This window comes from Podarcis vaucheri (assembly GCF_965113315.1).
Source record: "Podarcis vaucheri genome assembly, chromosome: 7".
NCBI lineage: Eukaryota > Metazoa > Chordata > Lepidosauria > Squamata > Lacertidae > Podarcis > Podarcis vaucheri.
Window position 1 is genome coordinate 17,255,256 of NC_138765.1, and position 69,983 is coordinate 17,325,238.

General features: G+C 44.9%; 4 protein-coding genes and 1 long non-coding RNA gene across 8 annotated transcripts in view; 1 reads left to right on the top strand and 4 right to left on the bottom strand.

The window, feature by feature from the left end:
* Positions 1-714: 714 nt before the first annotated feature.
* On the bottom strand, positions 715-12,590 carry LOC309537987 (ly6/PLAUR domain-containing protein 3-like). Of its 3 annotated transcripts, none has more exons than XM_082233161.1 (5): positions 12,126-12,590; positions 6,880-7,035; positions 5,946-6,131; positions 4,621-4,749; positions 715-2,527 (listed from the first exon to the last, which is right to left on the bottom strand). In XM_082233161.1, exons 1-5 carry the CDS (start codon positions 12,202-12,204, stop codon positions 2,157-2,159), a joined length of 921 nt encoding a protein of 306 aa, XP_082089287.1. In that variant the 5' UTR covers positions 12,205-12,590; the 3' UTR covers positions 715-2,156. The 3 variants fall into 3 exon arrangements, with proteins under 3 accessions (XP_082089287.1, XP_082089286.1, XP_082089288.1); XM_082233160.1 differs by having other exon boundaries at positions 4,621-4,752; positions 12,126-12,584; XM_082233162.1 differs by lacking the exon at positions 12,126-12,590 and adding an exon at positions 11,637-11,718 and having other exon boundaries at positions 4,621-4,752.
* Positions 12,591-17,956: 5,366 nt separating this feature from the next.
* LOC309537989 (ly6/PLAUR domain-containing protein 5-like) lies at positions 17,957-29,009 on the bottom strand. Its single transcript, XM_082233165.1, has 5 exons — positions 28,752-29,009; positions 26,133-26,288; positions 22,803-22,982; positions 21,155-21,292; positions 17,957-19,336 (listed from the first exon to the last, which is right to left on the bottom strand). Exons 1-5 carry the CDS (start codon positions 28,828-28,830, stop codon positions 19,011-19,013), a joined length of 879 nt encoding a protein of 292 aa, XP_082089291.1. The 5' UTR covers positions 28,831-29,009; the 3' UTR covers positions 17,957-19,010.
* Positions 17,957-56,874, bottom strand: LOC309537985 (uncharacterized protein). Of its 2 annotated transcripts, none has more exons than XM_082233158.1 (9): positions 56,185-56,874; positions 48,997-49,152; positions 47,407-47,586; positions 46,532-46,666; positions 39,525-39,680; positions 36,632-36,811; positions 35,737-35,874; positions 33,715-34,060; positions 17,957-18,911 (listed from the first exon to the last, which is right to left on the bottom strand). In XM_082233158.1, the coding sequence occupies exons 1-8, from the start codon at positions 56,261-56,263 to the stop codon at positions 33,855-33,857; spliced, it is 1,230 nt and encodes a 409-aa protein (XP_082089284.1). In that variant the 5' UTR covers positions 56,264-56,874; the 3' UTR covers positions 17,957-18,911; positions 33,715-33,854. The 2 variants fall into 2 exon arrangements, with proteins under 2 accessions (XP_082089284.1, XP_082089283.1); XM_082233157.1 differs by having other exon boundaries at positions 17,957-18,915.
* LOC309537992 lies at positions 37,434-41,051 on the top strand. Its single transcript, XR_014222081.1, has 2 exons — positions 37,434-37,536; positions 40,873-41,051. It is a non-coding gene; the product is annotated as an uncharacterized lncRNA (long non-coding RNA).
* Positions 56,875-60,628: 3,754 nt separating the features above from the next.
* PLAUR (plasminogen activator, urokinase receptor) overlaps positions 60,629-69,983 on the bottom strand; it is a 15,610-nt gene continuing 6,255 nt past the window's right edge. The window contains exons 3-7 of the mRNA XM_082233159.1: positions 66,942-67,088; positions 65,623-65,784; positions 65,358-65,495; positions 63,091-63,237; positions 60,629-61,845 (exon numbers count right to left, since the gene is read on the bottom strand). Of these exons, the coding sequence (XP_082089285.1) occupies positions 61,583-61,845; positions 63,091-63,237; positions 65,358-65,495; positions 65,623-65,784; positions 66,942-67,088 (857 nt within the window). The 3' untranslated portion in view covers positions 60,629-61,582. The remainder of the gene's footprint in view (positions 61,846-63,090; positions 63,238-65,357; positions 65,496-65,622; positions 65,785-66,941; positions 67,089-69,983) is intronic.

The window sequence follows — 69,983 nt, forward strand, 5'->3', positions numbered from 1 at the left end:
TCGCCTGGACCAGTTCACTCCAGCGGAGATCCTTCTGTGGGTCGGAATATGTATGTGTGTGTGATTTTCAGTGTGTGATTTTTGGCATCTGTGTCTGTGCAGACGTGATTTTTGGTGTCTGCGCAAGCGCAGACACAATTTCCAACAACATAGAAGTATGTCCCTGCTCCGCACTACGCCGGTTTACCGCAGCGCACGGGGACTCTCTAAGCAGGTGGCTTGGTTTGGGGGCAGCTCATGGGCCGGTTAAATAACCCCCATGGGTCGCTTGTGGACCATTGGCCTTAGGTTGCCGACCCCTGCTTGTGACTCTCCCCAGACGGCACTCCTCACCAGCCCTGCTTCAAATTCTCCTTGGTAGAATCTACACACATCTAAAAAATACTGTGAAAATGCTTTTTTTAAAAAAAGTTTTGCATTGCCAATGGCCCTCTAGGGCCACCTTTTGTTCCTTAACGGCCCTAGCTTGGCCAGGTCATTTTGCAGAAGCTAGTCCTGTAATTCCTCTGCAGCTTCTATTCTCCCTTCATATCCCAAATAATCAACATCCTAGCATTTATTAATTTCTAGGGTTTAGGGGTACCACAAAATCTATAGTATTATATTGAATATGTAGTTCATGAGTTGTCTCCAATGCCAGTCCTATGGAGAATAGTCCCACTGAAGTTAATGGGCATGGCTAACTTGGGTCCATTGATTTCAGTGGCTCGGATCTGCTGATGAATGAATGAAATCTTTATTGGAAAAAGCTATAAGCCATCACAATTGGTCACGATGCGTAGAATACAAATAACTGATTTAAAACTGAACAACAACAACAATAGCAAAGCATACATACAAAAATGCAAAAATTACACCTGCGTAAGTTAAGCACTCCACTTCTCACATTCCCCTTATGATACCTGTCTTGGTGCCTAGCTCTCAACTTACTTACAGCCAAGGCAAATTTTGCAACCAGTGCAGTAGTAAATACGTTATTGCCAGCCAGCAAAATAGAGATTCGCTCAAGGGGAGTTCAGTTAGAAAGAGAGCAAAGGATGCAATCGAGGAATGCTTGTCTAGGGGATGCTTATAAAGGGCATCGTAACAAATAGTGTTGAATGTCCTCCATGTCTCACAACTCACAGATGCAGAGCCTTTGGTACACAGGGTATTCCCATTAGATATGCAGAGGGCGTACAATGAAGCATGAGATTAATAAAGTACTCCTCCAGCCCAAAAGATGTTTTATATATTGGACACCATGATGAGTATGCTATCTGGGAAAGTGAATGAAGGTCCCTCTATTTAGAGTCTGAATAATTTTTTTCTTTGATGCGTTGTTTAACTCTGTTAGAGGCAAGATTGGGTAGGGATTCCACATTAATCCCATAATAATGGAGAATCTTACTGACTGAGTTTGCCCAAGAGCTTTGGGGCATAGATTGCAATTGCTCTAAGAATCATTTTTTAGGGAGCCTAGTATTACTCATGCTAGCCAACTTCAGCCAGTACTACATGCTACATGTACACTGGTTTGTCAGGAGATTAGCCCTGGTTCAGCTCTTAAAAAGCAGGCAGATGTTCCTTTGTGGCAATCAACAGAGACTTCAGGAAAGAGTTCTGCACCACTTCTAACAGGCGGCCATTACTATATCCCCAAATCTGTGCACCATACAATAATTGTGGCACAATCTTCTTTTGAAATACCTCAATTGTGGGGGCAGCTATACCCCCCCCCCGAACTCTGGAAAACCATAATGAAGAGTGAGAGGATTTCAATTTAGCTGCGAGTAGGTGTGGCTTCCAGGACAGTTTTGAATTAAAACCCAAGCCAAGATACTTATAATAGCATTGCTGTTCAATAGGTTTATTGCCTGAGTAGAACTGAGTTGGGTATAGCCCTTAGTATGTTGCCATCACAGCCCAAATATGTGGGGTCCTGGGAAGCAAACAAATTGCTTTGTTTTGGGAGGGAGAATCAGACTCCAAGGTGGTGGCCATCCAAAATAAAATTTTATTATATATATATGAGCCATACATGCAATTGGTTGGGATTGATCACTGTCTTGGAGCACTAATTCCCCTCCCTTCTTTCTTCCTCTGTGCTCCACAACACAGCCCTTCCAAACCCAAATGCAGGTTCCAGCAGTTCAGGTGCTCCCAAACCCCCTTCCTCACCCCCATATCCCGAGGACGGTGGCTCCTAGGGCTGCCAGGAGAGGGCAAAGTTGAAGGCTGAGCCCTTGGAAACCTGACTGCAGGGGGGCTAGCCATTCTGTACGTACAAGTTTATCACCCTCATCCTCATCCTGATCATGAAAGAGGTTTGGGTTGGCGATGTTCCTCACATCATAAGCTATTTTGACAGGAGCTGTTGGGTTGATTCCCTTGTTCAGAATGCCAACCTCCTCCTTGTTGCAATTGCTGCCTGAACAACAAGACCCTGACTCGCTGGTGATATTTATAGGGCCGAAGGATTGGCTCTCAGACACATCGCAGGCTGGACGCTGGCAGGTCCTGAAGATCATGGATACGAACAGGGGTCCTGTTGTGGGAAGGGAAGGGAAGACAAGAAAGGCACAAAATGTTAGGCATGAGGGCTGTTGCCCCTCTTCTCCCAGAATGCAGTAGGACGTAGAGCCCGAGGGGTAGCCCACACCCATGAGTATAGTGTGACCAAGGCTCAGACAACGTGCCTAACTTTTTATTAGGGGGCAGGTCCCCCTACATCTTTGAAAAAGCGGTCTGCTTTGCCTTAGAGTGGCAATTCTGAGGTGAAAATCTGTGGGAGTAAGTTCTTCAGAGAAGCAAACTCTGAACTGACATAATGTTCAGTTTTAATTATTTTAATTTTAATTATTATTAAATTAAATTAATTATTAAATATTTATTCTAACTGTATTTTATTCTCTTTTATGTCTTTTATCTTTTGTATTGGTTTTGGCCACAAACATAAATCGTATTTGCACATAAGTTGTTTATTTTAAAGTTATTGTGGCTTTTTTTTTTTACATTTGATCAGATTGTTCTTATTAATGATTGATGTTTCATTACGTTTTTATATGTCCTGGAAGCTGCCCACAATTGCTGAGGCAACACAACCAAATGGGTGGGGTATAAATAATAAAATTGTTGCTGTTGTTGTTGTAGTTACATGAAAAGGAATACATCTATGTCATCTCCATCAAGGGGCCTCAGGCACATCTGAACAGGGGTGAGATACATTTATTTCATTTAGAAGCAGCTTGTCACATCCCAGTTTTCAGTGTGCCAATATTCTCAAAGTAGGTTGCAGGTGATGATATTATTATTATTATTATTATTATTATTATTATTAGGCACCATTAAGATGTCACATCATCAAAACACCCCCTGCAATCAGTGGATCAACCTCAAAGGGGAACAAATCAGCAGATAATTGCTAAACTAGAGAGAGTACCACAGTGAAGCTGTAAATCAGTCTACACCAATTTGGTGCCATTCATATGTCATGGACTCAAACTGCCATCAGCCCCAGCCAACTTCTAGAGGGCACTAGAGCTGGCAAAGGCTGCTGTAAAGAAAGCAGTCTTCAAGTGAGAAGAAGGCAGAAGAGTTTGCATTCTGCACCTGCTATCAGCCACCTGCGACCAAGTGCCAGGATGGCACCTGACATCAACAACTGGAGGAGGTGCATGCCTGAGGATCATCAGATCTCAACTGTTTCCACACACTAATACCACATCCTGTAGAGTTCTGTCCGTTATATTTTATCTGCACAATCAGAATTAATTTCAGGAAGCAAAAAGCTTTTTCAGTGTAGCCTGAACAGAAGCAGTGAACAATGTTATAGCTAATTGTTGTCACTTGTCTTCCCCGCCCCATTGCCCTGCTCACAACTGTGAAGAATATTCTTACATTACAAATGACCTGTGTCACCATTAAGAAAAAGAGGTAGGAACAGGCCAAGATATATGTGGACTGTCCCTAGATCTAGCCAGATGTTTAACTGAGAATCAATCACAGTCAGTCCATCATTTGAAGACCAAGACTTTAGAGCCGTCTTGCCCCCAAATGGAAACTGGACATTCCGTTTTTGTGACTGTCACCTTGGTTTAAGGAGCCATTTGGCACCTTGATTATATATCTGAGTTTCTAACACGTGGGCAGGTGAAATTGTTTTGACTTTGTGCCTAAAACCTAGGTGCATTCCATAACCAATTTACCATCATGGAGAAGGAAGGCCTTGTTTCTGGTCACCAACCATCACTTCTTTGAATTAAAGCACAAAAACACCCTTTAAATAATGTATTTAGAAGAGAAAGCGGGCATTGGTATGGTAAAATTAGAGGAGTGGAGCAATTTCAGGCTCCCTCTCCGCTTTCTCCCATAATTTGAGCATTGCACCCACCTAATCTCCAAAGGAAAAGACACCTTCATAGGTTGGGATGTGGAACAGTTAATTGCAAAATAAAAAAAATTCCTTCCAGTAGCACCTTAAAGACCAACTAAGTTAGTTCTTGGTATGAGCTTTCGTGTGCATGCACACTTCTTCAGATACACAGTTAATTGCAAGGCATGCTTCCCGACAAGTCCAGCAGGGGGCAAAATGTTTTGCAGGCCAGGAACTGCGGAATAAATTTCCTAGGGCGAACTCACCTACTGAAATGCTCTTGGTGCCATTGTAACACCGGTTGTAGCCCCTGCTGCATGTCATAGTCTGCTGGACGGTTTCACCGGGGCCCCAAGCAAATCCTGAGTAACACTGGTTGGAGCCGCTTGCTTCAGCTGCTGGAATAGGAAATCAAAATGAAGAACAAGGGGCCTGTAGAGCAACATTCACCCCATTAAGCTGCTAATGTGGGGCTGGGTGGAAAAGGGTGACTCCCTTTTATAGGATCCCCCCCCCATTATTCCGTCTCTTCAATAACGATTGGGGGTGATATTTCGGTTTGCTTTGCATATCAAAGTGAACCTATTTAATTTGCGCTTTTCAAAGCAATCAGTACCTTAATTGTACTCAGGCAACAATTGTACACAGAGCAAGAGGACATTCGATACAAGATGTTAATAAAGAATGGATAGTATTTAAATATTATCTCAATAGTTACTGTGATAACTAAAGTCTCCTGGCAGATATTGAATGAGTCTTGTAACATAATGTAACGGTGGAGGAAAAACAGAATTAAGAAGGAGAAAAGCAATTCTAGGAAACTGTGCAAAAAACAAAATCAAAATGCAAAATAGTACAATGGGTATAGTCGGAAGGTTTCTTTTTTCTTAACATACTTTTTTCTACTTCTTTTTCTTTTCTTTTCTTTTCTTTTCTCCCTCTTTTCAATGTTTGTAATTTGTTGTATTATTTGTGGTGTGCAATGTTTGTATTTTGTGTATTTTATCTTATATGCACAATAAAGGAATTTTAAAAGTAAAAAAAAAAGTGCTCAGGGTAAACCCATTGAAATGAATGTGTATGAATATAGGTCGTTGTGTGAAGAAAGAAGGAGCCATCATTCGAAATTCACACTTTCCCAAATTTTCCAAGGCAGTTCTCCAACTTATAAGTGTGTGCTGACGCCCTTGCCTTTCTCCACTTGCCAAACTCACCAGACCCTTCATCAAGCCCCACACCTGAGCAAGTCCCCTCCCTTTACCCCTCACTCACCCCTCACCTAACCCCCCCCCAGCTCATCCCTCCCCTACAGGTCACTCCATGTTCCCACTCCCCTCACAGCTTCCTCCAAACCTTTCCCATGCTCTCACAGCTAAATCACATCCTAAAGCACACTGTTTTGTACATTTATTGAGAAGCGTGTTAGCTTTCTTTGGCACACAAGCCCAAGGGTTAGGGAAGCGGGCCATTTGCCTTAGAAATCTACAAAACTGAATTGTTCAAGCTATTGAAAACCTATTGGCCACCACCCACACAACAAGTGAAACTGTGAGTTCTCCCTTAACGGTCAGAATTCCTACTAAAAAAATACCTCCGTCCTCAATAGGGGTCCTGGGAACTTCCCTCGTTTCTGTTTTCGCATTGCAAAGGTCATCAAAACAGTAGCTCTCATTGAACTGGATGGCAAAGTGTCGGTCACCAGAGGTTATAAATTCTGTTTCATTCTTAAGGTCCTTGCTGGCGCAGCCTTTGTAGCTCACTATCAAAACTTCTTTATCTAAAACAAGGGGAGATGCATATATACAAACAATAGATTGATGCAGTGGCAGAGTTTTCCAAAGACAATTTTTGCTCTGGGTGGGGGTGATTTATACATTATTTGGTTTCTGCTATCACATTTGAAATAGGCGTAGTTCTCTGTGATGTCAAAACCCAGACAAACGTACAGAAGGTCGCTCTTGTAACACTACATTGTGGACAGGAATCTGTCCCTCCAGATTTAATAGAATTGTAGAGTTGGATAGGACCACAAGTGTCATCTGGTCCAATGCCAAATATTGGATTCCACTCACATCATCCCCAGCCAGCATGACCAATGTTTAGGGATGGTAGGAGTTGAGACCCAACAAAATCTGGAGGGGCCAGAGGTCCCCTGTCTCTGCACTAAACTCTGGCTTAGTGTTACATCTGAACTGGGTCTGTGACAACTCTTAACAATAGCTATGGGTTTTATTATTATTATTTAAAAAGAAAGCAATGGAAGAGAGGAGTTTGTCCAAAAATATGCAAATATAAAATAAGAGGAATCAAAGCACGTTTTAAGTACCTTAATTCTGAATGCATGCAACGCTTCATTTCAGGCCCCAATTCAAGCCTGAAATGATGCTTTGCATGCATTCGGAATTAAGGTACTTAAAATATGTTTTGATCCACTAGGAATTTTAGGGGTTGCAAGTAATTGCATGCTTTTCCTCTCTCAAAAATCTTGCAGCCACACAGGATCCATCTGCCGGAGCAGCACTTACCTATAGTTAATGTAAGTTGTGCATCTGTGCAAACGTTCTGAGCACTGGAGCAGTTGATAATGCCACCCACTGCGGAGATGTACACTGTGGTGTTGCCCTTGTGCGGAGTGAAATGACTCACGGTGTTGGAGCTATGACAGCTCAAGGCAGAAATTCCTGAAAAGAAGTGTAGGGAGAAAGGGTATGAGATCCTGGAAAGGCTATCAGCAATGTCATCCTGCCTTGAAATCACCAGAGACTAGAAATTGGTTTCCTCCTTTTAACATGAAAGCAGAAGTTCTTAGGAAGCAAAGATTTGCGCCAAGTGCCTGTTCTGAACCACAGGCCCAAAGGAGGGGCCTGAGTGAGTGCTTTGATGAGTGGATACCAAAGAAGGATGAAGGAAAAAAAGCCAGAATGGCCAGTCCTAGAACTTTATTAAAGAAAGATGTAAGCTCACAGCACAGTGTGCAGAGCCTCACTGCCTTCACAGATGCAGGACGGACTCTGCAAGAGTGAAATGTTGACATGACTAGTCCACACCCAAGCAAACTTTCCTACAGAATGGATACACAGAGCAGCATGCATCAGTTTTCTCCAAATGTCCCATCACACCTGGCCAGCGAGGCCATAGGTGGCAGCTATTGAAAGCTTCTCCTGTCTCAGTGCATTTTGGTGTTTCAAATCTCAGTGGCAGCTGGCGCAATGCCAAAATTTGGCACCTCCCTGCCAACTGCCTTTGCTTGGACTTCATTCAAGACCTTGAAATATACTGGAATACCTCCTTGTCCATGTACTGGCATCTGCGTGCAGATGCAGCAATCATGTGAGTCAGTGTTTGCTGCTGAACGATACATCCAATTGCAGCAGAAACCTTTGCTGTCTCCTTCACGACGGCCAAACTCCCCAAGCTCCCAGTCCACATGTGATATTGGAACGTCCTGACACAATGGAGACAAGCCAGCTTAGGAGTTCCAGGACCACACACAGTAGGATAACAATGACCACCACTATCTACTCAGGGGCAGCCTGCTAATGGGCAAACAAATATTGGTTAAGCTCAACCCAAGGCACATCCTCTGCCAGCACCAGCATTGCACTAGTAGCTGTCCCAGCCATGCTCAGAATTTCAGTGGCCAGCAGTTGGAGTTGAGCCCACTTCCCCCAGCCTGATAGGGCAACGTCTGCAGAGCTTGCAGGACCAGTTTTGGTGTTGTTTAGTCATTTAGTCGTGTCTGACTCTTCGTGACCCCATGGACCAGAGCACGCCAGGCACTCCTGTCTTCCACTGCCTCCCGCAGTTTGGTCAAACTGATGTTGGTAGCTTCGAGAACACTGTCCAACCATCTCGTCCTCTGCCGTCCCCTTCTCCTTGTGCCCTCAATCTTTCCCAACATCCGGGTCTTTTCCAGGGATCAGTTTTACTTCTCCTCAATAGTTGGGGTCTATCATGCCCCCGAGCAGTTGCACTCCGTCCAGGGCCCATATAATCAATTGTACACCAGGGTGCATTTTCCACACTCGAATAATAATAATAATAATAATAATAATAATAATAATAATATACCCCATCCATCAGATTGTGACTCCCAACAAAATATAATAATAATAATAATAAAGTGATAAAACATCAAACATTAAAAACTTCCCTAAACAGGGCTGCCTTCAGATGTCTTCTAAAAGTCAGATAGTTGTTTATTTCCTTGACATCTGGTGGGAGGGTGTTCCACAGGGCGGGTGCCCCTACCGAGAAAGCCCTCTGCCTGGTTCCCTGCAAAATCACTTCTCACAGTGAGGGAATTGCCAGAAGGCCATTGGAGCTGGACCTCAGTGTCTGGGCTGAATGATAGGGGTGGAGATGCTCCTTCAGGTATACTGGGCTGAGGCCATTTAATATACAGGAACTGGAAAAGACTTTTGCTCTTCCACGGGGGACCCCCTCCCAGTCTGCCAATTGTTCATCAGCCATACCGCATGGGGGCCCACTCCTTCAGGGATTTGGGTGACCCAGGCAGAATTCGGAATTGCTGTTCCAATAATATGCTCATGCATTCTGCGGCTCTAAAGCATGATACACAGCTGCTCTCCAAGAAGTGGGTACTGGATTTCAGTTCCTTTGAGGAGCTGTTGCTGAAACACACCCAGCCCACTGCTCATTCTGCCCTCAGTGAGAGCCTGCAAATGGGTAGCTTGTAAAACAAGGGCTTTTGTTTCCAGCAAGTTTCACAAGCTGCTACAATTCTTTCACTTTGTTGCCAGAAAAATGTCAATTGCAACCCGTCCTTTCTTTTCTCTATACATCTGTTGGTTGCCACCCTATGCCCTACTATATGTCCCCTGGGACACACATAGAATAAGTGCACCCTTATTTCACCTCCATGGTCCTTGACCTTTGGCCAACCGCTTGGCACTGCAGGTGGTCTTGCATATCCTTAACACCAATCCAGAAAAGTTGAATCATCAGAGACAAGCATGGCATACAATAAGGAAACACAACTGACCTTGGGGCAGGGCTTGGAACATCCCTAGAAAAAGCGAATATGTTTTGGGACTCATGAGCAAAGTGAATATACTAAAAAAGAAAGCACTACCTAATTCATCTACAATTTGGGAAATTTTACAGTGCCCCCTGCCCCAAGCGTGGTTGCTTGGTTGCTGCAACTTTAAAAGCAAAACTTGAAATGTTTGTAATTTTTTTCTGTATTTCTGTAATTGTTTATTCATGTGTTAAGAGTTCTTGGCTTTTAATTACTGTTTTACTGAAAGCTTAGAAGTATGATTTGGGTCAAAATAATGAGAATCAATTTGAACCAAAATAAAAAATAAAATAAAAATGAGTGGAGGCAGAACGCTCCATAGGAGCACGCTTCACAGTTCCTAGTCCGACTGCTTTTACTGCACTTGCTTAGAGGCAGGATACAGTATCTTAACTGACAGCTGTCACTCAGTGGAAAGAGCTGAAACACCCCCTCCCCACTTGTCCCTCTTCAGCAGGGAGGGGAGCAGAAGGCTCAGCTCTTCTTCATTTCCTGTTTCTCCCTGGGTAGGTTTTCCCACAATTTTAAAAACACTACATTAGGCTGCTTAGCCATTGCCTCTCTACTGAGTGCCAGCATGAAGCAAGTCAAACCACAAATCACTTTCCGGGAAAGCTCCTGGGGGACATGACTCTGCCTTCTCTTTACTTGATGCTGCCCAGACCTTCTCCTCCTTGCAGACAGGACTAAACTGATGTCATAAAGACACTCCCCCCCCCAGCAGCAGTCCCAAAACAGACAGAGGACCCTGCCTCTGGGGCGGGGCTGCTCATAAAAGATTAGTATGCATCAAAGCAGAAAAACAGATTTCAGCACAGACAGGAACAGCCAGCCTACCACGACCACAGTGTCCCTTCTCCCACAAACTTCAGTTGTCAAACTTAGTCCCTCGAGGGCAGTGGTTATGGCTGCTGGATCTGGCACGACAACGGACCAGTCCAATGCCTTCACCTTAGGCAACCGCTGAATCCCAGTCCAGCCCACCCCATCCTTATTTTGGCATCCTGCCAACTACGTCAAATGTCCTGAACCGCAGGCTCAGAGGAAGGCCTGAACAATTGGTGTGACGCAGGGATACCAAAGAAGGATGCGCCAAACAATAGAATGACCAGTCCTAGAGCTTTACTAAAGAAACTGATAATACAACATGCAGAGTCTCACTGCCTTTACAGATGTGGGACGGATAGTGCAACTGTGAGAGGTCGTCATGACACCCAAGCGTTCAGCCCGGACACTGAGATCCAGCGCTGAGGGCCTTCTGGCGATTCCGTCATTGCGATAATGAAGGTACAGGGAACCAGGCAGAGGCCCTTCTCGGTAGTGGCTTCCGCCCTGTGGAACACCCTCCCATCAGATGTCAAGGAAATGTGCAGCTATCCTATTTTTAAAAGACATCTGAAGGAAGCCCTGTAGTTTTTAATATTTAAAGCTGTATTGTTTTTAACACTTGATTGGGAGCCGCCAGAGTGGCTGAGGAAACTCATCCAGATGGGCGGGGTATGTATAAACAAACAAACAAACAAACAAACAAACAATAAAACATTCACACAGCCTATATGCGCAAATCAACATGGGCTAGTTTGCCTAGCACCTCCCATCAAACCTGGCTGGCAAGTCCATAGGGGGCAGCTATTGAAAGCTTCCTCTCTCTCTGGACCAGCATCCCACAGCCCACAGATAAGCACAGCATCAAAGCAAGCGAATCGGCATATATCAGAGCAAGTGAATATGAGCATATAGGAGCTCATTCTCTCAAGAATTGCCAATTACTTGGGGGGCCGACTACCAATACGGCATTTGCAGGCCTTCTGGAACATTTCTCCTTTGGTGGTTCAACACAATGCCACACCCATTAACATGGATGTGCCTCACGAGCACAGAGTACACACAAAGCAGTCTGCTTTCTCAGTTAATGATCAGTTACAGCTCTTTTCTTCTTGCCCACTCCCCTGCACTTTTCATGCACCATACTTCAATGTGAGAACACAGGAACTAGGAACATAAGAACAACCTGCTGCATCTTCCTCTTCCTTCCTGTGGTTTCACAAGCATCACTGCTTCCAACCATCAAGGGAGAGCATAGCCATCATGGCTAGTAACCACTGAATCTTAGCATCATGAAATTATTGAGCTGGAAGAGACCATGGGGGTCATCAAGTCCAACCCCCTGCAATGCAGGAATCTTTCACCCAACGTGGGGCTTGAACCCACAACCCTAACATTAAGAGTCTCATGCTCCACCAGCTAAGCTGTCCAAGCTCTTGAGAAGAACAAGGGAGGTCAAGCTGAAAGGCAGGTGGGTGGACATCCCTGTCTCCTGTAGTTTAACTTTGAACTGTGTGAAGAAGGTCTTTTATCTGTCCAGTCTCGCTGGGTGTCCACAATTTTTAGTGCTTTGAGACACACACAGAGAGAGAGAGAGAGAGAGAGAGAGAGAGAGAGAGAGAGAGAGATGGTTCTCTACCCACTTTCTCCATGCCACACACAATTCTTGAGCTTCTATCCTGTGAACTTTTTCTCATATTTTCTCTAAACTAAAAAGTCCCTAGTGCTGCAAATTTTCCTCATAGGAGAGTCATTCCACCCCCTTGAACACTTTTGGTCGTCCCTTTCTGAAATGCTTCCATTTACCATGGAATTCCTTCTTGTTTCTCTGTGCAAATCTAGTTGTTGCCCACCCAAACACCCAGGTCTGCAACTCGAGGACATTCCAATAGTAATAACTGGTACCTGAAATAAGAAAGGTCATCGCCAGCAGTCCTTGCAGCACAACTATTGCAGCTCTCCATCTCAATGCAACACCCTCCATGGTCTGAAGCCGAGAGGCCCTCCAAGCCAAACAACCAATTTCCTGATGAGTTGTGGAGGAAAAGGAAAAGCAGTCTATGATCTGAGAGAGTTGGGCTGTTTGGCTTTATTGCGCACAAATGTGCTGGGTAGACATTGACAGGAGAAACTTACCAAGGAGACAGGAGCCGTTCTGGTGAGCTCAGGATTATGCAAAAAGTAAGAAGGTTGTGCAACAGGGGCGGACCCATATTTTCATATTTATATGGAGTCCCATGTGAGCCCCTGAGTGATAGCCAACCAGTTGTGATGGTGCAAAAGGAGACTAGCCTCTCTTGCTCTCCTTGCCCTCTTCTCCCATCCTGTCTTCCTCTCCTTTTTCTTCATCTGATGTTCTCTCCATGGCAGAAAGAAATAAAGAATCACAAAAACAGTCGGGCAGACCTCTAGGGATTCCCACCCTCCTTTCCCTCCCTCCTTCCCCCTTTCTATCTATTTTTCTCAAGCAGAAAGACAAATTCGAAGTGGGGGGAAGTGCCCAAAACAGCTTGCTGCTACCACTTCCGTCTCCTCTCCCTGGCTCAGTGTCCTGTGCTGGGGAACTGCCCACCCTGGTCTAAATTCAGCTTTGACAACGGACTTCAGCCAACAGACCAGGAAAACAAGAGTTGTTAGAGGCGAAACATTTCTGCCCAGAAAAGACAAGAAAATGAGCATGCACACAAGTGGTGTTTAGCCATAACGTTGTGTTGGTTGAGGATCAATAAACTTTGTTGGAATCCTTGAGATTCTTTGGGTGCATTGCTTCTGGATAGCTCAGCTGGTTAGAGCGTGGTGCTGTCAATGCCCAGGTTGCAGGTTTGATCCCCATTTGGGATAGCTGTATATTCCTGGACTAGATGATCCTCAGGGTCCCTTCCAACTGTACCATTCCACAATTCTATGAGAAATGTGAGTGGCTTGTTCTGGATGGGGGCCGCCCTGTCTCTGAAGGAGTAGGTACAATGAGCAATGGATATTCTGCAGTTGGAGCAGTTTTTACATGCCTGTTACATGAACATAGGCCTGTAGTGCTTCAGTTAAAGCATCCAGAACTCCATTGCCAAATTTAATCCAGAAATAAATGCTGGACTGTTGTGATTCAGCAAGGGAGGCAGAGGTAAGTATAAAGCAATTGTGGCAACAGAGACTGTGGGATGTCTATCCTGGCTGCTTTACTTACCACCATAAATAGAACGAGCCAAATGCCCTCTAGATAGAAAATGAGTATGATAACCAACTCGGGAAGGCAGCTTGTCAGTATATTTTAGGTTCTTCTTATTTTCCAGAACTGAATTCTGCTTTGACTTTGAATAAGTGTCAACTAAGGGATCTACAAGAGATGGACGTGGGTGGTGCTGTGGGTTAAACCACAGAGCCTAGGACTTGCCAATCGGAAGGTTGGCGGTTCGAATCCCCATGATGGGGCGAGTTCCCGTTGCTCAGTCCCTGCTCCTGCCAACCTAGCAGTTCGAAAGCACATCAACGTGCAAGTAGATAAATAGGTACTGCTCCGGCGGGAAGGTAAACTGCATTTCCATGTGCTGCTCTGGTTCGCCAGAAGCAGCTTAGTCATGCTGGCCACATGACCTGGAAGCTATACGCCGGCTCCCTTGGCCAATAAAGCAAGATGAGCGCCGCAACCTCAGAGTCGGTCACGACTGGACCTAATGGTCAGGGGTCCGTTTACCTTTACTTTAAGGGATCTACAACTAATAGAATGGATCTACAACTAATAGGAAACACCAATTTCCCGCTTGGTATCTGCTCTTGAGGACAGAGCATTTAATCCAAACTCTCACTAGTTTCCTTAAGAAATGCCTTTACAGTAGTACCTCAGGTTAAGTACTTAATACATTCCAGAGGTCCGTTCTTAACCTGAAACTGTTCTTAACCTGAAGCACCACTTAAGCTAATGGGGCCTCCTGCTGCTGCTGTGCTGCTGGAGCACGATTTCTGTTCTCATCCTGAAGCAAAGTTCTTAATCTGAGGTACTATTTCTGGGTTAGCGGAGTCTGTAACCTGAAGCGTATGTAACCTGAAGCGTATGTAACCCAAGGTACCACTGTATTGAGCTGCATTTCCAAGTGATATCCACCACACAAACAAACAATATTATTAGTAGTATTATTTATTGATTTTATATACCGCCCTATACCCGGAGGTCTCACGGCGGTTCACAGAAAAGATCAACATAAAAACCGCAACATATATAATCAAAATAAAAACAACAACCCAATAACACCTCCCCCCCCCAAAGAGCCACATTTTAAAATGGCATAGGATGTCAATCAGAACAACCAAAGGCCTGGTTAAAAAGGAACGTTTTTCCCTGGTGTAGAATGAAGGCGCCAGGCAAATTTCCCTGGGGAGAGCATTCCACAGTCAGGGAACCACTGCAGAGAAGGCCCGTTCTTGTGTTGCCACCCTCTGGACCTCTCAAGGAGCAGACACACGAAGGAGGGCCTCGGAAGATGATCTTAGGATCCTGGTGGGTTCATATGGAAAGAGGCAGTCCTTGAGGGGTTGGCACAGGTGTTGCAAGTCACTGAAGCAGCTTGCTCACCCTCCATGTCCCTTGGTCCTATGAACACCATGAGACAGCAGCCCAGCCCCTGCTCAAACTATCCTGCTAAACACCCTCGAAACACATTCATTTGTGAGGCCTGTTTGTGAACACTTGGTTGAGAACTCCCAGTAGCAGCAAATGAGGATGGATACACAGAAAATAGTAGCTCTCGCTTAGGGTTTGCCATATTGCAAAAAATTGTAATTCCAGACACAAAAGCTTCATTTATTTATTTATTTTTGAAAAATCTAAAAATAAAAATTTGATTTTCAGCTATTTTTAATGCAATTTGCCAAAATCCACTCTCATACATGCAGATTTTCCCAGGCATTCCAACGCTTTCTGCCCAGACACTGTTTACAAGGGCCAAATACCGGCTGTGTCTGGGAAATTAGAAGGGTGTGTGGCTATGAGGATCCATAGCTGTGTGACTCTAACTACTGAGTGAAAACTAGAGCTGTCCCTATTTAATCATGCTGCAAATAGGGATGTTCTGTCACTTTCAGTTTTCTCCGCTCCCCATTTATCTATGATTAAATTCAGCTCTCCTTTTATTTTTAAATTCAGCCAGCCTTTTATTTCAGGGGCTGGCGATCCTAGGCCAGAGACCTCTCTATCTATTCCTTATGACTCTCCCCAAACTACACACATCACCAGCCCTGCTTCAAATCCTCCTTTGTGGAATCTACACACATATTTAAAAATGCTGTGAAAATGCTTGTTTAAAAAAAGGTTTTGGAAAAAAGTACATCAAATTTTCCATAGCTCACCATCACCATCTAGTGTCAAATTTCTTTACTGCACTTTACAACACACTTTTTCTTTGTAGCTGTATAGCTGAGCCCCTTGTCTGTTTTCGCCTGGCTGGAATGTGTCCCTGGACTGTGTTGGGTAAGTAGGAACAGCTGGGACATATGCTTCCCTCTTGGAAGCACACCCAACCTGAGAAATAAACAGCAAACTTGAGAAATAAACTTGCATTAAAAAACATCCATTGTGTAACTTGTGCAACCTGACATCTCAGCCAGCTGGCCCTGTCTTAATCAAATTATGGCTTCTGATTGATGGCTTCTGGTTTGGAGTGGAAGATTCTGCAGACGTCGCTGGCAAAGGAACACTGATCTTGCACCATGACCTAGCTGAACGGGACAGAGTTGGGGGACCCCTCCTCCTGCCCAGAACTGTATTTCTTAGAAGGCAACCTGGGGAGGGATTTATACCAGTGGTGGGTGGAGCCAGAGGCAAAGAAGTGGGAGGAGCAAGGAGTGTGAGCTACATTCCAGTTGTGCAAAAGTCATTCAATCTCCACATCCATGTATTCACACATCTCCACCCTTCCTCCAGAAAAACAAGAGGCATTCAAGTGTTCAAGTGTACATGTCATTCCTGCAAGATCGCTTGAGGAGGGTGCGAGTCAAGAACAGCGAGGGCTGCATGCAACCTGAGGATAAGGAGTACAGACTTTGGAAAGTCCTGGGGGCCACATACAGACATTTGGTGGGCCGCATTCAACCACCAGGCCTGAGGTGCCTCATGTCTGTAGTGGAGCAATACTTGTCTTGCCTAAAATCACTGCTGAACAGTCTCCAAAGGCTGCTTCTATCATTGTAAACCCCACTTGGTGAGTAAACATTTTGTCCCTCTTGTGGAGTTTTATTTGCCAGGCATTTGCAATTGTTTCATCACATTTGTTCTACTTAACAGCATTAGATTATTCTTGTCTCTCAGTCTTACTCCTGTTTGAAGAATATGATGTAGTTTTTATTGCATTGTGTTGAGTGAAGAGTGGATTTTTCAAGGAAGAAAGGAAGGAAGAATTCAAGGGACATCTTCCATGTGTTACCTTTGCTCTCTAGTTGTAGGAACATGGAATCACAGAACTGTAGAATAGATTAGAAGAAGAAGAAGAAGAAGAAGAAGAGTTTGGATTTGATATCCCGCCTTTCACTCCCCTTCAGGAGTCTCAAAGCGGCTAACATTCTCCTTTCCCTTCCTCCCCCACAACAAACACTCTGTGAGGTGAGTGGGGCTGAGAGACTTCACAGAAGTGTGACTGGCCCAAGGTCACCCAGCAGCTGCATGTGGAGGAGCGGAGACTCAAACCCGGTTCCCCAGATTACGAGACTACCGCTCTTAACCACTACACCACACTGGCTCCATTGTTGGAATGTGTTATGTACTGAAGTTCTCACCCTGGGCCAGCAGGGGGATGCTGTAGATAGTTATGCAAATGAAGGATCGAAAAGTGACGTTCAGTGATTGGATAGTTTTAGAAAATGGCAACAGTTACATTGTTCTGGAGCTCTATATAAGCAGGCTGACTGAGCTCCTCAGTTAGTTCTGTTCCAGCTTACAAATAAAGAGCTGCTTTGGAAGAATCGCTGTGTCGTCTGATATGTTCGCCCACAACCTAACAGAATGGATTACCATTCTTGATATTGTCACAAAAGTTGTCCCCCCCCCCATCTGCCAAGGGGTGGCAAGAGCCCATGGGGTTCCAGGCACTGACTCAGAGTATGTGTTCCTTTGGAGAACTGAGACATGGTGGAGACTGTTGTAGCTTTAAGAAATATGCTTAATTCACATTTTTACCCCTTAAATCTGCATGGACGGAGTCCACATCTTACAGAAGAGTCCTTTCCAGAGGAAGTCCAAGGCATCTCTCTTCGCCAGCCTTTAGCCAGCCTGCCTAAGATGGATCCCAGTCCTCCTTCCTTCTTCTTATTCCCAGCAGCATTTGCTCAAAACTCTCTTTTCCTGTCAGCTCACACCCAGTTCCCCTGGCAACCTTCCAAACCCCCAGTCTCTGTTCTCACCTCAGGGCAGGGGGGAAGGATGGTTCGCTTGCACTGCCAATGGCCCTCTAGAGCCCCCTATTGTTCCTTAATGGGAACAGGTCCTTTTGCATAGGCTTGGCCAGGTCATTTTGCATAGGCTAGTCAAGGAATTCCTATGCAGCTTCAATTCTCCCTTCATATCCCAAATAATCAACATCCTAGCATTTATTAATTTCAAGGGTTTAGGGGTCCACCAAAATCTATAACAATATTATAATATTGAATATGTAGTTTATGAGTTGTCTCCAATGCCAGTCCTATGGAGAGTAGTCCCATTGAAGTTAATGGGCATGGCTAACTTGGGTCCATTGATTTCAGTGGCTCGGATCTGCTGATGAATGAATGAAATCTTTATTGGAAAAAGCTATAAGCCATCACAATTGGTCATGATGCGTAGAATACAAATAATTGATTTAAAACTGAACAACAACAACAATAGCAAAGCATACATGCAAAAATGCAAAAATTACACCTGCGTACGTTAAGTACTCCACTTCTCACATTCCTCTTATGATACCTGTCTTGGTGCCTAGCTCTCAACTTACTTGCAGCCAAGGCAAATTTTGCAACCAGTGCAGTAGTAAATACGTTATTGCCAGCCAGCAAAATAGAGATTCGCTCAAGGGGAGTTCAGTTAGAAAGAGAGCAAAGGATGCAATTGAGGAATTCTTGTCTAGGGGATGCTTATAAAGGGCATTGTAACAATTAGTGTTGAATGTCCTCCATGTCTCACGACTCACAGATGCAGAGCCTTTGGTACACAGGGTATTCCCATTAGATATGCAGAGGGCGTACAATGAAGCATGAGATTAATAAAGTACTCCTCCAGCCCAAAAGATGTTTTATATATCCTAGCATATACTGTATTAATTTCTAGGGTTTAGGGATCCCCCCAATCAATAACATTATTATATTGAATATGTAGTTTATGAGTTGTCTCCAATGCCAGTCCTATGGAGAGTGAGACCCATTGAAGTCAATGGGCATGGCTAACTTGGGTGCATTGATTTCAGTGGTTCTGCTCTGAGTAGCGCTTAGTTGGGTATCATTAGGGTTGCCATACATCCAGCAACAGTCGGCAGCAGTGTCTTGTCGGAAATAGGCAAAATGTTTGGGAAAATCCAGGTGTATGGCAGCCCATGTTGGCAGTGCTGTTTTTGCAAATTAGCCATAAGATTGGCTCCAAAAGTCTGGATTTTCACCATTTGAAATATGACAACCCTAGCTATAGCCCTTAGTATTTTGCCATCACAGCCCTAACTCCCTTCCTTCCTTCCTTCCTTCCTTCCTTCCTTCCTTCCTTCCTTCCTTCCTGCTCCTCAACACAGCCCTTCCATACTGAAATGCAGGTTTCAGCAGTTCAGGTACTCCCCAATCCTCTTCTCACCCCCATATCCCAAGGATGGTGGTTCCCAGGACTGCCAGGAGAGGGCAATGTTGAGGGCTGAGCCCTTGGAACCCTGACTCCAGGGTGACAGGCTCTTTTGCATGTCCAAGGTTAACATCCTCATCCTGATCAGAAAAGAGGTTTGGCTCGGCAGTGCTTCTCATATTGTATGAAAAGCCATCATCCTTCCAATTGCATTTGCTGCCGGAGCAGCAAGGCCCCGACTCACTGGTGATATTTATAGGGCCGAAGGACTGGCTCTTTATAACATCGCAGGCTGAGCGCTGGCAGGTCCTGAGAATCATGGGCATGGAGCTGGATCCTGTTGTGGAAGAGAAGGGAGGATGAGAAAGACACAACATGTTAGGTATGGGGGAATGTTGGCCCACTTCTCCCAGCATGAATTGAGATGCCACAGGGAATTGTGAAGTACATGGAGCCTGAGGGCGTAACCCACACCCATGAGTTATTAGGAGGCAGGGCCCCCACACCTCTGGAAAAGAGGCCTGTTTTGCTTCAGAGTGGCATTTTTGAGGTGAAATGTTTGTGTGAGTAAGTTAAATTACTCCAGGAGGCAGATTCTGACATTGTAGGTGGTTGGACTAGATGTCCCTTGGTGTCCCTTCCAATTCTACAATTCTATGTTCTATGATTCTATAATGTTTGGCTTTAAGAAGTATCTTAATTGTTTATTTTAACTGTGCAATATATTTTATTCTGTTTTCATTCTGCTTTGTGTTTTTTATCTGTCACATTTGAACCTGAGTAAGATGCATTTATTTCGTTTAGAAAAAGCTTGTCACATCCCATTTTTCAGTGTGCCCAAATCCTCAAAGCAGCTTGCTGCAGATTTATTATGATTATTATTAAAATAATAAAAAGATGGTACAATTAAGACATCATCTCACCAAAAGGCCCCTTGCAATCGACCGATCACCCTAAAAAGGGAATAAATCAGCATAAATAGAGAGGGGGCCACAGTGAAGCAGTAAGTCAGGTTTCACCAACTTGCGGCTGTCCATGTGTCATGGACTCCAAGTCCCATCAGCCCCAGCCAACTTCTAGAGGGCACCAGGGCTGGCAAAGGCTGCTGTAAAGAAAGCAGTCTTCAAGTAAGACATGGGCAGCAGTGTTTGAATTTAGCCAGGCACATTTTGCACCTGCTATCGGCTACCTGTGACCAAGTGTCAGGATGACACCTAACATCTCCACCATCTGGAGGTCGCAGCCTGGGGATCACCGGATCTTGACTGTTTTCACACACTAATACCATATCCTGTAGTATTCTATCTGTTATATTTTGATCTGCACAATCGGAATGAATTTCAGGAACCAAAATGCTTTTTCAGGAGCAGGAGCAGCGAACAACGTTCTAGCTAATTGTTTTTGCTTGTCTTCACTTTCCTCACCCCACTGCCCTGCTCACAGTTGTTAAGAATATTCTTACGTTATGAATGGTCCATGTCACCATTAAGAAAAAGAGGTAGGAATAGGACAATATATATGTGGACTTTCCCTGGATGAAGAGATTTTTCTTCTTTGAGAACTTAAAGTTCTTAACCTAGCTCAAGGTGGCCATCTGAACTGGCCAGGGGTTTAACTGAGAATCAATCATAGTCAGTCCGTCATTTGGAAAATAAGACTTTAGAGCAAGTAGACATTCTGTTTTGGCGACTGTCACCTTGGTTTAAGGAGCCATTGACACCTTGATTATATATCAAAGTTTCTAACACGTGGGCAGGTGAAATTGTTTTGACCTTCTGCCTAAAACTTAAGTGCATTCCATAGCCAATTTACCATCATGGAGAAGGAAGGCCTTGTTTCTGGCCACCACCCATCACTTCTTGAATTAAAGCACAAACACAACTTTTAAATAATGTTTTTAGAAGGGAAGCAGGGCATGGTATGGTAAAATTAGAGGTCAAGAGTGAAGCAACTTTATCCCATAATCTGAGCATTGGACCCACCTAATCTCCAAGGGAAGAGGAGTGTTGAACAGTTGATGCCAAAGTATGCTTCCTAACAAGTCCTAGCCTTCCGCAACCACCAGGTTCTGATGGTGGAAGTGAGCCCAGTTTGTGGGGAGGGGGAGTATTTCGGAGGGCAGGAGCTGTGGAAGAAATTTCCTAAGCAAACTCACCTCCTCCATCTATTTCAATAGTAATGTTCATGCTGCCTTGGTAACACCGGTCGTAGTCTTTGCTGCATTTCATAGTCTCCTTGATGCTTCCACTGTTGCCCCAACTAAAGCCCGAGTAACACTGGTTGGAGCCTGTTACTGGAGTAAGAAATCAAAATGAATATCTGTAGTGGGTCTGAATTGAAAAAGGCCACTCCCCTTTGTAGGAGTCTCTCCCTATTCCCTGTCTCTTGAATAATGATAGGGGGAGAATATTTCTTGGGATTTGCATATCAAAGTGAAGTTAATTAATTTGCCCTTTTCAAAGCAATGGGTATCTTAATCGTACTCAGAGTAAACCCACCAAAGTGAATTGGTATGCGTTTATGTGGATGCATTAAGTGAAGTGTTATCCTTCAAAATCCACACTTTCCTGAATTTTGTGAGGCAGTTCTCAAACTTATAGGTGTGTGCAATTTTTGCACATATTAGGAGCTGATGCCCCTGCTTTCTCTACTTGCCAAACCCACCAAACCCTTTGCCAAACCCCACACCTGAACAAGTACCTCCCCTTTACCCTCAACTCACCCCTCGCCTATATCCCCCAGCTCACACAACCCCTGCAGTGCACCCTATATTCCCACTCCCCTCATAGGTCCCTTCAAATCTTTCCTCATGTTCTCGCTGCTAAATTACACCCTAAAGCACACAGTCTTGTACATTTCTTGGGAAGCAGGGTTATCTTTTCTATAGCACGTAAGCCCAAGAGTTGGGGAACAGGGCCGCTTGCCTTAGTAAAGATAAAGGGACCCCTGACCATTAGGTCCAGTGACCGACTCTGGGGTTGCGCGCTCATCTAGCTCTATAGGCCGAGGGAGCCGGCGTTTGTCTGCAGACAGTTCTGGGTCATGTGGCCAGCATGACTAAGCCGCTTCTGGAGAACCAGAGCAGCACATGGAAACGCCGTTTACCTTCCCGCTGGAGTGGTACCTGTTTATCTACTTGCACTTTGACGTGCTTTCGAACTGCTAGGTTGGCAGGAGCAGGGACCGAGCAACAGGAGCTCCACCCCGTCGCAGGGATTCGAACCGCCTACCTTCTGATCGGCAAGTCCTAGGTTCCGTGGTTTAACCCACAGCGCCACCTGAGTCCCTAGCCGCTTGCCTTAGAAATCTCCAAAATTGAAGACAGTGGTATCTCTGGTTAAGAACTTAATTTGTTCCGGAGGTCCGTTATTAAGCTGAAACTTTAGCTAATGGGGCCTCCCGCTGCCGCCGTGCTGCTGTTGCACAGTTTCTGTTCTCATCATGAGGTAAAGTTCGTAACACGAGGTACTACATTCGGGTTAGCGGAGTCTGTAACCTGAAGGGTCTGTAACCCGAGGTACCACTATACTTCAAGGCAGCCTCCCTATTGACCACCTCCTGCCAAACAAGTGAAACAAGTGGCCTATTAAAAAAATACCTCTGTCCTCTATAGGGGTCTTGAGAACTTCCCTCATTTCCATTTTTGCATTGCAAAGGTCATCAAAACAGTAGCTCTCATCAAACTGGATGGTAAAGTGTTATCTTCAAGCCTCCCTATCGACAACCACCCGCCCAACAAGTGAAACTGTGAGTTCACACTTTCCTCTCTGGTGGCCCTCTACACCCCCCCCCAAAAAAAATACCTTTGTCCTTAATAGGGGTCTTTGAAACTACCCTCGTTTTCGCATTGCAAAGGTCACGGAAACAGTAGCTCTGGTCGAACTGGATGGCAAAGTGTTGGTCACCAGAGGTGATTGATTTTGTTTCATCCATAAGGTCTTTGCTGGCGCAGCCTTTGTAGCTCATTATCAAAACCTCTTTATCTAAAAGGCGGGGGAGGGGAAGAGATGTATAAATACAAACAATAGATTGATGCTGTGGCTGGGTGTTCCAAAGACCTTACTTTCACAATTTTTGCTCTGCGGCTGATTTATTTTGGTGGGGTTAGGGTTGCCATATTTCAAAAACTGAAAATCTGGACACAAAAGTTTCTGTTTTTGGCCAAAGTTGTTAAGCCTTTTTGTTTTGCCCAAAGTTGTTAATGCCCGGATACAGTTGTACCTTGTTTTGTGGCTGGGATCCGTTCTGGAGCCCCGGCTGGTAGTTGAAAAGGATGCAGGGCAAAGCACCGTCTCTGCACACACACGTGGAGTGGTTTGCACTTCTGTGCATGCACGAAGCACGATTTAGTGTGTCTGTGCATGCGCGAGAAGCAAACTCAGAAGAAACCCATTCTGGTACTTCCGGGTTTGTCGCGGACATTCGCCGGAATGGATGCTGGACAAGGCGGACGTTCATGGAGGCATTGCTGTATTCCAGTGATTTCTACCCAGACACTGTTTGTGACGGCCGAATTTCAGGAATGCCTGGAAAATTCCAGATGTATGGGCAACTCAATGCAGGGTGGGGTGGCTGCCAATCCCCCCTTCCCCTCCCGCTGGTTCATGTCTAGCTTGGTGCCCTGGGTGGGGGTGATTTTGGTCATGCGAGTGCCCCTAGAACGTGCTGATAGTTCTTCCCACTTCCTACTTCTTCCTATTTCCTCATGACACACTTCCTGGCAGCTGTTTACCTCAAAAGCCTTATACAGCTGAGTTGGAAACCAGCCCAAGAATGTGACCAAGCATCTGTGGGCCACGTGTCTGTCCTGTGGCGCAAGGGGCAGAAGAATACTGGATGGTGCAATGGGTGTGGCTCTTCCCTTAGAACGGCAGCTCTCCATCTCCAAATCCTCCTCTGAGGCAAGTAAGATGCATATTCATTTCAAGCATGCAGAACACAAGGAAGGGCTGGAGCCAAAATGGCGCTTTCCCAGAGGAGTAAAGAAAATGCTGAACCAACTTAGGAAGAGTGGCTGATTAAATTGATGGATTATACTGAAATGGCAAAAGTGATGGGTGTAATAAGAAACTGGGGGGGGGGGTTAAAGAAAAGGGGAAATTTGTAGAATATCTGAAAAGTTCTGGCATGCTAATAAGTTCATTAGTAGGATTAACTTAAATATTACTAAGATAAATGAAAGAATAACTTTAAAATGGAGTAAAGTGGAACGTGCAGTGTTAAAGCTAAAGTAGAAAAGGAACCACAAAAGGGGTTGGGGAAAATAATATATGTGTCTGTAAGGTGTGTATTTGTAATCTTGTGAAAACTGAAAATAAAGTTTATATATAAAAAAGAACACAATGGAAGTCTACACCAGCCTCCCCTTTCCTTTCCTTTCCTTTCCTTTCCTTTCCTTTCCTTTCCTTTCCTTTCCCCTTTCCTCTCCTCTCCTTTTCTTTTCTTTTCTTTTCGCCCAGGAACTGTGGTTTATTCTAATAAACGAGGACAGTGGTTTTCAACTAGTGTGCAGTGGCACCCTGGGGTGCCTTGAATGATGGTCAGGGATGCCATGGGCAACATTGGCCTCTATCCTTCTTTCTTTCCTCCCTCCCTCCCCTGATGTGCCCTCTCTCGTCTCTGCCTCCCAAAGGCTTGCACAGCTGTTTGTTGCAGCAGCCCTGGCTATAAGCTCCCCAGATGGATGGTGCCTCAGGGGCTGGCCAGGTAGTGCTTGTTGCCAGGAGCTGAGACGGCCACGGAGTAAGCAAGCAAGTAGGTGAGGAAGCCCAGCCAGTCTACCAGCCCTTGCTGCTGAGAGTGGACAGACTAGTGGGAGGCCAGACAACCAGGCGCCACGCTGGCCTTTCTTGTGCTTGCTGTGTACAAAGCTTGCCTGGGAGCTAAGTGCCTGTTGCTGTCACTGCAGCCTCCCAAGGTAAGGTGCTGTCCTCACGTTCGCCTTTGGCCAGTCTCCCTTGGGCCACTAAGGCTGGAGGTATCCTCTTCCCAGGCCCCTGTGGGGCAGTGTGAGAAGGCAACTCTCTTTGGAGTGGGAGGGAGCGACTCAGACATCAGCGGCTACCAGAAGCAGGGGCGAAGGAAGGCATCGTGACACCTGAGCGTTGCTCATTAGGGCGCATGTGCGACATAGCTATGTATGACACCGTAGCGAAGCTGCACATGCGTTGTAGATAGCGGTTTGCCGGCAATGGTGCTCCAGCGCCGTATGGACAGTGCTGGGATGCTCTGCTCGTGGCTGCAGCTGCGAACGGAGGATTGCTTGCATGTGGCTGTAGCGGCGAGGGAGGGATCCCACCGCTGTCCGTAAGGCGATGGAGCAGCGCCAGCGGCAAACCACTTTGTACAGCATGGCAGATGAAAGTGATTGACTACATGGAATTGGCAGAAATGACTGGTAGAATTCGAGACCAGGGGGAAGAGACGGTGAAAGAAGATTGGAAGAAATTTAAAGACTATTTACAGAAATATTGCAAAATTAATGAATGTTAGAATGATGTCGGATTGAGGTTAAGTGGTTTCTAGCTGTAATGGTATAAATGAATATGAAAAAAAATATGGATTTTTAACAGGTAAAAATTTAATTCTACAGTATATCTAGATTAAAGATCAGGATAAAATAATGAGGGAAAGGAATTGCTGAACTAATAAACTGAACTGGAATACAAAAAAGGGAGGTATGAGGAGGTATGGGAAACAAGTAAATGAAAGATAAGCGACAAAAAGTTGGAATTGTTTTTAACTGCTTTTTATTTTGTATATTTTCCTTTTCCTTTTTCATTTTGTAATATTGTGATAATTTTAATAAATATTTATTAAAAACAAAAAAAAACAAGCCACTTTGTACAGCGCATGTGCGGCATCGCTACGTACAGCGCATGTGGTGTATGTAGCGATGCTGCACATGCACTGTACAAAGTAAAAAAAACAAAAAAACAAAAAAACATGTGCAAATAGAAAATAAAATGAATCAAAACACATTTTAAATAGCTCAGTTCTGAATGCATGCAAAGCATCATTTCAGACCCCAGGTTATCCCGCTGGGAATTTTAGGGATTGCAAGTAATTTCATGCTTTTCCTCTCTCAAAAATCTTGCAGCCACACAGGATTCATCTGACAGAGCAGCACTTACCAATAGTCAATGTAAGCTGTGCATCTGTGCAAACATTTTCATCATGGGAGCAGTTTCTAATGCCACCTGCTCTGTAAGTATTTGACGTGGTGTTGCCCTTGCGTGGAGTGGTAAGTTTCACGGTGCTGGAGCTATGACACTTCAAGGCAGAAATTCCTGAAAAGAAATGTGGGGAGAAAGGGTATGAGATCCTGGAGAAGTTATTAGCAATGTCTTTCTGCCTGGAAGTCATCAGGGACTAGAAATAGGTTTCCCCCTTTTAAAATGAAAGCAGAAGTTCTTAGGAGGCAAAGATTTGCGCCAAATCCATGTTCTGACCCGCAGGCCCGAAGGAAGGGCCTGAGTGAGTGGTTTAATATGTGGATACGAAAGACGGATGTCAAAAAGGCCAGTCCTAGAGCTTTATTAAATGATAGAGTTGGATGGGACCACGAGGAGCATCTAGTCCAATGCCAGATATTGGATTCCAACTCGCACCAACACCAGTCAGATGTAAACTTACAAAAGAGAACAATGACAACCAAATTATAGGTATTAGCCCCAACCCCAACAAGGTATTGTAGTTAAACAAAACTTAACCTAATACTTTATTTATAAAAATGAAAAATAAAGTTTTCTACCTGGGTATTCTTTCTTTTCATCTCTTCTTCTGTTTTGTGTCTTATCTTACTCTGTGCACTTGTAATTGCCGTATTTTTCACTCTATAACACGCACCCGACCATAACATGCACATAGTTTTTAAAGGAGGAAAACAAGAAAAAAAAATATTCTAAATGAAACAGCGGATGTATGATTTTTGTGGTTCATGCTGTGGCCACAGACATGTGATCTTACGGTGAGTTTGGGGTAGCCCAAAGCAAAAATCCTGAGGATCCATGTGGATCCATGCTTTGTAACCACGTTTTAAGTGGGGAGGGAAGGAAAAGCACTCAAGGGACAAGGAACACGCGTGGGGTGGGTGGAGAAGGATGCTGTTAATAATGCAGAAGAGGAGTATAAGAGAAGAAGGCTCCTCTCCTCTCCCGCTTTGCTCCTTTAAAGCAAGCAGGCTCTCTGTCCCTCTCTCCTCCCCACTCAGCGGCTCTTCTCCTGCTTTGCTGTTTCAAAGTGAGCCACGGAGGAGGGAAGGAAGAGGAACCATGGATCCTCTGCTCACGACTGCAGCAGATCCTCCCGCCATCCGTAGGCATTCGCTCCATAACACGCACAGACATTTCCCCTTACTTTCTAGGAGGAAAAAAGTGAGTGTTATGGTGCAAAAAATGCGGTATGCACTTTTTATCTTTTAATGAAGAATATAGAGAATAATAATGGGAAAAACCTACAGCACAGTGTAGGTTTGAAAGTAAAGTTTGAACCAAAAATATATATGGGTGGAGGCAGTCAGCTCCATGGGAGCACACTTCACAGTTCCTGGTCTGAATGCTTTTACTGCCTTTGCTTAGAGGCAGGATACAGATTCTTGGCTGACAGCTGTCACTCAGAAGAAAGAGCTGAAGCATCCCCTCCCCACTTCTCCCTCTTCAGCGGGAGGGGAGCAGAAGGCTCAGGTCTTCTTCATTTCCTTTTTCTCCCTGGGTAGGTTTTCCCACAGCTTTAAAAACACTACATTAGGCTGCTTAGCCATTGCCTCTCTAAAGTACTGAGCGCCAGCATGAAGCAAATCAAACCATATTCATTTTCCGGGAAAGCTCCTGGGGGACATGACTCCGCTTTCTCTTTACTTGATGCAGCCCAGACCTTCTCCTCCTCGCAGACAGGGCTAAACATCACGTCACAGAGAAACTCCTCCCCACCAGCACTCACAAAACAGACGGGGGGCCCTCCCACTGGGGTGGGGCTGCTCGTGAAAGCTTTGTACGCATCGCAAGAGAAAAGCAGATTTCAGCAAAGACAGGAACAGCCAGTCCACCTCGGCCGCTGGGTCCCTTCTCCCACAGATAGAGAACCCACATCATAGAGACACTCCTCCCAACCAGCAGCCCCAAAAATGTGACTTAAGCAAGTCATACGACGTTCACTATCTAGGAAACATCCGGAGTAGGGTATGTAGTAGTAGTATGTCCTCTTTTTCCTTGAAATTTCTGTCTGGGAGGATTTTTAAATGTCCATGTTTCTGTTTGTTACTTTGTTACTTTGTTTACATTAATCTAAGAAAAAATTCTAGTGTATTAGACTCAGATCTAAGGCACCCAGCTAAGTGAATCACAGCAGAGCTGCAGCTTAAACTGGCTACATACTATATCATTCATTTTTCTTGTTGCTGAACTAAAAGGATGCTGGCTCAGCTACAAGATCTTGAAGAAGGAGTCTGGAAGGGCAAGAGTTAACATCCCCCTGCCCTTAAGGAGAGTCCTTATGTACATGTTAAATGCAGAAATCCTTTGCCCAACACGGGGCTCAAACCCATGACCCTGAGATTAAGCTTCTCATGCTCTACCAGATGAGTCATTCCACCCCCTTTCCCCCCATCCTCCACCTTACAGTGGTAAGCCCCTTTCTGAACTTTTCCCATACACCTTAGGATTCTTTCTTGTTTTTCCGTGCAAATCTAGTTGGCACCCACCAAACCACCCAGGTCTGCAACTAGAGGACATCCCAATAGCAATAACTGGTACCTGAAATAAGAAAGATCATCGCCAGCAGTCCTTGCAGCACAACTGTTGCAGCTCTCCATCTCAGTGCAACACCCTCCATGGTCTGAAGCTGAGAGTTTCCTGATGAGTCGTGGAGGAAAAGGTAAAGCAGTCTATTATCTGAGAGAGTTGGTCCGTTTGGTTATATGTATATCGTGCACAAACATGCTAGCTAGAGAATAATAGGAGGGACTTTCTGAAATACGAGAGCAGTTCTGGTGAGAAAGGATTACATAAAGAAGCAGGCAGCTGTCCAACAGGGGCGGACCCATATTTTCATATTTATATGCAGTCCCTGAGTGATGGCCAACCAGCTGCGCTGGTGCAAATGAAGGGTGGCCTCTCTTGTTCTCCTCGCCCTCTTCTTCCATCCTATCTTCCTCTTCTTTTTCTTCGTCTGATGTTCACTCCATGGCTGAATCACAAAGACAGTCGGGTGGATGTCTAGGGGTTCCCACCCTCCTTTCCCCTTTCTATTTTTCTCAAGCAGAAAGACAAATTCATAGCTTCATAAATCCTCCCCTCTCTTTCCCCCGAACTGGAGAAAAGCAGTGGACTTAAAAAATAAAATAAAAATAAAATTCTAATGCAAAGCAATTTCCTTCAGCTTCCAGTCTCCAAACCTGCCTGGAGGAGATGCTTTTAGGATTTCCAGTTCCTTTTGCCCATTTCGTCCGTTTTCAGACAAATCTCGCTGTGAACTGTAAGGTGGAGGATGGGGGGAACTGTCAAAAACAGCTTGCTGCTCAAAACCTCCCTTACCTCTCCCTGGCTCAGCGCCCTGTGCTGGGGAACCGCCCACCAGGCCTAAATCCAGCTTTGACAATGGACTTCAACAGACTATGAAAACAGGACTTGCTAGAGGAGAAACGTTTCTGCCCAGAAAAGTGAAGAAAATCTGCATGCACACAGCTGGTATTTAGATATAACTGTGATGGCTGAGGATCAATAAAATTTGTTGGAATCCTTGGAAGAAGCGGCTTTTTGGGTGCATAGCTTCTGGATAGCTCAGCTGGTTAGAGTTTGGTGCTGTCAGGGATGGTGGGATGAGCCCTCCGCGGGGTGCCTTTTTGTCACCCCCTCAGAAATGGCACCCAGGGCAGCCCGCCCTATTCCTCTGCCACTGCTCTCAGCCTCTCCGGTGGACGATCACAGCATCAGAGAAAGGTAGCACTGATGTCTCTCCCAGGCTTCCTCCCCCTGGGTCTGCTGCTGTCGCCCATGCGCCAAAGCCCAGCCCCAAAGTCCAGCCCGGACGCGGCTTCCCTTGATGGGAACTATAGGTGGGGGCACAAAAATATGTGCCTGGGGCATTGGCCCCAACAGCCCCCCTCCTGTTACGCCATTGTGTCCAGTGTCTGCAAACAGCAGATCATAGACACCAACTCCTAGAGGCCGAGGTATATTTGTCACCCTCCGTATCATATTTGAGGGGGCTGGTGGCTCCCAAAGTTGATGGGCTTAAAAGAGAAGACTTATTTACCACCATAAACAGCACGAGCCAAATGCCCTCTGGATAGAAAATGAGTATGATAACCAACTCTGGAAAGCAGCTTGTCAATATGTTTTAGGTTCTTCTTATTTTCCAGAACTGAGTTCTGCTTTGACTTTGAATAAGTGTCAACTAAGGGATTGGCTCTTCTGGATAGAATGGACCAAGGAAGGTTATTATTATAAGGCAATATCAAATTAGGAAATGCATAAGAAAGAATCAAAACGGAGGATTCTCAGAAAAGCTGAGGGAAATCCCAAAAAAAATGTATCTGTGAAAAATATGTGTTATGTTTTTTAAAAAATAATTTTGTATTGTAAAATTAATAAAAATATTTATAAAAAAACAGAATCCAGAATGGACCTACAACTAATAGGAAACACCCCCCTTGGTATCTGGTCTTGAGAACAGAGCATTTTAGACCAAACTCTCACTAGTTTCCTTAAGAAATGCCTTTATTGAGCTGCATTTCCACAACACAAACAAACAATATTATTATTATTATTATTATTAGAATTTATATACCACCGTAAAGCCGGAGGTCTCAGGGAGTTTCACAGAAAAGATCAACATAAAAACTGCAATATATATAATCAAAATAAAAACAACAACCCAATAACAACCCCTGAACAACAACTGAAAATAAAGTTTATATATAAAAAAGAACACAATGAAAGTGTACACCTGCCTCCCTTGTCCTTTTCTTTCATTTGTGCCACAAGGAGATAAAAGGTTTCTGTTTTCATATCTGAAATAGCCATAGTTCTCTGTAATGTCAATACCCAGGGAACTGTGGTTTGTTCTAATAATCTAGGACAATGTATTCAACCAGTGTGCCCTGGCACCCTGAGGTGCCTTAAATGTTGGTCAGGGATGCCGCGGGCAACACTGGAATATGTCCATCTTTCTTTCCTCCCCTCTCTCCTCTGATGCCCTCTTGCGTCTCTGCCTCCCAAAGGTTTGCACATCTGTTTGTTGCAACAGCTCTCGCTAAAAGCTCCCCCAGTGAATGGCGCCATTGTTGGGCTGGTCAGAGGGTGCTAGTTGCCAGGAGCTGAGGTGGCCTCAGAGTAAGTAAGCAAGCAAGTGGGTGGGGTAGCCCAGCTGGCCAGTCCACCAGCTCTTGCTGTTGGGAATGGACAGACTAGTGGGAGGCCAGACAGCCAGGTGCCCCCCCCCCCAGAAAAGAGCCACATTTAAAAAAGGCATAGGATGTCAATTAGAACAACCAAAGTGGTTAAAAAGGTATGATTTTGCCTGGTGCCTAAGGGTGTATAAGGAAGGCACCAGGGGAGAGCATTCCACAGATGGGGAGCCACTGCAGAGAAGGCCCGTTCTCGTGTTGCCACCCTCTGGACCTCTCGAGGAGCAGACACACGAAGGAGGGCCTCGGAAGATGATCTCAGGATCCCGGTAGGTTCACATGGAAAGAGGCGGTCCTTGAGGTATTGGCACAGGTGTTGCAAGTCACTGAAGCAGCTCCCTCACCCTGCATGTCTCTTGGTCATATGAATACTGTAAGACAGCCCCCCCAGCCCCCCCAACTTCCATGCCAAACACTCTCACAAACACCCTTCTCTTGGTCGTGAACTCCCAGAAGCAGCAATGAGCATGGATCCACAGAAAATAGCAGCTCTAGCTTAGGGTTGCCATATTGAAAAACTGAAATTCCAGACACAAAAACTTTTTCTTTTTTCACCCTTTTTTTGCAAATTCTAAAAATCTAAATTTGATTTTCTGCTATTTTTAATGAAATTCGCCAAAATCTAATGCCATACATCTGGATTTCCCCAGACATTCCAACATTTTCTGCCCAGACACTGTTTATGAGGGCCAAATACCGGCTATGTCCGGGAAATTAGACGAGGGTGTGGCTATGGGGGGGGGGTCCATAGCTGTGTGACTATCACTACTGAGGGATAAAGACAGAGCATTTCTATGCACAGCTGTCCCTATTTAATCATGCTGCAAATAGAGATAATCTGTCACTTTTAGTTTTCTCCGTTCCCCATTTATCTATGGTTATTTTTTTTTAATTTTTAATTTTATTTTAAAATGCTTTATAAATTTTACAAATAAAAAAGACAATCAACAACAGTCCAAAAAAAGTCAGAACAGAGAGAAGAATAAACAAAGAGATTAAAAGGAAAAAGGAAAAACTATTTGCCAGGCGGTGGCAAGAGCCCATGGGGTTCCAGGCACTGACTCAGAGTCTGTGTTTCTTTGGAGAATTGAAACATGGCGGAGACTCGTGGCTTTAATAAATATTCTTAATTCACCTACTTACACCTTAAAACTGCATGGAGGGAGTCCACATCTTACAGAAGAGTCCTTTCAAGAGGAAGTCCAAGGCATCTCTCTTCGCCAGCCTTTAGCCAGCCTGCCCAAGATGGATGCCAGTCCTTCTTCCTTCTTCTTATTCCCAGCAGCATTTGCTCAAAACTCTCTTTTCCTGTCACCTTACACCTGGTTCCCCTGACAACCTTCCAACCCCCCCAGTCTCTATTCACACCTCAGAGCAGGGGGGAAGGATGGTTCTCTTGCGATGACAATGGCCCTCTAGAGACCCCCTTTGTTCCTTAATGGCCCTAGCTTGGCCAGGTCATTTTGCAAAGGCTAGTCCAGAAATTCCTATGCAGCTTCAATTCTCCCTTCATATCCCAAATAATCAACATCCTAGCATTTATTAATTTCTAGGGTTTACGGGTCCCCCAAAATCTATAACAATATTATTATACTGAATATGTAGTTTATGAGTTGTCTCCAATGCCAGTCCTATGGAGAGTAGTCCCATTGAAGTTAATGGGCATGGCTATTAACTTCAGCTATACCAGAAGGGGCGTCTCCACCCCCATCGTTCTGCCCGGACACTGAGGTCCAGTGCCGAGGGCCTTCTGGCGGTTCCCTCACTGCGAGAAGTGAGGTTACAGGGAACCAGGCAGAGGGCATTCTCGGTAGTGGCACCTGCTCTGTGGAACACCCTCCCATCAGATGTCAAGAAAATAAAGATCTATCTGACTTTTAGAAGACATCTGAAGGCAGTTCTGTTTAGGGAAGATTTTAATGTTTAAGTTTTATTCGGTTCTGCTGAAAGCCACCCTTAGTGGCTAGAGAAACCCAGTCAGATGGGCAGGATAGAAATATATTATTATTATTATTATTATTATTATTATTATTATTATTATTATTATTATTAATTTGAGTGGATCTGCTCTGAGTAGAACCTGGTTGGGTATAGCCAGCCGTATTTTGCCATCATAGCCAAAATCTGTGGGGTCGTGGGAAGCAAGCAAATTGCTTGGTTTTGGGAGGGAGAATCAGACCCCAAGGCGGTGGTTATCCAAATAATTTTTTTATTTTATAGATATGAGCCATACATGCTATTAGTTGGGACAGGTCACTGTCTTGGAACCCCAACTCCCCAGCTTCCTTCCTTCCTTCCTTCACCACAACACAGCCCTTCCAAACCCAAGTGCAGGTTCCAGCAATTCAGGTGCTCCCAAAGCCCCTTTCTCAGCCCCGTATCCCGAGGACAGTGGCCCCGAATGCTGCCAGGAGAGGGCGGGCCCTTGGAAACCTGACCAATACTGATCTTAAGACAGGTTTGGTGTGCTCACACCATCATTGGTTGGGTGGATTATCTTGAATGACAAGCCATCATCCTTCCAATTGCATTTGCTGCTGGAGCAGCAAGGCCCTGACTCGCTGGTGATATTTATAGGGCCAAAGGATTGGCTCTTTATAACATCGCAGGCTGAGCGCTGGCAGGTCCTGAGAATCATGGGCACGGAGCTGTATCCTGTTGTGGAAGAGAAGGGGGGACAAGAAAGTCACAACATGTTAGGTATGGGGGAACGTTGGCCCACTTCTCCCAGCATGCACTGAGACACCACAGGGAATCATGAGGAACTTGAAGCCTGAGGGGCAACCCACGCTTAGGGGTTGAAAAGTGGCATGTTTTGCCTTAGAGTGGCGATTTGGAGGTGAAAGGTTTGTGTGCGTAAGTTTATTTAATTATTCAGGGGGGCAAATTCTGACATCGCAGGTGGTTGGACTAGATGATCCATGGTGTCACTTCCAACTCAACAATTTTATTTTCTATGATTCTATAATGTTTGGCTTCAAGAAGTATTTTAATTATTTATTTTAGCTGTGTAATATATTTTATTCTGTTTTTTTATCTGCTTTATGTCTTTTATCTTGTGCAATGGCTTTGGCCATACACATAAATTATATTCATATTGGTACATGTAAAGCAATACACTTGTGTCAAGGGGCCCCAGTCACCTCTGAACCTGGTAAGATGCATTTATTTCATATAGAAACAGCTTGTCACGTCCCATTTTTTAATGTGCCCAAATTCCCAAACAGCTTGCTACTGATATTATTATTATTATTATTATTATTATTATTATTATTATTATTATTAGATGGCATTATTAAGATGTCACATAACCAAAAGGCCCCCTGCAATCAACCAATCACCCTAAAGAGGGAATAAATCAGCAGACAATTGCTAAAATAGGGAGAGAGTCACAGTGAAGCTGTAAAACAGGCTTCACCAACTTGGGCTGTCCATACGTCATGGACTCCAATTCCCATCAGCCCCAGTCAACATCTAGAGGGCACCAGGGCTGGCAAAGGCTGCTGTAAAGAAAGGAATCTTCAAGCAAGACGTGGGCAGCAGGGTTTGAAATTAGCCAGGTGCCAAGCACATTTTGCACCTGCTATCGCCACCTGCGACCAAGTGCCGAGATGACACCTAACATCTCCAACATCTGCAGGTACCTGCCTGGAGATCCCTGGATCTTGACTGTTTTCATGCACTAATACCACATCCTGTAGAATTCTATCTGTTATATTTTGATCTGCACAATCATAATGAATTTCAGGAACCAAGATGCTTTTTCAGTGCAGCCTGAGCAGGAGCAGTGAACAACATTATAGCTAATTGTTGACACTAGTCCCCACTCCACTGCCCTGCTCACAGTTGTGAAGAATATTCTTACATTGTGTATAACATAATATATATGTGGACTTTCCCTGGATCAAGAGACTTTTCTTCCCTGAGAACTTAAAGTTCTTAACCTAGCTCAAGATGGTCATCTGAACTAGCCAGATGTTTAACCAAGAATCAATCACACTCAGTCCATCATTTGGAAAACAAGACTTTAGAGCTGTCTTTAGAGCTGGCATATAGACATTCTGTTTTGGCAACTGTAACCTTGGTTTAAGAAGCCATTTGGCACCTAGATTATACATCTGAGTTTCTAACACTGGGGGGCAGATGAAATCGTTTTGACCTTGTTCCATAGCCAAGTCACTATCTTCACCAACCAACCTTGAATTAAATCACAAACACACCCTTTAAATAATGTATTTAGAAGGGAAGCAGGGCACAATATGGTCAAATTAGAGGAGGTCAGAAGTGGAGCAATTTAAGGCTGTGGAAGAAATTCCCTAGGGCGAACTCACCTCCTCCATCTAGTGCAATAGTAATGTTCATGCTGCCTTGGTAACACCGGTCGTAGTCTTTGCCGCATTCCATTGTCTCCTTGATGTTTCCACTGGCGCCCCAACCAAAGCCTGAGTAGCACTGGTTGGAGCCAGTGCCTGGAGTAAGAAAACAAAATTAAGAGCAAGGGGTCTGTAGTGGGTCTGGATCAAAAAAGGTCACTCCCCTTTGTAGGAGTCTCCCCCTTTTTTCTCTCTCTTAAACAATGATAGGGGTGAATATTTTGATTTACTTTGCATATCAAAGTGAAGCTACTTAAATTGACCTTTTCAAAGCAATGGGTATATTAATCGTACTCAGGGTAAACCCACCAAAATGAATCAGCATGTGTTTATGTGGATGCATTAAGCGAGGTATTACCCTTCAAAATTCTCACTTTCCTGAATTTTGTGAGGCAGTTCTCCAACTTATAGGTGTGTGCGATTTTTGCACATATTAGGAGCTGATGCCCCTGCTTTCTCTACTTGCCAAACCCTCCAGACCCTTTGCCAAACCCCACACCTGAACAAGTCCTTTACCCCCCACTCACCCCTTGCCTATCCCCCCAGCTCACACAACCTCTGCAGTGCACCCCATATTCCCACTCCCCTCACGGCTCCCTCCAAATCTTTCCTCATGCTCTTGCCGCTAAATTACACCCTAAAGCACAGTCTTTTCTCATTTCTTGAGAAGCGGGGTTACCCTTTCTATAGCACGTGAGCCCAAGAGTTGGGGAACAGGGCCGCTTGCCTTAGAAATCTTCAAAACTGAATTCTTCAAGCCTCCCTATTGACAACCACTCACCCAACAAGTGAAACTGAGAGTTCTCACTTTCCTCTCAGGTGGCATTCAACCCCCCCCCCCAAAAAAAATTACCTCCGTCCTCGATAGGTGTGTTGGGAACTTCCCTCGTTTTCGCATTGCAAAGGTCACCAAAACAGTAGCTCTGGTTGAACTGGATGGCAAAGTGTCGGTCACCAGAGCTGATTGGTTTTGTTCCATCCACAAGGTCCTTGCTGGCACAGCCTTTGTGACTCGTTATCAAAACTTCTTTGTCTAAAATGAGGGGGGTGGGAAGAGATGTATATATACAAACAATAGAACGATGCAGTGGCAGGGTGCTTCAAAGACCTTACCTTGACAATTTTTCCTCTGGGGGTCATTTATACACGATTTGGCAGGGTTAGGGCTGCCTTATTTCAAAAACTGAAAACCTGGACAAAAATGGTTTTTGTTTCTTTCTAGGTTTTTGGCCAAAGTTGTTGATGCCTGAACATTTCAGCAATTTTGGCCCAAATACTGTTTCCGATGGCCGAATCCTGGGAATGTCTGGAAAATTCTGGACATATGGCAACTCTTTACAGGGGGAGGGGGCTGCTAAAGCCTCCTGATTCCCCCCCCTCTGGTTCATGTCTACCTTAGTGCCATGGGCGGAGGTGATTTTGTTCATGTGAGTGGCCCTAGAAAGTGCTGACAGTTTTTCCCACTTCCCCCTTCTTCCTGTTTCTTTGGCGCACATTTCCTGGCAGCTGTTTTACTTCAAAAGCCTTATATAGGTGGGTTCCCATAGGATGGTAGCCTGCATTCTAGCCATGCAAAATCCAGAGCTTTTCTACACCCTCATATCTCCAAATCCTCCACTGAGGCAAGTAAGATGCATATTGTATTTTTAGCATGCAGTCCAGCCTGGCAAAAGATCACAAGGAAGGAGCGGAGCCAGAATGGCATTTGCCCAGTCGTGGAAAGAAGATGCTGTACCAACTTAGGAAGAGTGGCTGCAAGTAAGTTCATTAGTAGGTTTAACTTAAATCAGCAGTTAAAAATATTACTAAGATAAATGGAAGAATAACTTTAAAATGAAGTAAAGTGGAACACACAGTGTTAAAGCTAAAGTAGAAAAGGAACCACAAAAGGGGTTGGGGAAAATAATATATGTGTTTGTAAGGTGTGTATTTGTAATCTTGTGAAAACTGAAAATAAAGTTTATATATAAAAAAGAACACAATGAAAGTGTACACCTGCCTCCCTTGTCCTTTTCTTTCATTTGTGCCACAAGGAGATAAAAGGTTTCTGTTTTCATATCTGAAATAGCCATAGTTCTCTGTAATGTCAATACCCAGGGAACTGTGGTTTGTTCTAATAATCTAGGACAATGTATTCAACCAGTGTGCCCTGGCACCCTGAGGTGCCTTAAATGTTGGTCAGGGATGCCGCGGGCAACACTGGAATATGTCCATCTTTCTTTCCTCCCCTCTCTCCTCTGATGCCCTCTTGCGTCTCTGCCTCCCAAAGGTTTGCACATCTGTTTGTTGCAACAGCTCTCGCTAAAAGCTCCCCCAGTGAATGGCGCCATTGTTGGGCTGGTCAGAGGGTGCTAGTTGCCAGGAGCTGAGGTGGCCTCAGAGTAAGTAAGCAAGCAAGTGGGTGGGGTAGCCCAGCTGGCCAGTCCACCAGCTCTTGCTGTTGGGAATGGACAGACTAGTGGGAGGCCAGACAGCCAGGTGCCACACTGGCCTTTCTTGTGTTTGCTGTGTGCAAAGCTTGCCTGGGAGCTGAGTGCCCATTGCTGTCACTGCCACCTCCCAAGGTAAGGTGCTGGCCTATGTTCAACTTTTGCCAGTCTCTGTTGGGCCACTAAGGCTGGGGATATCCCCTTCCCAGGCCCCTGTGGGGCAGTGTGAGGAGGAACCTCTCTTTGGAGCGAGAGGGAGCAACTCAGAGACCAGTGGCTACCAGGAGGACTCCCAAGGAGAGGGGAGAGGGGAGGAGGCTGAGGGAATACTCCACATGGAAGGTGTTCACTAAAAGGGTGAGAAACTGCTACCTCTGCAGACAAAGGATGACATAACTGGCTCCTGAGCCCCACAGTTAATTGGCTCAGCACAGGCAAGTTGCAGAAAAAAATGTACAGTGGTACCTCTAGATACAAACTTAATTCGTTCTGGAGGTCCGTTCTTAACCTGAAACTGTTCTTAACTAAAGGTGTGCTTTTGCTCATGGGGCCTCTTGCAGCTGCTGCGCCGCGGGCACATGATTTCCGTTCTCATCCTGGGGCAAAGTTCTCAAGTCGAGGTAACTCCTCCAGGGTAGTGGAGTTTGTAACCTGAAGCGTTTGTAACCAGAGGCGTTTGTAACTCGAGGTACCACTGTACTTGTTCAACAGGGAGCCATGGACTCAAAAAGGTTTAAAACCTATGAACTAGGATATCAAACTGAAAGAACAAGACAAGATTTATAAAGTGTCAGAAGGTTGCTCTTGTAACACTATACTGGTGGCAGGAATCTATGCCCCTCCAGATTTCATAGAATTGTAGATATGGATGGGACCACAAGTGTCATCTAGTCCAATGCCAGATGTTGGATTCCACTCACATCAGCCCCAGCCAGCATGGCTAATGTTTAGGGGTGGTAGGAGTTGAGATCCAACCAAATCTGGAGGGGCCAGAGGTCCCCTGTCTCTGCACTAACCTCTGGCTTAGTGTTACATCTGAACTGGGTCTGTGTCAACTCTCAGAAACAGCTAGGTATTCTTTTTATTAAAAAATAAAAAAATGGAGGGCAGGGGTTTGGAAAAAAAATCTGCAAATATAAAATAAAATGAATCAAAACATATTTTAAATACCTCAATTCTGAATGCATGCATGCAAAACATCATTTCAGGCCCCAGGTAATCCCACTGGGAATTTTATGGGTTGTAAGCAATTTCATGCTTTTCCTCTCTCAAAAATCTAGCAGCCACACAGGATCCATCTGGCGGAGCAGCACTTACCTATAGAGAATATAAGTTGTGCATCTGTGCAAACGTTCTGAGCACTGGAGCAGTTGGTAATACCGCTTCCTGGGGAGGCATTTGATGTTTTGTTGCCATTGTTTGGAGTCATAAGATGGATGGTGTTGGAGCTATGACACTTCAAGGCAGAAATTCCTGAAAAGAAATGTGGGGAGAAAGGTTAGGAGATCCTGGTGAAATTATTAGCAATGTCTTTCTGCCTTGAAATCACCAGGGACCAAAAATTGGTTTCCCCCTGTCAGGGAACTGACATCAGAGCGAGAGGCGAAGGGGAGGCTCCCAGATTCTGCAGGCGAAGGACCCAGCACCAGGGGGAGAAGCAGCTCAGTAGAGGAGGAAGGAAATCAGCGCAACACCAGGGATAAAGGGGGGCAAATGGGGGAAGCGGAGGGAGAGCTCCGGGATTATTCTCTGGACATCAGTGAGGAGAGCACAGGTCCTCCACTACCCACGCCCTCCCTGCGCAGAAGACTCCCGCGCAGTGAGAGGAGGAGGCGACTGGGAGTCAGACAGCTTCAATGCTGGAAAAGGTTTAAGAAACGCCCACAGACAGATTCTGCTAGCGACTGAGACAGCCACGCGGAGATGGGCTGTGCAGTCAGAACGGTTTAACCAAGGCAATTAAGGCGGCAGTTTACGCACGAGTAACTCATACACATTACACCCCCTTTTGAAGTGAAAACAGAAATTCTTAGGAGGCAGAAATTTGTGTCAAATGTCTGTTCTGAACTGCTGGCTCAAAGGAGGGACCTGAGTGAGTGGTTTGATGCATAGATACCAAAGAAGGATGTCAAAAATGCTATAATGGGCAGCCCTAGGGCTTTATTAAATCATAGAGGTGGATGGCACAACGAGGGGCATCTAGTCCAATGCCAATTGTTGGATTTCAACTCACACCAACACCAGTCAGATGTAAACTTACAAAACAGAACAATGACAACCAAATCATAGTCATTACCCGCCCCCCAGGCAGCCTATTCCTCTTTTAAAGCCATCCAGGTGGGTTGCCATCCCTGTCTCCTGTGGGAGGGAGTTCCATAGTTTAACTTTGCACTGTGTGAAGAAGATATTTCTTTTAGCTGCCCTGAATCTGCCAACTTTCAGTCCACAATATCTATTGCTTTGAGAGGGAGAGAGAAATGTTTCTCTAACCACTTTCTTCAAGCCACGCATAATTATTGAGCATCTATCATGTGAACTCTTTCTCCTATTTTCTCTAAACTAAAACATCCCTAATGCTGCAAACTTTCCTCATAGACAAGTCATTCCTTTCTGAAACATTTCCATTTACCTTGGAATTCCTTCTTGTTTCTCTGTGCAAATCTAGTTGACTCCCACCCAACCACCCAGGTCTGCAACTGGAGGACATCCCAATAGCAACAACTGGTACCTGAAATAAGAAAGGTCATCGCCAGCAGTCCTTGCAGCACAACTGTTGCAGCTCTCCATCTCAACGCGACACCCTCCATGGTCTGAAGCCGAGAGGCCCTCTGAGCCAAAGAACCAGCCTCCTTATGAGTTGTGGAGGAAAAGCAGTCCAAGATCAGAGAGAGTTGGGCTGTTTGGTTATATATATATATCAAGCACAAATGTGCTCAGTAGAGATTGGCTGGAGGGACTTCCTGAAAGACAAGAGCAGTTCTAGTGATGGCAGGATTACGCAAAGAAGAAGGAAGCCTATACAAACAGTAAACAGCAACAGATGTGGATTCTGGCAATAAGGTAAAGGTAAACGGTTAAGTCCAGTGAAAGGTGACTATGGGGTGGGGCACTATTTGAGGTATGGGAGAGAATGAAAGAGAGAATTATAGAAAGAACACCATGGTGGACCTCTGAAAAAGAGGCAACCTCGAAACGTCGCACAGACACCCCGACTCTTACACGGGAAGACACCCGAAGACACCAAAACCTGCATTCCTGTACCCGTGAAAATCTACGAAAGCAAATATATATATATATATATATATATATATATATATATATATATATATATATATATATATATATAAATTGCCTGGCCAATTTATAGAGATTTAGTAGAAGGAATGAATAAAAATATCAGTTTAAAAGAATATGAAGAACTCAAAATATTGGGAATAAATTGGTTAGAATATTTCCAATTTAAGGCTACATATGAGAAAGATATAAAAACTAGGGGATTTGGGAATAAAATATCAACATTAGAAAGAGGTTTTACAAAATAATCAAAAAACACTCTAAAATGTCTAGATTATTAGATAAAGTCTTCTCAGATCAAGAAGTCAAAGGAGAGAATATGCTAAAGTGGGAAGAGGATTTAGGATATACAATTGATTCTGAAGATTGGAAAAAGTTTTTTTGGGGGAAATATAAATTTCATGGCCTGCTATTCATTAAGAGAGAATGAAGATGCACCACAGATGGTATATGGCACCAGACAGACTGGCAAATATGAATAGATCGAATAGTAATAAATGCTGGAGATGTAATAGAATGAAAGGCACTCTATACCATATGTGGTGGACATGTCCAGAGATCAAATTTTTTTGGGAGATGATCCATGAAGAGATTAAAAAATTGATAAAAGTATCATATATCAAAAGGGCAGAAGCATATTTACTTGGAATCTTGAGTAAGGATATCCCCAAAGACAAAATTAACATCTCTCTGTGTGCAACAACAGCAGCGAGAACGTTGGTAGCCAGCCATTGGAAAGGAAATTATATCCCAACAAAAGGGGAATGGTTGAGTAAACTATGTGAGTACCTGGAGTTAGGCAAAATTGAAGGATTTAATAAGGTATAAATCCAAAAATTTAATTCAGAAACAATGGGAATGCTTAAATGAATATTTATATACGCAGGGCTCAAATATGAAAGTTTGGTTGTGCTTAGACTAACCTTGTGAAGAATATAGAGAACATAAAGATTTGACCGATTATGAAAGAACCTAAGGAAGGGAAATGATTGAAGAACAGTTGTAAAAGTGAGCTAGATAACTAAGAGACGTGAGGTGAATGTGGTGGAAATCTTTTATAATATTTGAAATAGGATTTATATATTGTAATGTTTGAAGCATGAATTTGTTAATATTATTGGTTGTGAAAAGTATTTTTTTCCTTTTCTTTTCTCTTTTGTCTTTTTTTTTTAGTTTGCATTTTGGAAAACATGTATATAAATGTGTTTACAGTGTTATGTATTGTTCTTTTTTTCTCTTTCTCTTTCCTTTTCTTTTCTTGTAAGATTCAATAAAAATAAATAAATAAATAAAGGTAAATGACCCCTGGACGGTTAAGTCCAGTCGAAGGTGACTATGGGGTGCAGCGCTCATCTCACTTTCAGGCTGAGGGAGTTTGTCCACAGACAGCTTTCCGGGTCATGTGGCCAAGATGACTCAACCACTTCGGGCACAACAGGACATTGTGACGGAAGCCTGAGCGCATGCAAATGGTGTCTACCTCCCCAACCCAACAGTGCCTATCTATCTACTTAAACTGACATGCTTTCAAACTGCTAGGTTCAATATTGCAGATTCTGGCAACATGGAGCCCCAAGCTAGTACAAAATTTGGCACCTCCTAGCAATGGCAAACCAGCTGTTTTGGTACAAAGCGAGACAGGCCCTTTCTTGCTTTCCCCACCCTCTTTCCCCACCCTATCTTCCTCTCCTCTTTCCCAGCCTGACGTTCCCTCCCTGGCAAAAAGAAATTAAAAATCACCAAAACAGTTATATCCCTTAAGATATTTGAAGATGGCTCCTCTCAATATATATATATATAAAATAAACAAATTGTCCAGTAGCACCTTAGAGACCAACTAAGTTTGTTCTTGGTTCTTGGCATGCACACAAAAGCTTATGCCAAGAACAAACTTAGTTGGTCTCTAAGGTGCTACTGGACAATTTATTATTATTTTTTAAATATATTTTGACTTTGTCTCCTTTTTTCCAGGCTAAACATACGCAGCTCCTTCAACTATTCCTCATAAGGCTGGTTTTCTAGAACCTCCTGGTCCCTCCCAACTTTATGATTCTGTATATTATTTATTTATTGCATATTATTTATTTGTTGCATTTATTTACTGCTTTTTTTCTCCAAGGAGCAGAAGGTGGCATACAGGGTTCCCCCTCGCCCATTTAATCCACACAACAGCCCTGGGAGATAGGTTGGACTGAGAGGCAGGGACAAGGCCACCCAGTGAGTTTCATGGCTGAGTTGGGGGTTTGAACCCCAGTCTCTCCTCTCTAACCACTACACCACACTGCTTCTACTCGAAGCCATTGGAAGTGGGGTTGGGAGCATCAATAATGTCAGCTACATTAGAAAAGGCTGCACAGACTGTAGACCGGCAGATACAGTGGTGGTCTGGATGAGTGCCGATAAATTGAGACTGTCAAGACAGAGGCCCTATGGGTAGGTGGTTCTAAAATTTGAGAATATAGGAGAATATAGGTTGCCCTCCCCATGATGAAACAGGTGTGCAGTCTGGCAATGTTCCTGGAACCAAAGGCAAATGGAAAATTTCCAAGAAATCTTTAAAAGTTTCCTGTTTCTCTGGTGTTCCCTTAAGGCATGGCACCGTTCATACAACTCTCAGATGTGAGCAAAGTTTGATTGGGTTTCCGAACCCAGCTTGCTTCACTTCATTTCTTCAAAACAATCAGCCCAGGAACTTGCCCAACAGCCTGATGTTTCAAAAGCAAGACTGCAGCCCCCAAGGCATATTTCAACACCCCCTTCCCATCTTACATGGTGTCAAATTTCTGTGCATTGATCGGGGAATGTAAATCCTTCTTCTTATTCCCAGCAGCATTTGCTCAAAACTGTCTTTTCCTGTCACCTCACACCCGGTTCCCCTGGCAACCTTCCAAACCCCCAGTCTCTGTTCACACCTCAGGGCAGGGGGGAAGGATGGTTCTCTTGCACTGCCAATGGCCCTCTAGAGCCCCCTATTGTTCCTTAATGGGAACAGGTCATTTTGCATAGGCTTGGCCAGGTCATTTTGCATAGGCTAGTCCTGGAATTCCTCTACAGCTTCTATTCTTCCTTCATATCCCAAATAATCAACATCCAAACAGTTATTAATTTCTAGGGTTTAGGGGTCCCCCAAAATCTATAACAATATTATTATATTGAATATGTAGTTTCTGGGTTGTCTCCAATGCCATTCCTATATAGAGAGTATTCCCATTGAAGTTAATGGGCATGGCTAACTTGGGTGCATTGATTTCAGTGGGTCTGTTCTGAGTAGCACTTAGTTGAGTATAGCTAGGGTTGTCATACGTCCGTCAGCAGTTGGCAGCCATGTCCTGGCAGAAATCGGAAACAAGTTTGGGAAAATCCGCATATATGGCAGCCCATGTCGGCAGTGCTGTTTTTGCCAATCATCCATAAGAATACCTCAACAAGTTTAACAACTTTGGCCAAAATCAAAGCACAACAACTTTTCTCTCTGGATTTTCACTGTTTCAAATATGGCAACCCTAGCTATAGCCATTAATATTTTGCCATCGCAGTTGAAATCTGTAGGGTCCTGGGAATCAAAGAAATTGCTTGGTTTTGCAAGGGAGAATCAGACCCCAAGGCGGTGGTTATCCAAAATAAAATTTTATTTTATAGATGTGAGCCATACATCCAATAGGTTGGGACAGGTCACTGCCTTGGAGCCCTAACTCCCTTCCTCCCTCCCTTCCTCCCTCCCTCCCTTCTTCACAACACAGCCCTTCCAAACCCAAATTCAGGTTCCAGCAGTTTAGGCGCTCCCAAACCCCCTTCCTCACCCCCATATGCCAAGCATGGTGGTTCCCAGGACTGCCAGGAAAGGGCAAAGTTGAAGGCTGAGCCCTTGGAAACCTGACCCATAATGATCATAAGACAGGTATGGGTTGGTCATGCTCCTCACACCATGATTGACTATCTTGAATGCAAAGTCACTCTTCTCCCAATTGCAATTGCTGCTGGAGCAGCAAGGCCCTGACTCGCTGGTGATGTTTATAGGGCCAAAGGATTGGCTCTTTATAACATCGCAGGATGAGCGCTGGCAGGTCCTGATGGTCATGGGAAAAGTGCTGGATCCTGTTGTGGGAAGGGAAGGAAGGACAAGAAAGACACAAAATGTTAGGTATGAGAGGCATTGCCCCTCTTCTCTCAGCATGCATTGAGATGCCACGGGGAATCATGAAGAACATGGAGCCTGAGGGGTAACCCACACCCATGTGTTCTTAGGGGGCAGGGCCCCCTACACTTCTGAAAAAGCAGCCCATTTTGCCTGAGAGCGCAATTTTGAGGTGAAAGGTTTGTGGGTGTAAGTTAAAGGGGGACAAATTCTGACATCGCAGGTGATTGGACTAGATGATCCTTGGATTCCCTTCCAACTCAACAATTCTATGTTCTATGATTCTACAATGTTTGGCTTTAAGAAGTATTTAAATTATTTATTTTAACTTTGTAAGATATTTTATTCTGTTTCTATTCTGCTATGCCGTTTACCTTTTGTAATGGCTTTGGCCATACACATGAATAATATTCATATTGGTACATGTAAAGGAATCTCCATCAAGGGGGCCCAGTCACATCTGAACCTAGTAAGATGCATTTATTTCACTTAGAAACAGCTTGTCACATCCTATTTTTCAGTGTTCCCAAATTCTCAGAGCTGCTTGCTGCTGATTTATGATCATTATTATAATAATAAAAAGATGGTATTATTAAGACGCCACATCACCAAAAGGCTCCCTGCAATCAACAGATCACCCTAAAGAGGGAATAAATCTGCAGAGAATTGCTAAATCAGCTTCACCAACTTCATGGACTCAAATTCCCATCAGTGACTGCCAAGTTCTAGAGGGCACCAGGGCTGGCAAAGAAAGGGGTTTTCAAGTAAGAATAGGCAGCAGTGTTTGAATTTAGCCAGGTGCCAAGTTCTGATACTGGAAGTGAGCTCAGCTTGAGGGGAGGGGGTGTTTTTTGGGGGGCAGGAGCTGTGGAAGAAATTTCCTAGGCAAACTCACCTCCTCTATCTGAAATAGTAATGTTCATGCTGCCTTCGTAACACCGGTCGTAGTCTTTGCCACATTTCGTAGTCTCCTGCATGAATCTAGCGGAGCTCCAACCAAAGCCTGTGTAACACTGGTTGGACCCAGTTACTGGAGTAAGAAATCAAAATGAAGAGCATGAGGTTGGGGGGGGGGAGCTGGATTGAAAAAGGTCACTCCCTTTTGTAGGAGTCTCCCCCTTTCCCTGTCTCTTAAATAATGATAGGGGGAGAATATTTTGGTTTGCTTTGCATATCAAAGTGAGCCTACTTAATTTGCCCTCTTCAAGGGATTGGTTATCTTAATCATACTCAGAGTAAACCCACCAAAATGAATTGGTATGTGTTTAGGTGGATGCGTAAAGCGAGGAGTTATACTTCAAAATCTGAATTTTCCAAGGCAATTTTCCAACTTAAAAATGGGTGCGAATCTTTGCACATATTGGGGGTTGTTGCCCTTGCTTTCTCCACTTGCCAAACCAGCCACACCCTTTGCCAAACCCCACACCTGAGCACGTCCCCTCCCTTTACCCCTCACTCACCCCTCCCCTACAGTGCACCTCATGTTTCCACTCCCCCCCACAGCTCCCTCCAAACCTTTCTCTGTGCTCTCGCTGCTAAATTACACCCTAAATTACACCCTAAAGCACACCATCTTGTACATTTCTTGAGAAGTGGGGTTACCTTTTCTTTGGCAAGTGAGCCCAAGAGTTGGGGAACAGGGCTGCTTGCCTTAGAAAGCTCCAAAATTGAATTTTTCAAGCCTTCCTATTGACAACCACCTGCCCAACAAGTGAAACTGTGAGATCACACTTTCTTCTCAGGTGACCCTTAAAAATAAATAAAAAATACCTTTGTCCTTAATAGGGGTCTTGGGAACTTCTCTCATTTTCGCATTGCAAAGGTCACCAAAACAGTAGCTCTGGTCAAATTGGATGGCAAAGTGACGGTCACCAGAGGTGACTGATTTTGTTCCATCCACAAGGTCCTTGCTGGCGCAGCCTTTGTAGCTCATTATCAAAACATCTTTCTCTAAAACGGCGGGGGGGGGGGGAGAGATGTATAAATACAAGCAATAGATTGATGCTGTGGCAGGTTGTTCCAAAAACCTTATCTTGGCAATTATTGCTCTGGGGGTGACTTATACATGCTTTGGCGGGGTTATTGTCATTGTTTAGTTGTTTAGTCATGTATTTCAAAATCTGAAAGTCCAGACACAAAAGATTTTTGTTTGTTTCTTTGTTTGTTTTTGCCAAAGTTTTACCCAAAGTTGTTGATGCCCAGACATTTCAGTGATTTCTGTTTCCGATGGCTGAATTCCAGGAATGTCTGAAAAATTTTGGATATATGGGCAACTCTATACAGTGTGGGGTGGCTGCCAAAGCCCCCTGGCCTTTTTCCCCCTCTGGTTTTTCCCCCTCTGGTTCATGTCTAACTTGGTGCCGTGGGTGGGTGGGTTTTTGTTCATGTGAGTGGCCCCAGAAAGTACAGAGAGTTCTTCCCACTTCCCACTTCTTCCTGTTTCCTTGTGACACACTTCCTGGCAGCTGTTTTACTTCAAAAGCTAGGTTGGAAACCAGCCCAAGTCTGTGGCCAAGCATCTGTGGGCCACCTGCCTGTGACAGAAGAGGCGGAAGGAATCCCGGATGGAGCAGTGGGTGTGGCTCTTGCCCTAGGACGCAGCCTGCATTCTAGCCATGCAAACTCCAGAGCTTTTCCACACCCTCCCATCTCCAAATCATCCACTGAGGCAAGTAAGATGCAGATCGTATTTCAAGCATGCAGTCCAGAATATCTGAAAGGTTCTGGCATGCAAATAGTTGAAACTACAGTATTTCAACATTAGTTGAAACCTTTCAACATTAGTTGAAACCTTTGAACTAGGATATCAAAAAGAAATAACAAGCCAAGATTTATAAACCTGCAGAAGGTTGCTCTTGTGGCACTACATTGGTGGCAGGAATCTATACCCCTCCAGATTTCATAGAATTGTAGATATGGATGGGACCACATGTGTCATCTAGTCCAATGCCAGATGTTGGATTCCACTCACATCAGCCCCAGCCAGCATGGCTAATGGACAGTAGGAGTTGAGATCCAACAGACTTTGGAGGGGCCAGAGGTCCCCTGTCTCTGCACTAACCTATGTCTTAGTCTTACATCTGAACTGGGTCTGTGTCAACTCTCAGAAACAGCTAGGGATGCTTTTTATTAAAAAAAGAGAAAGAAATGGAGGCCAGGGGCTTGTACAAAGATCTGCAAATATAAAATAAAATGAATCAAAACATATTTTAAATACTTCAATTCTGAATGCATGCAAAGTATCATTTCAGGCCCCAGGTAATCCCGCTGGGAAATTTAGGGGTTGTAAGTAATTTCATGCTTTTCCTCTCTCAAAAATCTAGCAGCCACACAGGATCCATCTGACAGAGCAGCACTTACCTATAGTTAATATAAGTTGTGCATCTGTGCAAACGTTCTCAGCACTGGAGCAGTTGATAATACCGCTTTCTGGGGAGCTATGAGATGAGGAGTTGCCCTTGTGTGGAGTGGTAAGATTGACGGTGTTGGAACTATGACACTTCAAGGCAGAAATTCCTGAAAGGAAGTGTGGGAAGAAAGGGCATGAGATCCTGGAGAAGCTATTAGCAATGTCTTTCTGCCTTGAAATCATCAGGGACTAGAAATTGCTCCGCCCCCCTTTTAACATGAAAGCAGAAGTTGTTTGGAGGCAGAAATTTGCACCAAGTGCCTGTTCTGAACCGCAGGCCCAAAGGAGGGGCCTGAGTGAGTGCTTTGATGAGTGGATACCACAGAAGGATTCAAAAATGTCAGAATGGCCAGTCCTAGAGATTTATTAAATCACAGGGTTGGATGAGACCAGTAGGGGCATCTAATCCAATGGCAGTTATTGGATTTCAACTCACACCAACACCAGTCAGATTTAACTTTCAAAACAGAACAATGACAACCAAATTATAGGCATTACACACACCCCAAAAGGCATTGTAGTTAACCTGAACTTATCCTAATACGGTATTTTTAAAAATGAAGAAGAATTTTTTAAAAACCAACAGCACAATTCAGATTTGAAAGCAAAGTATGAACCTAAAAAAGAAAGAAAGAAAAACAGGTGGAGGCAGGCAGTTCCATGGGAAAGTACTTCACAGTTCTTCGTCCCAATTATTTCTCCCTGGGTAAGTTTTCCCACAATTTTGAAAACACGACATTAGGCTGCTTAGCCATTGCCTCTCTACTGAGTTCCAGCATATGGCAAGTCAAACCACATTCACTTTCTGGGAAAGCTTCTGGGTGACATAACTCTACCTTCTCCTTCCCTGACACAGCTCAAACCTTCTCCTTCTTGCAGATGGGGCTAAACTCACCTCAAAGACACACTCCTCTCTGTTGAATGGTTTCTTTAAATGTAAAGGTTCATCATTGTTCCACTCCATGTGTATGTCTTTAAGGGGCCGGAGCAAGGGCCAGAGCAAGATAATGAGACCCAGCTTTACAGCTGTGAAACATAGCAGGTGCTGCTGAGTTGTATTTGATTAAGGCGTGTCAGCATCTGGGTAGAGTATATAAGGAGCAGCACCTAGCTCTCCCATTACCCTGGGGGATGGGTTGGTGGTTGGGTCTGGTTTGTTGATGTATTTAGTGTAAATGGAGTTTTTGTTTTTCTTATTAAAACCTCCTTTAAGTACTTTTTGAGTCCTTTCTTTTTAATGCATGATCTCCCCAGCAAGCTCTCTGCAGCGTTACCACACTGCAAAAAGCCAACATCTTTGGTTATGGGCCCAGCTGCTGAGTGGATGACTGCATATTTTTGGACTCTGAGAAAGGTTTGAAAACTCCTTCTCCTGTTAGCGTAGTTTTTGTGGGTCTGGAAGATATCCAGAATGGTTGACCGGGTTCCTGAAGCTGAGAAGGCTCTGGTCTTCCCACAGCTAACAGATGAGAACTATAGTTTATGGTCTTTTCGGGTGGAGGCGCTTTTGACCTCTAGAGAAGTATGGACCTATGTAACTGATGACCCTCCTGACCCTGTAACTAATGCTTGGTCGAAAGGAGATGCAAAAGCCAGGGCGATAATTAATTTGGCAGTCAGCGACCAGCAAGTAGTCTATATAAGAAATAAGAAAACTGCCAAAGAAATGTGGGACAGTCTTGCAGCAGTGCATGTTAGAAAAGAGTCAGCGTCTGCATTGACGTTTTTCAAGCAGTTGTACCAGACGAAGTTGCAGCCTGGTGGTGATTTGGCAGCACACTTGAGACGTCTGGAGGCAATACGCGGCGAATTAATTCGAAGGGACATGGAGGTACCTGATATTCAGTATGTTTTTATTATCCTTTGTTCCCTTAATGAGGACTTTGATGGTATAGCTAGCCAGATATCTGCCGTTCCGCCAGCACAATTAACTGTGGAAGGGGTAACGGCAAGATTAATGGGCGAGTTGGATAGAAGGGAGGCTTGTGCCATAAGCACTCCTGTTTCCAGAAAGAATGAGGAACGCCATATGCCAACCTGTGGTGATACAACTGCATTTAAAGCTGCAAAGCGTTGTTGGTTCTGCAATAAGCAAGGACATTTTGCAAGGGACTGCAGATCCAAAGGAAAGCAAAGTACTCCCAAGTCTGTTTCTGTTCATCAGTCACGGTCGTCAGCCCAGCAGCCAACATCGTATAGTAAAGACAGAAACGAGCCGCGAGCTTTTCACGCTCGGACTAAAGATCGTAAAAGAATTAAAGATGCCAAGTGGAAGTCTTTTGTTATCGACTCAGGAGCATCGCAGCACGTTTGCAATGATCGAAGCTTGTTTATTTCTTTCGAAGAGGAAATTGGTAATGTACATTTAGCCAATTCACAAGTCCTGCAGTCGCTTGGCAGGGGTACTGTTAAACTTGACTCTTTAAACATTACAATAGCGAACTGCATTTACTGCCCGTCAATGGACAATTTATTATCAGTAAGGTGCTTTGCTCGTCAAGGCATAACTGTGCGTTTCTTAAAGTCAATGTGTGAGTTTTTTGAGGGGAACAAACGTCTATTGTATGCCCGGGAATCTGATGGTTTATATAGACTGTATTTTCGCACCTACTCCCAATCGCCTATAAACTGCACAGTAGCACAGTCAAGCCTGGGGTTGAGGAATGTAAGACCACATTCTGGGTGTGTCCACATGGCGCACAGAATTCTGGGACACCTGAATTTTGCTGATGTAATTAAGACAAAGAGTATTGTTAATGGCCTCAACTTAAAACCATGCAAATTCTTTATGCAATGTCTATCCTGTTGCAAGAATAAGATTAAGGTTGCACGCAAGGGTAGGTGCTCAGATAGGAAAGTAACTGAGCCATTTGAGCGTGTACATTGTGATTTAGTTGGGCCACTCCCACCATCATTAGGAGGTTCAAAGTACTGGCTTACTCTCATAGACCAGTATAGTAGATATTGTTGGACTTATGCAATAGCTGAGAAGTCCCAAGCATTTGAGAAGTACAAGGTTTTTTGCAACCGGGTAAAAACGCACTTTAACAAACCTATTAAGAACCTGTTTTCTGACCGGGGCGGGGAATTTGTTTCTGAGGATTTTGAGAAATTCCTGGAAGCGCAGGGGACTACTCATGAGTTATCTTGCCCCCGAAGTCCCTGGCAAAATGGGCTTCTTGAAGTTGTGCAGCGTGACCTGCAGGCAGGGGTTAAAACTTATCTGCATGATGCTAATCTGCCCAAAGTCTTTTGGGCTGAAGCACTCCATGCCTTTTGTTATGTTAGAAATCGCAGTTATCATTCTGGTTTAGATGTCACCCCCTATGAGAAGCTGTTTAAAAAACGCCCTAATCTGAAATACCTACGTATTTGGGGTTCAGATGTAATTATGCATTACCCTGCTAAGCAGAAATTGGGTGAACGTAGTGTCCAGGGAAAATTAATGGGCTACCAGCAGGGGGCGTACAGAATTTACATACCAGCAACTGGCAAATTTCATATTACCAGAAGCATGATACAAACTGTAAATTGGAATGGAGTTGCTGTTTTCCAAGATACTGATGGTATAAATGATACTGAGGAAGAAGAGGAAGCAGCAGCAGCAGCAGCAGCAGGAGAAAATGGTGATTCTGAATTAATGGGGAAAGACAAAAAGCCTGTTGAATCTGATAATTTGTTTGAGGATTTAAAGTCACAGGCACCCGAGGGGAGGTTAGATTCTCTTGAGTTTTCTGACCGTGAGCTTAGCCTACAGGCACCTCTTCAGTCTGACATTGATGATTTACAACCTGAAACTAGTCGTCCACTTAGTCCCATTAAGTCTGAGGAGTCTGACTCTCCTTCCGGACTGAGACGTTCAGATAGAAAAAGGCAGAAGCCACAACGTTTTGCAGATGAACATTTTAATACTGTGTATGCCAATAAGGCGGTTTTTGAACCAAAAAGCTACAGTGACGTTCAGAGTTTACCTAAGCACCAAGCTGTAAATTGGTATAAAGCTATGAACTCTGAGATAGCTTCTTTAAAAGAGCATAACACTTGGTCTCTTGTACCACAAACCCCAGATATGAGACTTATTGATTCAAAATGGGTTTATAGAGTTAAAATGAATGACAAAAATGAAGTTGTAAGGTACAAGGCAAGACTAGTTGCTAGGGGCTTTCAACAAATTCCAGGCGAAGATTATGATTTGTGCTATTCACCAAGTGTAAAATATGAAACGGTTAAGCTTTTGTTAAAAGATGCATCACAACGTGGACATTCTGTTTATCACCTAGACATAAAAACTGCATATTTGTTTGCAGATTTAAAAGAACAAATTTTTATGTGTGTCCCTGAAGGCATAGACGCTGCTGAAGGTTTGGTATGCAAATTAAATAAATCTCTTTATGGTCTGCACCAAAGTGGAAGGAATTGGCACCAAACTTTAGCAAAAGAATTGCTAGATATTGGTTTTTCACAAGGAAAGGCAGACAATTGTGTGTTTATAAAGGAAAGGGCAAACTCTGTAACAAAAATATGTGTGTATGTAGATGACGTGTTAATTTCTACAAAAACTAAACAGGAATATGAACAGGTAGTTTCACAGTTGCAGAAGAAATTTGATGTGGTGGAATTAGGCATAGCTAAAAATTACTTATCCATGCAAATTGAGAAAGGCAAAAATGGATCTTTTCTGGTTCATCAAACCGCAAAAATTGATGATCTTGTTGAAATGCTATGTTTAGAAAATGCAAATGGGAAGGAAACGCCTATGGTGTGTGGTTTCACCTTTACAGGTGAAGATAAGCCATTTCCTAACAAAACTTTGTATCGTTCTGCTATAGGCAAGCTAAATTTCATTCAAAGAATCTCAAGACCAGATATAACTTATGCTTTTCACTTCCTGGCAAAATTTGTGGAAAAGCCCACTACACAATGTTTCTCTGCTCTTAAGAGAGTGGTAATGTACCTTAAACATACCAAACATTATAGGTTGCAGTTTACAACATGTATTGACAAAGGTTTTGAAATTTTCTGCGATGCATCTCATGCAGTGGAACAAAATAATTGCAGGGGTATGTCTGGTATGGTGTTTTGTTACAACGGTTGTCCATTTGAATGGAAGTCCCAGACACAAACCATTATTTGTCTCTCCACAACAGAGAGTGAATTATGTGCATGCGTTCAGGCCACTCGTGATGTAGAATGGTATCTGCAGGTATTTGCAGACCTACAAATGCAAGTAACACTACCAGTAAAAGTTTACCTTGATTCCCAGAGTGGACTTGCTATCCTGTGTTCAGAGACCAATACGCAGCGCACCAGAGTCTTAAGATTACGTTTAGAATTTGTAAAGAAACTAATTGCTGATGAAATGGTTGTATTTAAATATGTTCCAGGTGACAATCAAATTGCGGACATTTTTACTAAAGCACTTCCAAAGGTTACACATGAAAAACATGTACAAAGTATGCTTTATGTTTTTGTTCCACAATGATGAACCGCAGGGGATATGTTGAATGGTTTCTTTAAATGTAAAGGTTCATCATTGTTCCACTCCATGTGTATGTCTTTAAGGGGCCGGAGCAAGGGCCAGAGCAAGATAATGAGACCCAGCTTTACAGCTGTGAAACATAGCAGGTGCTGCTGAGTTGTATTTGATTAAGGCGTGTCAGCATCTGGGTAGAGTATATAAGGAGCAGCACCTAGCTCTCCCATTACCCTGGGGGATGGGTTGGTGGTTGGGTCTGGTTTGTTGATGTATTTAGTGTAAATGGAGTTTTTGTTTTTCTTATTAAAACCTCCTTTAAGTACTTTTTGAGTCCTTTCTTTTTAATGCATGATCTCCCCAGCAAGCTCTCTGCAGCGTTACCACACTGCAAAAAGCCAACACTCTCCACCAGCAGTACCCAAAAGGTGACTTAAGCAAGTCATAGCACATTCACTTGCCGGGAAACCTTCTGTGTAGGATTGCAATATGTCCTCTTTTCCCAGGACATGTTCTCTTTTTTTCCTGGGCACATCCTCATTTTCAGGACTGAAATTTCTGCCTGGGAGGATTTTTAAAATTTGACTAAATGTCCTGGTTTTTGTTTGTTTGCTTGCTTGTTTACAAAAATCTAAGAAAAAAATCCTAGTGCAGTAGACTCAGATCTAAGGCACCTGGCTAAGCTAGTCTGCAGCAGAGAATCACAACAGAGCAGCAGCTTAAACTAGCCAAATACTCTATCAATCCTTTCTCTGATCTAAAAGGATGCTGGCTCAGCTACAAGATCTGGAAGGAGTCTGGGAGGGCAAGAGTTAATATACCCCTGTCCTTAATAAGAGTCCTTATTATGTACATGTTAAATGCAGGAATCTTTCACCCAACATGGGGCTCAAACCCATGACCCTGAGATGAAGCCTCTCATGTTCTACCAGCTGAGCTATCCCAGCTCTTGAGAAGAGCCAGAGAAATCAACCTGAGAGGCAGCCTATTCCTCTTTTAAAGCCATCCAGGTGGGCCCATCCCTGTCTCTTGTGGGAGGGAGTTCCATAGTTTAACTTTGCCCAGTGTGAAGAAGGTCTTTCTTTTATCTTTCCTGAATCTGCCAACTTTCAGTCTCAATGGGTGTCCACTATTTCTAGTGCTTTGAGAGGGAGAGAGACACATAATTCTGGAGTATCTATCATGTGAACTCTCTCATATTTTCTCTAAACTAAAACATCCCAAGTAATGCAAACTTGGAGAGCCAGTGTGGTGTAGTGGTTAAGAGCGGCAGTCACGTAATCTGGGGAACCGGGTTCGCGTCTCCGCTCCTCCACATGCAGCTGCTGAGTGACCTTGGGCCAGTCACACTTCTGTGAAGTCTCTCAGCCCCACTCACCGCACAGAGTGTTTGTTGTGGGGGAGGAAGGGAAAGGAGAATGTTAGCTGCTTTGAGACTCCTGAAGGGGAGTGAAAGGCGGGATATCAAATCCAAACTCTTCTTCTTCTTCTTCTTCTTCCTCACAGGACAGTCGCTCCATCCCCTTGCACAGTGTTGGTCGTCCCTTTCTGAACCTTTTCCATTTACCTTGGAATTCCTTCTTGTTTCTGTGTGCAATTCTAGTTGGCACCCACCCAACCACCCAGGTCTGCAACTCGAGGACATCCCAATAGCAATAACTGGTACCTGAAATAAGAAAGGTCATCGCCAGAAGTCCTTGCAGCACAACTGTTGCAGCTCTCCATCTCGACGCGACACCCTCCATGGTCTGAAGCCGAGAAGCCCTCTGAGCCAAAGAACCAGTTTCCTGATGAGTCGTGGAGGAAAAGGAAAAGCAGTCCAAGATCTGAGAAACTAGGGCTGTTTGGTTATATATATATATCACACACGAATGTGCTGAGTAGAGATTGGTGGGAGGGACTTCCTGAAAGACAACAGCAGTTCTGGTGATGGCAGGATTACGCAAAGAAGAAGGAAGCCTATGCAAACAGTAAGCAGCAACAGATGTGGATTCTAGCAATAAGGTAAAGGTAAACAACCCCTGGATGGTTAAATCCAGTCAAAGGTAACTATAAGGTGCGGCGTTCATCTCGCTTTCAGGCTGAGGGAGCTGGCGATTGTCCACAGACAGCTTTCCGAGTCATGTGGCCAAGATGACTAAACCACTTCGGATGCAACAGGACACCGTGATGGAAGCCTGAGCGCATGCAGACGGCATTTACCTCCCCACTATAGCAGTGCCTATCTATCTACTTAGACTGACGTGCTTTCAAACTGCTAGGTTCAATATTGCAGATTCTGGCAACATGGAGCCCCAAGCTAGTACAAAATTTGGCACCTCCTAGCAATGGCAAACCTGCTGCACTGGTACAAAGTGAGACAGGCCCTTTCTTGCTCTCCCCACCCTCTTTTCCCATCCAATCTTCCTCTCCTCTTTCCCAGCCTAATGTTCTCTCCCTGGCAAAAAGAAATTAAAAATCACCAAGACAGTTATAGCTCTTAAGATATTTGAAGATGGCTCCTCTCAATATATATATATAAAATAAACAAATTGTCCAGTAGCACCTTAGAGACCAACTAAGTTTGTTCTTGGTTCTTGGCATGCACATGAAAGCTTATGCCAAGAACAAACTTAGTTGGTCTCTAAGGTGCTACTGGACAATTTTTTTAAAAAATATATGTATTTCAACTGTGTCAAACCAACGCGGCTGTCTACCTGAATCATGTCTCCTTTTTTCCAGGCTAAACATACGCAGCTCCTTCAACTATTCCTCATAAGGCTTGTTTTCTAGAACCTCCTGGTCCCTCCCAACTTTATGATTCTGTGTATTATTTATTTATTCCATATTATTTATTTGTTGCATTTATTTACTGCTTTTTTTCTCCAAGGAGCAGAAGGTGGCATACAGGGTTCCCCCTCGCCCATTTGATCCACCCAACAGCCCTGTGAGGTGGGTTGCACTGAGAGACAGTGATTGGCACAAGGCCACCCAGTGAGTTTCATGGCTGAGTTGGGGGTTTGAACCCCAGTCTCCCAGGTCCGAGTCCTCCTCTCTAACCACTACACCACACTGCTTCTACTCGAAGCCATTGGAAGTGGGATTGGGAGCACTAATAATGCCAGCTACGTTAGAAAAGGCTGCACAGGCTGTAGACTGGCAGATACAGTGGTGGTCTGGATGAGTGCCAATAAATTGAGACTGGCAAGACAGAGGCCCTGTGGGTAGGTGAGGCCCTGTGGGTAGGTGAGCAGTGTTCCTAGAACAAAATGCAAATGCAAAATTCCCAGAAATCTTTAGAGGCTTCCTGTTTCTCTGATTTTCCCTAAAGGTACGGCATCATTCGTACAGCTCTCAGATGTGAGCAAAGTTCCATTGGGCTTCCAAACCCAGCTTGCTTCACTTCATTTCTTCAAAACAATCAACCCAAGAACTTGCCCAACAGGCTGATGTTGCAAAAGCAAGAGTGCAGCCCCCAAGGGATATTTCAACTCCCCCTTCCTATCTTGTTTAGTCGTTTAGTCGCGTCCGACTCTTTGTGACTCCATGGACCAGAGCACACCAGGCACTCCTGTCTTCCACGGCCTCCCGCAGTTTGGTCAAACTCATGCTGGTAGCTTCGAGAATACTGTCCAACCATCTCGTCCTCTGTCGTCCCCTTCTCCTTGATCTTTCCCAACATCAGGGTCTTTTCCAGGGAGTCTTCTCTTCTCATGAGGTGGCCAAAGTATTGGACCCTCAGCTTCATGATCTGTCCTTCCAATGAGCACTCAGGGCTGATTTCTTTAAGAATGGATACGTTTGATCTTCTTGCAGTCCATGGGACTCTCAAGAGTCTCAAGAGTTCCCATCTTACACGGGGTCAAATTTCTGTGCTGTGATCTGGCAATGTAATACTGTGGTACCTCAGGTTAAGAACTTAATTCGTTCTGGAGGTCTGTTCTTAACCTGAAACTGTTCTTAACCTGAAGCACCACTTCAGCTAATGGGGCCTCCTGCTGCCACCGCACCCCCGGAGCACGATTTCTGTTCTCATCCTGAAGCAAAGTTCTTAGCCCGAGGTACTATTTCTGGGTTAGCGGAGTCTGTTACCTGAAGCATATGTAACCTGAAGCATATGTAACCCGAGGTACCACTGTAAAATAATAGATACCTCTAAATATGATACAAAGTGTTATCCTTTAGTGGCTATAGTACAGAGGGAGGCCTTGGAAAATCAATTTTCCCAGGGGCACCCCATGTTCTTAAAACAGAAACCCAGCCATGGGCAGTATAAAAGCCATAAGTGCCTTGCCTCCTGTATCTATGGAAATACCATTTCTAGGAGAAATCATAAGAACACAGGAAGCTGCCTTATCCTGAGTCAGAGTGTTGGTCTATCTAGCTCAGTAGAGGCAACAGTGACTGGCAGTGGATCTCCAGATTTTCAGGCAGGACTCTTCCCTAGTCCCACTGGAGGGGTCCTTGGGTACAGTTTGGCCCCACACACCTGCAAAATTGGGAGCTGCCTTGATAACTTTATCATAGAGTGGCCATTCTACAAAAAAGAAGAAGAAAGAATTATTGGGAAATGGTTTGTTTGCTATGCATTTAGATACCTCTTAAGACACCATAGCCAAATTGGATGGGGAACAGAACCTTTCAAAACTGCACTGATTTTAAGCAGTGATTTCCCGGGGTTCCTGATCAATGCCAGGTGCAAGCCTGCAATAAGAAATGAAGTTTAAGGGGCCATAAGGGGGCATTCATGCCATATATTTAAAGCACTAGCATAACACTGTAAACAGTCTTGGGTTCCCCCTGAAAATCCTGGGAGCTGTAGTTTGCTAAGGATACTGAGTGTTATTGGGAGACACCCTATTCCCATTACAGAGCTACAGTTTTCCAGAGTGGTTTAACAATAAATCCCTCTTTTCAGGGGGGTATAGAACAGCAACCCTGTGAGGGTTAAGAAACTAAACAACCAGGATTCTTTGGAAGAGAAGCCAGGACTATTTAAAAGTGCTTTGAACACTGCTTTAAATATGCAGTGCAGATAGGTAAAGGTAAAGGACCCCTGGTTGATTACGTCCAGTCAAAGGTGACTATGGGCCGCAGCGCTCATCTCGCTTTCAGGTCGAGGGAGTTGGCATTTGTCTGCAGATAGTTTTCTGGGTCATGTGGCCAGCATGACTAAACCACTTCTGGCACAATAGGACACTGTGTCGGAAACCAGAGCACATGGAAATGCTGCTTACCTTCCCACTGCAGTGGTATCTATTTATCTACTTGCACTGGCATGCTTTCCAACTGCTAGGTTGGCAGAAGCTGGGTCACAGCAATGGGAGCTCACTGCATCGCAGGGATTCGAACCACCGACCTTCTGATCAGCAAGCCCAAGAGGCTCAGTGGTTTAGATTACGGTGCCACCCGCTCCCCTAGTGCAGATAGGACCTGTGAGTGTGCATAGGCAATGCATTTTGACTGATCCAGCTGGACTACAGGGCTACAATGACCCAGAGTGGTTTAACAATCAGTCCCTCTTCCCTGGGAACTCTGGGAACTGTAGCTCTTTGAGGAATAGTGATCTCCTAACAACTCTCAGCACTCTTAACAGACTTCACTGCCCAGGTTTTGGGGGGGATGGCATAACTTTTTAAAGTGGTATCATAATGCTTTAAAGGTTCATGTGGATGTGGACAGGAGGGACACACACACACACACACAGAGGTCACACATACGCTACACATTTTAAACACACTAATACTCCTTTAACATCCATGGATTCCGCCCCTCAAGAAAAAATAAATACTGAGAACTTCATTTTGTTATGGGTGCTGAGAATTGTTAAGGGACCCCTCACAGAGCTACAATTCCCAGCACCCTCAACAAAATACGGTTCCCACGATTCTTCGCAGGAAGCCGCAACTGTTATAGTACTATAAATGTATATCATGGATGAGAGCAGAATCTGTTCTGTGTAGGGTCAATTGCTTTGTGGATGAGGGACTTGGGAACTTGGCAAGGTTGTTGAACTACAGATCCCATTATCCCTGACAGCTGGCCAGGCTAGCAGGGGCTGATGGATGTTGGAGTCGAACAATCTCCAGAGTTCCCCAGCCCTGCATTTAAAACGGCTGACACACGAGCTCTTACTTTAAATAATACAAAAATAGTTTATTAAGATAAATAATGTTCAAACGCACACATATATAAGGATAATAAAATAAAGGGCAGTGACCACATCCTGTGGTTAACAAACTTCAGGAAGTCCAAACCGGAGTTGCGTCTAGATGGTGCCTTGCACAATTTACCATGTCTGATGGAACTTCTGGTTTTCTGAACAGTCTTATGTTGGAGGAGCGATTCCCAAAAGCGCCTTCCAGATCTTAAATAGCCAATGGGACAAATCCTTGTTTCTTGAAAGAGTCCAACAGTCCTCCACAGCAGTGAAAAAACAATAAATAAAAAGTTGGGACGTTTCTGTTTTGCATATATCTGTTTTCATAAATGAAAAAAAGTAATGGCCACCAGGATTTCTCCAGTCAGGAGAGGTGTCCGGCTCCTCTGCCTTAATTTGCAACACAGAGAGCAGAGAAGAGAACCCAGGAGTCCTGAGTCTCGCTCTTCCCCAGCCGCTAGTCTCCACTCCACTCCTTTCTCAACAAATAACTTACTGCCTGATCCAGTACTCAGAAGCAAGTCTTGCTTTCTTCAGTGGGACTTATTACCCAGACATCAGAATGTAAGAAGATGGCCCCATTGAGGCCAGCATCCTGTTCTCACAGTGGCCAACCAGAGGCCTGTGGGAAACCCTCAAGCAGCAGCCAAACAAAAGACGACTCTCCCTTTCTCGTGTTTGCAGCAGCAGGTCATGGAGCTTGTGCTTGCTTAGAACCTGCAAAGTCTGCCTCTTAATCCCCAATGTGTTATAGGAGTGGGCTGTAGTTCCTCAGTGGTGTGGGGAAAGGCACTCTGTGTATGCTCAGAGGTGGTTCATTCTTATGTCACATGTTTTCTTCACAGCTGCATTCTAATATTGGAAGATGGGGAGAAAACCCTGGAACATCCTGGCCTGGAATATGCCCTGATCTTAGCCGTGGAGATCAGGAGCTCTCTGAAGAGAGGAGAAAGGTCAGAAGGATCAAAAGACCCATTGAAAGCAAAGTGTGTTGGGCTGAGACTCGGCGGCTGGCTTGGCTCCTAGGGGATGGTTTCAGCGTCCCGTCGACAATCCAGTTGTTGCAGAGGTCACCAGTGCAGCAACGGCTGTAAATAGCACCCAGGTTCTTGTAGACGGAAGTGTAAGGACTGTCACACCAGGATGGCGAAGCACAACCCTTGACGGCAGAGATTTGCCCAGTAGAGCCTGAAAGTGGAAATGAGGAATGGTTAGTGAGAGATGGGGAGAAATTGGTTTCAGTTCTCATTTAAAGGCCAATTTTCTCCCCATTGCATACTTTCTGAAACAATCTGAGAACCAAAACGCAGCCATCTTCTGAAATGCACACTTCTCCAAATGTCATGATGCAGTTCTCCAATGGGTACAAAAATGTGTGTACATACAAATGCATATATTAGTGAAAAGAACATGCAAGCATGCATTATGAGGAAAAATTGAAGGAGTATGCTTATCCTGGAAAAGAGCAGACTGAGAGGAGATATGATAGCCCTCTTTAAATATCTCAAGGGCTGTCATATGGAAGAGGGAACAAGCTTGTTTTCTCCTGCTTCAGAGGGTGGAACTTGAAGCAATGGCTTCAAGCTGCAAGAAGAGATTCCAACTAAACATAGAGAAAACCTTTTGATGGCCCTGACTCAGCAGCATGACCTACCCCTTCCCTATCCTTCTGGCACACCGTCTGCCTCCCCATGCCAGTTTTGAAAGCATTGAAATGATGTGCATCCACCTAAATGGATGTTATTGTTCTCACCCCTTCAAAGAACACATAGTTGTCCTATGCCAGTGGTTTACAACCAGTGTTCCGTAGTACCCTGGGGTGTCTTGAATGATGGTCAGGAGTGCTGCAGTCAACACTGGCCTCTTTCTTTCTTTCTTTCTTTCTTTCTTTCTTTCTTTCTTTCTTTCTTTCTTTCTTTCCCTCCCTCCCTCCCTCCCTCCCTTCCTCCCTCCCTCCTCTGATGCCCTCTCATGTCTCTGCCTCCCAAAGGTTTGCACAGTTGTTTGTGGCAGCAGCTCTAGCTACAGGCAAATAGTACCTCTGGAGCTGGCGAGGGGGTGCTTCCCAGGCCCCTGGGGCACTGTGAGGAGGCACCTCTCTTGTGGGAAGGGAGGGCAGCTCAGAGACCAGGAGTGGCAGCAGCGGCTGGCCGGAGGACTCCCAAGGAGAGGGGAGAAGAGAGGAGGGAAGACTCCACAAGGGAGGGTGTTTTCAAAAAAGGGTGAGAGGTTGCCAGCTCTGCAGGCAAGGGGTGACATAACTGGGCTCCTAAGCCCCACAGGGGTGCCACAGAAAGAAGGTACTTGGTCAAGGGAGTCGTGGACTCAAAAGGGTAGAAAAGCTCTGCTCTATGCCTCTTTCTGTTGGGATTAACCTGGTCACATTAAACTCCAGGTGGAGTGAGTGAGAAGGAATGAGTAGATGATACTCACCATGTATCCCTGAGGCCTCTAGGCATTGGGTCATCACACCCCGGCACTGCACCTTAGTGATGTCATCTGGGAAACAACCGTGGGTGGAATTCCCCTCACAACTGAAACACATGACCCCATTCGGGTGGGGTGGGGTATCCTTGTAGTCTGTAGGCAGAATAAGTGAATACTCTCAGTACCATAAAGTTCATCCCAGGCTGTCTGCACCAAGGCCACATATTTATGGCTTTAAATTTGGGTCCTTTTTAAAATAAAATAAATGGAAGCCATTATTAAAGGGATGCAATGGTGCAGTGGAGCACTATCCTAGAGCATGATGGGTAATAAAAGAAAGAAATTGTGTGCACTAGCCCAGCAGCCACCTGGAAAAACATTGCATGACTGGTTTAAGCCATGGTTTGTTGAACAAATTTTGAGGTAACCATGGGTTATTTCCCCCAAACTTGTTTTCCCAAAGTTTGGATTCTTTTCCAGCTGTTCCTACACCATGTCTTTGTAGCTGGGGTAGGGTGGTCAAATAAACTATGGTTAGGAATTGGTGTTGGGTTCACACATCATGCTGAGACATATTTAAAATGAACCAAGGTTTCTAATGTAACAAGTAACAATAGCTTTGAATCGTGAATTGTTGGCAGGAAATAGTTGAACTCTTGAGCAGGGTTTAGACATTATGCTGAGCAATGGTTTAAACCAGGGTCTCCCATAATCAGGTCTTCGGCTGTTTTGGGATTACAACTCCCATCATCCCTAGCTAGCAGGACCAGTGGTCAGTGTTGATGGGAATTGTAGTCCAAAAACAGCTGGAGAGTTTTCCCAAGTTTGCGAAACCCTGCTTTAAACAATACTTTCGCGAACCATGGGTTATCATTCTGTGTGAACAACACCTGTGGGCCTGGTGAGTTTTGCCTTTCCCAGGGCCAGTCCAAAACCTTTTGGCACCTGAAGCAGACCCCAAAATTGCAAAAAAAAAAAACCCAAACCAAAACCATGAAGAAAGAAGAGGTAAGGAAAGATCTATATCAGGAACAAAGGGGGAAGGAAGATCTATGCAGGGATTTGCTGCTCTTGTGGATCCTGCAGCCTGAGGCAGTCACTTCACCTTGCCTCATGGGTGGGCCAGCCCTGACCTTGCCCCCAAATTGATGGGGTTTCAGCCCTCCTTTTGACCCTAATTACCCCCCCCACACACACACACACTTCATATTTAGATTCTGGGTGGAATCTAGAATTTACTAGCTCTCAGGCCCAAATCTGATTATAAAATAACATAGGCTAGGTAGCAACCATATTGGCAAGCAGTATGTTTTTAGTATTTGATCTTTAACTTGCGGCAGTCAGGAAAGCTGCATGCGTTGACTTTCAGGACACAACACAGCTGTTAAAAGCACCATATTATATAAATGGTGCCACCTGACCATCTTTGGGTCTGAGCCTCATTCCCTTTAATAGCAAATTCAAATGCGGATGCTGTGCTGATAGGATAGGAACTGAGGGAGGTATTGGCATGCTAGGGAGAACTCTGAAGTTTTCAGAAGAATATATATATATATACACACACCCCACCCTGCTCAACAGCCCAGTGAGGACTGAGAATGCTCAGTGGCTACTACAGTGTCCCTATTTTCCAGGGACAGTCCCAGATTTACAAAAGCCATCCTGGTTTCTGATTTGATCCTGATTTGATACCTTAGGACATCCCTGTTTTCATCAGAGAAATGTTGATGGGTATGGAGTTATGCGATCCCCGAGCCAAGGAGATAAGTAACTATAGAATGTTTAGAAGAAATCTGAAGGCTGTATAGGGAGGTCTTTAAATTCCAGAGTGGAGTTATTATGAAATAGTATGTCCCTATTTTCGCTGGGAAAAAATGTTGAAAGGTATGCTGCTAGGAGCTGTGGAATATTTGAGGGTCAGCTGGAAAAGGAAAATAGCAAACTATGGGGGTTTGGGGGAGTGAATTGACTTGCTACAGTTTATAGTATCACATAGAACTATGGTGGAATCTGGACACATAAAAAAAGTTGTGAAAATGCCCTTTTAAAAATGTTTGAAAAATATACTGAATTTGCCACAGCTCACCATCACCATCTAGGGTCACATTTGTATATTGCACTTTGCAACACACTTGAAATGTTTTATTTGCAGCTGTATAGCTGGGTCCTCTGTCTTCCCCCCTGAGCAAGAACAATGCCATCAGGAGTTGGGAAAATACACAGAAACATTTTGTTGCAGACCCAGTTGGTGCTCCTGGAATCCCAAACCTTACCTTGTGTGTCATCATTGCACTGGCTGGAATTGCAGCATTTGATCAGATGGAAACTGTTATGGTTGTGGAAGCCCAGAGGTTCCTGGCAGTGGGTAAGCGAGCCACAGCCCTTGATGCGCTGTTCGTCCCGTGGAAACTCTGCCAGTTGGGAGAAAACAGTGGCTGTGATTGTGGCCTTTTGTCTCTGGGAGGCGCTGGTGCAAATTTCATTGCAACAACCTCTCTTAGGAAGAACCCCATCAAACCAAAGGCTACAGGAGCTCACCTTCTGTCGCAGTGAAGGATGTGATGTCTATGCACTTCTCCTCTGGCCGCGCACAGCGCATCTGCATATGGCTGGAGTTGTAGCAGGTCTGGTCGGCTGAGCTGCAGGAATAGCAATGCAAGGGATTTCGTGGGCGACCCCGAGCAGTGAGCATATCCACGACTGCAGTTTTAGGAAAGCAGCAGCAGCAGCAGGGAGAGAAGCAGAGAAAAAAATCAGGGCTGAACTTATTAGGTGAATCACAGTCACAAAGCATTCAGATATATTTTCAGGAATCTCCCATCTGGCTGGGATCAAACAATTTTATATAGGCACATGGATTTAAGGAGGCCAAGCCTACACAGTCATGCAATCTTTTATTTTGTCAGGATGTAAATCTTATTTTTTATGTGCGTTCACTTTTCCCATTAAACAAAATAATACGAGTAGAAGGGAAATCCTAGATAGATGTATTCTTCTTTCTCTCCCCCCCCCCCGCTTTATTTATGTTTTTCGTTACTTTAAACTTTAAACTGTTTTCAATTTGTTCTGATGTAGGAACCTACCCTGGGACTTTCCAGCAAAGTGCAGGCAATAAGTAAATAAATAATGTGTATCCATAGCAGTGACCAGAGGAGGAATGACCGCTGGGAGGAACTCAGAGATAAGAAATGCCAAAGTACATCTGCAGCAGCACAACTAGACGCCTCCCTCTGCCCCAGCTGCAACCAAACATGTCTCTCCTGTATCAGTCTCTGCAGCCACAGCAGGCGCTGTAACTCTCCAGCGGTTTGACTTCATTGTCCTCCATTGTCTCTCGAGACAGAAGGATGCCAGCCGGGCAATGCCAACTTGACGTTTAATAAATAAAATTTAATGCGGAGAGGGAAACACCAGGACTGAAACTGTGACCCGGTTACAGAAATTAGCAGATCTAATTGCATGAGGTTTAGTGGTTCGAATGCATGCATGTGAACGGATAGAAGAAAAAGGCTTACTTTGGGTTTGGGACCAGCCTTTCACAGCCTGATACCCTTGGGAAGCTGTTGGACTCTGGAGCCCCAGGCAGCATGGGATGGTGGGGTTTGCAGCTTCCCCACCCCTGTGATAGAGGAGTCATTTGGCATGGGGGGTGATTCAGCTCAGCTCCAGGGGTGAGGCTGCTTTCACACCAAAACAGATATTGGGGCAAAGTCTTACTGCCCCTCCCCCTGTTCCAAACCCACCCTCGCAGCTGCTTTTGGGAAAACAAAATTATCCCGGGAGTTCTGTTCATGGGGTTCCAATTTAATGTGCATCACAGCCTGCAGAGCGAACCCTCTCTGCTCACATGGACTGACCGTTTAGCACCCCCTGGTTGCAGAGGTCAGTCCCGCAGTGCTCCTCCGCCAAGAACACGACCTGGTTGCCAGAGAGGTGGGAGATGGAGTTGTTTGGCTTCCCACCCACGTCACAGCCCTTCAGGATGTAACTGGAGATCTTAGATCCTGCAAGGAAAGAGAGAGAGAGGAAGTAAAAATGAAGGCACCGTTCTTTTCTCTTTTCTTTTTTAGAAGGCAACATTCCTAAGTGCAGACTTAGCGCTCACGGCATAAATCCTGTTTCACAACTTAAGTAAAGGTAAAGGGACCCCTGACTATTAGGTCGTCATGACCGACTCTGGGGTTGCGGTGCTCATCTCGCTTTACTGGCTGAGGGAGCCGGCATACAGCTTCCGAGTCATGTGGCCAGCATGACTAAGCCGCTTCTGGCGAAACATAGCTGCACACAGAAACGCTGTTTACCTTCCCGCCGGAACGGTACCTATTTATCTACTTGCACTTTGATGTGCTTTCGAACTCCTAGGTTGGCAGGAGCAGGGACCGAGCAATGGGAGCTCACCCGGTCATGGAGATTTGAACCACCGACCTTCTGATCGACAAGTCCTAGGTTCTGTGGTTTAACCCACAGTGCCACCCATGTTCCTGTTTCACAACTTACAGATATGCAAACCAGATTAGCTCTCACTTTAGGTCTTCCCCTTGTGGTTCTGTTTGGTTGTCACAGACAGTGGCACATATAAGTTTGTACATAGTCATCCGTGGAAATAAAATTTATCGACATTTTAAAAGTTGGTGCAAAGCTTCTCCGGGGTCCGGAGTGCGGGTGGTGTCACAAGCACTTGCCAATAGGTGCTCGTCACCGCCACTGTCCACACGCAACATACTATAGACTAGCAAAAGAGTGTGTTGCTGCTTCCTTCCCAGGGCTCACTTGGGTGTGTCAAGACATGCATATGTTTCCACACCTGCAATGTTCCACCGTCTTTCAAATATTGCATGTCTTTTTCTGTAGGTCTGTCTACGCCTCTGTTTGACAGATTCCAGCAAACCCCATTGGGGTTGACTGGAAACCTAAGGTGCCGTTGCTTTATTGCTTTCCACACAAAAATGTTTCAGTAAATGTATCCATAAAATTTGCAAAGCACACACACAGAAGATATAAATACTGAGGGCTACCAGAGCTTCTCGCTCTGATAGCCCACCCCCACCCCACCCCTTTGCCCTTTGGCCACCAGCCCTTCCCCCACACCTGACCAAACCCCATTTTATTCACTTGCAACACCAAAACACAGAAACATTACAAGCAGACCCGCACCAATACTGTTATGTAGTGTAGTTTCACCCTGGGCCAACAGGGGGATATTGTAGATAGTTTTCACTCAGGTCCGCGGCAGTTATTTTAGGCGGGAACTCTGGGCTGTTGTGGTTACAATGTGACAGCCGGCTGCCTATAAATACAGGCCGGCTGAGCTGTTCGCAGTCAGTTCTGTTCCAGCTTACCTTAATAAAGAGCTACTTGAAGGAATCGCTGTGCCGGCTGCTATGTCAACCCACAACTTAATACTGGCGACGAGGATGGGATAGATGGACATCAGAGCACAGCCAGATGCGGCCAGCCTCTGAACTGAGCTGAATCACAGAGCGAAATCACTGAGCGAAATCACTGAGCGAAATCACTGGGCAGAACCAATTCAGAGCTGACTGTTCTGGCTAGAGCACTGTGTTCCATCCATCGCCCTTCACGCCGGCATCGGAATCATGGCTTCACTTGTGCCTCTACCGCCGTTTGCGCCAGCCTCTGAATCATGGGACTCCTACCTCGCTCGGTTCGACTGCTGCCTCCAAGCCAACGAGCTGACAGCAGTATCAACGGATCGGAAGCGGGGCCTATTCCTCAGCCTCTGTGGGCCTGAGGTGTTTGAGACGGCCCGAGCATTGGTTGCGCCTGAAGCAGTCCAGGCAACACCATGGGACACGATCCAAGAGAAGCTCCGCAACCACTACGCACCGAAGCCGTCCAAGATTGCTGCCCGCCATGCGTTCTACCACCGGAACCAGGCAGAGGGGGAGTCAATCAACAACTACACCACCGCCCTGCGACAGGCTGCAATGCACTGTGAGTTCCGAGACTTAGACGATGCCCTGATGGATCGAATCGTCTGCGGGGTCCGGGACATCCATCTGCAACGGCGTCTCCTAGCCAAGCCAGACCTCACGCTACAGAAAGCCATTGAGGAGGCTGTGGCCTCAGAAGCTGCTGAACGCTCCGCCCAGGAGATCCGCAAGTCCAGCAGCCCGCGTCTTGCTAGGGAGCCAGTTCCGGTGCATCATGAAGAGGCCAGCAGTGATGAGGCATCCTCCAGTGAAGACGATGACGTGCACCAGACAAAGCGGGAGCGCAGGAAGTTTCAACAGAAGTCCAAGGGCCAACCGGAATGTGCTGGCTGCGGAGGCAACCATTCCCGTGCCAAGTGTCGATTCAGAGACGCCATCTGTAGGAAGTGTTCCAGAAGGGGCCACATCGCTAAGGTCTGCCGATCGGCTCCGTCTGACACCCCCCCCTTCATCGACTCGCAAGTTCAAGTCTTCACTCCAGTCTGCCAAGGAAAGTTGTTTCGCTCTCACCAACTGCCGCTGCCCGTCTGGAACCACGATTGGCCAAACCAACTCGCCTACGCGACGCAAGCTGAACGTCACGGTGCTCATTGAAGGAGCTCCATGTGACATGGAGATCGACACCGGGTCTGCCCTGTCCATCGTGTCATGGAGCACCATCAAAAGACTGGTACCCAGAGTGTCCAAAAGGCAACTCGACTCTCACCGCGTACACCTGAGAGACTACCAGGGAAACGACGTTCCCGTGGTAGGCGTTGGCCGGTTCCGGATCGCCTTCAAGGATTTTTCGGGCCTGCTCCGGTTGGTGGTGGTCGAAGGTCAGCGGCCAAGCCTCCTAGGGCTAGACTGGTTTGATGCCCTCGGCCTGGAAGTCACCGGCATCAACTGCATCTCTAACGCAGAGACTGAGGGTCTGGTCAAAGACTTTGCCGAGGTTTTTGACGG

What these genes read in the sequence shown, in the direction of transcription:
- LOC309537987 (XM_082233160.1), bottom strand. Translation starts at nt 12,204, where the DNA reads ATGGAGGGTGTTGCATTGAGATGGAGAGCTGCAATAGTTGTGCTGCAA. An exon ending in GATGACCTTTCTTATTTCAG is followed by an intron (nt 7,036 to 12,125) that starts GTACCAGTTATT and finishes ACTTCTTTTCAG; the next exon opens with GAATTTCTGCCTTGAGCTGT. An exon ending in GACCCCTATTGAGGACGGAG is followed by an intron (nt 4,753 to 5,945) that starts GTATTTTTTTAG and finishes TTCCTATTCCAG; the next exon opens with CAGCTGAAGCAAGCGGCTCC.
- LOC309537985 (XM_082233158.1), bottom strand. Translation starts at nt 56,263, where the DNA reads ATGGAGGGTGTCGCGTCGAGATGGAGAGCTGCAACAGTTGTGCTGCAA. An exon ending in GACCCCTATTAAGGACAAAG is followed by an intron (nt 46,667 to 47,406) that starts GTATTTTTTATT and finishes TTCTTACTCCAG; the next exon opens with TAACTGGGTCCAACCAGTGT. An exon ending in TATTGCACTAGATGGAGGAG is followed by an intron (nt 34,061 to 35,736) that starts GTGAGTTCGCCC and finishes CTTCCACAACAG; the next exon opens with GATACAGCTCCGTGCCCATG.
- LOC309537989 (XM_082233165.1), bottom strand. Translation starts at nt 28,830, where the DNA reads ATGGAGGGTGTTGCACTGAGATGGAGAGCTGCAACAGTTGTGCTGCAA. An exon ending in ACAGCTTACATTGACTATTG is followed by an intron (nt 22,983 to 26,132) that starts GTAAGTGCTGCT and finishes CCCGCCTTTTAG; the next exon opens with ATAAAGAGGTTTTGATAATG. An exon ending in TATTGAAATAGATGGAGGAG is followed by an intron (nt 19,337 to 21,154) that starts GTGAGTTTGCTT and finishes CTTCCACAACAG; the next exon opens with GATCCAGCTCCATGCCCATG.